This window comes from Eublepharis macularius, chromosome 5, assembly GCF_028583425.1.
Source record: "Eublepharis macularius isolate TG4126 chromosome 5, MPM_Emac_v1.0, whole genome shotgun sequence".
NCBI lineage: Eukaryota > Metazoa > Chordata > Lepidosauria > Squamata > Eublepharidae > Eublepharis > Eublepharis macularius.
In genome coordinates, this window is record NC_072794.1 from 101889385 (window position 1) to 101961473 (window position 72089).

At 42.8% G+C, this 72089-nt stretch overlaps 1 protein-coding gene across 1 annotated transcript; it reads left to right on the forward strand.

The window, feature by feature from the left end:
- Positions 1 to 5602: 5602 nt before the first annotated feature.
- LOC129330786 (potassium voltage-gated channel subfamily A member 3-like) lies at positions 5603 to 7396 on the forward strand. The gene has a single exon (XM_054980974.1). It carries the CDS (start codon positions 5603 to 5605, stop codon positions 7394 to 7396), a length of 1794 nt encoding a protein of 597 aa, XP_054836949.1.
- The last annotated feature ends 64693 nt before the right edge of the window (positions 7397 to 72089 follow it).

Consider the following 72089-nt stretch of genomic DNA (forward strand, 5'->3'; position numbering starts at 1 on the left):
CTGGAACAGTTAATGTATTTATTGCAAAGGGTTCGTCAGTCAACATGCTGACCTTTGGCTTGCTTTCAATTTATTGCTTTTTAATGTGTGGCCTTGTCTTGATAGTGATAGATGCCTTCATCCTCAAGAACTGTTCTGCAAAATGTCAAAGCAATCAGATTTTTGGCATCATTACCAGTGTTTGCATCTTTCTTTGTAGTGGTAAATCAGTTTTGAGCAGTTTCTCATCTTGTGCTTTTAAAACTACTTTTCTTGTTCTGAGGCTATTTTGATTATGGAAGGCTGAATCCCTTTCCTTGGATCCATTCCACTCATGGTGGTGCTTTCCCCCAATGCAAAAAGTATCCATTCCCTTGATGCAAGATGCATTTCAACCAGTGGAAAAGCCTGTTGCATCAGGTGACAGCCCTTGTGCTGGGGAAAGCTCCTTTGTTAGAGCAGATCAATGGGATCTAACTTATAATGTTTACAAGATTACTTTTAACAGTATAGTGATAAGCATATTAGACTAGGACTGGGGAGACCTCGATTCAAATTCCCCTCCCCTAGACATGACCTTGAGCCAATAATTTTCTCATCTCTGACTGTGAACCATATACACTGAACTAATTGAAGCACCAGTACTCTTCTTGAGTTTTTAACTGACTCTTAAGGTCTCCATAGGCAGTTTCTAATCACATCAGACCAGAGATTTCTTCATTCTTCAGAGCTAACTCCCTGTTTGATTGGCCAGGGAAATTCTCCTCTCACTAGAAGATCTAGTCTCTTTCTTTAGCTAGAATGGGAGTCCGCACCTACTTCCCAACCTTCCTTGCCAGCGTTCCCCCAATTTTCCTGTCTGTGTTAAACTGCTCTCAGGGCTGAATCTTAAAACTGTCAGTACTCCACCCCTCTCAGCTAGGACTGAAGTCAGTCTCCCCTCTCCCCAGCATCAGGGCCAGATCGAGGGGGGACGGGGGTAGTCTTCCCCTAGCGCTGCCAAAGAGGGGGTGCTGGGCGCAGCTGCCAGCTGCCGGGAGCGTGCCAGCGGTAGCACGGACAGCTGAGCGGCTGCCCGCACCATTTGCCTGCCCAGCAGGACAGGGAGCGCGCGGCAAGCTGGCTGCCCCCTCTGCAGGGCAAGCAAATGGCATGGAGGGCTGGGAGGCTGCCTGCGCCACTCGCCTGCCCTGCTGAGGGGGCGACCAGCTTGCCACGCACTCCCTATCCTGCAGGGCAGGCGAATGGTGCGGGTGGCCTCCCAGCCCTCTGTGCCATTTGCGTGCCCGGCTGAGGGGGTGGCTGGCTTGCCGGATGCTCCCTGTCCTTAGAAAGGTAGAAGTGGCTTAAAAATAATAAATTCTAGGGCAACATAGTGGAAAGCAAGATTTGCTGCAGTTAGTTATTGGCCCTCCTCCCTGGTTGTGTGTGTTTGTTTATATGTTGATATGTTTTTACTGAATTTATATATGTATTTTAAATTTAATTTTTATGTTTTAATTACCTGTTGTTTGCTGCCTTGGGGACCCTATTTTGGATGGAAAGGCATATAAATATTTTAAATAAATAAATTTATTTACAGAGCAATCCTAAGCAAAGTTACACCCTTCTAAGCCCACTAGCTTCAGTGGTGCTAGAAGGGTGTAGCATTGCTAGTTAAATAAAGACTCTCTCCACATGAGACAACTAACACATGAAGAACATGTGTTGGGAGATGCAATGTTAGCTGGGAAGGGTTGTTTTAAGAGACAGGGCGGGGCAAAGGCTTTGCTATATACTGGAGATGTGTGAAGGCGCATGAAATGTCAGAAGGGAAACTTCAGCCCATTATAACCTCTCCAGGTCCAAGCCCACCTCTGGAAGGTAGCTCCAACCCATTTCCATTCCTTGCTGCCTTCTGTTTGAGATTGCACACAGTTTTAGATTGGAGAGGTGTAACTGACAGAGCCTTTGGGGAGGCAAAGATGAAATTAACAAACCCTCTGAGCTCTGTCTTTTAAAACTATACTTCCCTGCTAACCTTGCATCTCCCTCCACTTGACGAACATGCACCAAGGTGTCTCGTGTAGAGAGACTCAAAGTTCCAATGTAGATTTCCTTAGCATGCTCATCAGTGATTGAAATGATGATTTTAGGATACTATGGAATAAAAAGTGCGGTCATTTTATTTTGTTCTGTTTTCATTCTCATTACTTTAACATCATCAAGGCTTGTAAAACAGTGATCACTTTTATGCTTACTATCATGATGTTCAATTCTAAGCAAGTTTACCTAAAAGAAAACCCTATTGATAACAATAGGACTTAACTTGGGTGAAGTAAGAGCGCACAGAACTGCAGCTGGCAGGGCAATTGTATAATTCAGTTAAGATGGCTACTCCTTTGCCAGCATAATTAGTTGAGAACCTCAGTTCTCCCAGCAGCAATGTTAAAAGCACAATACTAGTAGTGTAGTTAAAAGACAGGCAACATTAATGATGACAGCCATCCCTACAGCGGCCATAGCAACTCTATCGCCATCCACTAATCTCAAAGATACTCACCAATGAACATACCTTGATCAGGCTTCTCACTCTCCCAACAAATGTAGATCCATCTGATAGTGTCTCAGGTGGCTATACCTGGGGAATCACCTGTTGCTAGCAATAAGACAATAATCAGCCATCTGCTTTAGGATTGGAATTGCATTGGAATTCTGCCTCTGGTTACTGTTTGGTTTGCTGCCAAGTGTCTTGGCTCTGATCCATCAAGAAAGAATACATCGTGATGTTTGACAAAGAGTGGCAACTGGGGGCAGCAAAGTGCCTGGCATTCATCTGGAAAAATGGCTGCACTCCTCAAGGCCTTCATGGGTGAGTTTATATGGTATGGAGGGGGCTGGGGCCAACAGCCCCCATTTTTCTGCATGTGTATACGTGCATGAGAGAGAGGCAGGCACTGTTCTCATTTGTTGAGTAAGGCAGGGTTGCTAAGCCAGTACACAGTTTCACTGTATGGCAGGGCTGGGGAGGTACGCTGGGACCATGGTGTCTGACGAAGAGAGCTTTCACCCTCAAAAGCTTATTCCCTGGAAATCTTGTTGGCCCTTAAGGTGCTACTGGGCTCAGATCTTGCTCTTCTACTGCAAACCAATACAGCTGCTCTCCTGAAACTTTCTGTGACAATGGGTGTTTGAGTACCCTGCATGCAGATGTGAAAGTAACTTAAGATTGTATAGCAGGGCTTTTTTTTCCCAGCAGGAACACAGTGGAACGGAGTTCTGGCACCTCTTGAAAACAGTCACATGTCCGGTGGCCCTGCCCCCGATCTCCAGATGGAGATCAGTTCCCCTGGAGGAAACAGCCATTTTGGAAGGGGTATTTGGAAGGGGATGTGCAAGTTTAAAAGTTAAAATGCCCCTTTCTGCATGGCTTGGAAGCCATGCTGAAAGAAGTGTATTCAATCCTCATGGCTTGCTTCAGCTGATAGGAGGCTCCCTGCTGATCAGCTGAAGCAAGTGTGGGGGCTTAAAGTACCCCTTTCCCCATGGCTTGCAAGCTGTGCGGAAAGGGGAGCTTTAACTTTTAAACTTGCAGACTCCCTTCCAAATTCCCCTTCCAAAATGGCCATTTCTTCCAGAGGAACTGATCTCTGCAAGATGCATCAGGTGAAGCCGGCAGCGGGGTGTTTGAAACTGAAAGCGCCCCTTCTTCTGCCACTCATGAGTGGCAGGAGAAGGGAGGGGGCTTTCAAATGCCCCCCCCCCTGCACCAGCTTCACCCAATGCATAGGATGTGTTTCTTCCTCACTTCCCTCTTGAGAGTTCCATCACCTCTTTTCCCAGAAAAAAAAGCCTTGGATGTGTCTCTTGCCAGGCTCAAAGCAGAAAATTAGAAGTAGCCCTTCAGCCATTTTCTTAATGGTACTCCACTTTGTCCTATACTAGCTTACTTTCATTCCTGCCTCTATACCGCACATTGCTCAGAGGGAAAGCATAGGCAGTGCTCAGGAGTCCAGCTTTCAAGGTATGGGCTTTGCCTCTAATGATTCTATTCCTTGCTTATCCCCTGAAAATCTTAATGGTCTCCAAAGTGCCACTGGGCTCAAATCTTGCTTACCTATCATTTGATCTTGCAGACCATACAGGTGAGGTTCCTGAGAAGAATTTTTCTGAAGCAGAATACTTGTAATTATTGTTGTCAGTGTTATTGCGAATAAATATTATTCATTTGCCCTTCTGACTTTAATTTACCCAGATTGTTTATAATTTGTGCAAAATGCCCTTCCATTAAACTTACCCATCATCAAAGTTCCCATGCTCATAGTTCCCATGCTCATAGCTTTTTTATGGTTTCATGGCACACAAGCCTAGGTGGAGCACCTACCCATGAGCCCATTATGCAAAATCTGCCACCCCCTGCTTCATGTGTGTGCATATGGATATCATGCATCTCCTCCCTGCTTCCAGAGCAATGTCTCTTCCAGTTGTGTAACTCTTCCTTAAATTCAGTGTTATCATTGGTCATGAAGGAACAACAGATGATTTATTTCTAAAGTGAGAGATGCCAGAATTGGAAGGGGGAAAAAATCATAGATGCAGCTATCTATGATTTGGTTTAATTTAATTCATGGTTTAATGTGACAGCTCAGACTCAAATTCCAATCTTAGTGGCAGGTCCAGATATGCAATAATCAATAAAATATGCTGTTGAGCAGTTGCCAGAATAGCCGTGTTCCAACGTATCTGGGGAAGACAAGGGCTTCCAGTCTAGACTCTGCACAACCAACCTAAACAAAAGGTGCTTTCACTGAAGGCGGGGGATCAGGAGATCAAGAGGGTCAGGCCCAGAAACCGTTTCGACGTCGCAACTCTCAAAGGTTATCGGAATGCAGAGGACGCAGCTGCCCACCACAACTCAAGCGGCCAGCCCCAGGATCCCCAGGCGCCCCGTTGCAGAAGATGCACCTGCGCCAGGAGCCGCAGCTGTGAAGCGATGCCATCCTGAAGCGTACCTACAAGCAGCAGATGCTGGTCACCCCCCAGTCGTTCCAGCAGGCTTAACCGCCGGCAACTCCCCAGCTGGAAAGCGAACCCCCGCGGTTACTTTCCGTGTTTCCGAACGGAGCGTTGAGGCTCCTTCGGCACCGGGATAAACCGCGCGTCCATTGGGAAGTGTCGAGGCCAGAACGCGGGAAGGAGGCTGCCATCTGGGAGAGCCTCTGGCACGGCTCCTTCCCTTCAGCCGCCGTCTGCTGGCTCTCCCCTCGTTCCCGCTCAGTAGGGACGTGTTGCTCCCGCGAAGCGAGCAGCGGCAAGAGCACACGCTTGCGTCCGGGCGCGTTTCTGCCCAGCGGGCGAAGCTGGGCGCCCCCTCCCTCGTTCCAGAAGCGTCCGCGCCCCTCGCCCTCCTTCCTCTCGTTCTCGTGGGAGGGCGACGGCGTAGGCGGGGGCGGCGCGGAGTGAGCGACTGAGGGGGGCGAGAGGCGGCGTCCGGGCTGGGGGCGGATTTTTTGAGCCCGGGCGGGCGGTCGTCTCAAAGCTGCGGGAGCGGCGGGCGGAGCCGGTCAGGTCACTCTGGCTGTCCGCCCGGAGGCTCGTTGGTCGGCCGGGGAGAAAGGCTCCCTTCGGCTTCCCCGCCACCTTTATGGACGAGCACCTGAGCCTGCTGCGCTCACCGGCCGCCCCCTCCTCCTGCAGGCACCCGAGGGGCGGCAGCAGCGGCGGCGGCGGCGGCGTGGTGGGGAGCAGCCACCACAACCTGGGCTACAGCGAGCAACTCTTCCCCGAGGGCTCGCTGGCCGGCCCTCAGGAAGGGCAGGAGGACGAAGAGGAAGAGGACGGGGAGCTGGAGGGGGGCATGACTGTGGTGGGCGGAGAGGACCCTCTGCTCGAAGAGTCCCAGCACCCCCACGCCCTGCTGGGAGGAGAGCGCTATGACCACCCCATGGCCCACACTTTGCCTCCCCCTGCTCATCACCCAGTGGGCAGCAGTGGTGATGGAGAGCATGAGTGTTGTGAGCGGGTGGTGATCAACATTTCAGGCCTGCGCTTTGAGACCCAACTCAAGACACTTGCCCAGTTCCCTGAGACACTGCTGGGGGACCCCCGCAAGAGGATGCGGTACTTTGACCCTCTTCGAAACGAGTATTTCTTTGACCGCAACCGGCCCAGCTTTGATGCCATTCTCTACTACTACCAGTCTGGAGGTCGCATCCGGCGCCCTGTCAATGTCCCCATTGACATCTTCTCGGAAGAGATTCGTTTCTACCAACTGGGTGAGGAAGCTATGGAAAAATTTCGAGAAGATGAAGGTTTCATTCGTGAGGAGCAGAGACCTTTACCTGAAAAGGAGTTCCAGCGCCAGGTGTGGCTCCTCTTTGAGTACCCAGAGAGTTCTGGACCAGCCCGGGGCATTGCGATTGTCTCAGTTCTGGTTATCCTCATCTCCATTGTCATTTTCTGCCTTGAAACCTTGCCTGAGTTCAGAGATGACCGTGACTATGATGGTACTGCAGGGACATTTGGGACTGGTGGCAGCCCTTTTGTGGCAGATATCTCCACAAATTCTTCTTCTTCAACAGCCTCCATGGTGTCATCCTTCACTGACCCCTTTTTTGTGGTGGAGACTTTGTGCATTATCTGGTTCTCCTTTGAGTTGCTTGTCCGCTTCTTTGCCTGTCCCAGTAAGCCCACCTTTTCTAAAAACATTATGAACATCATTGACATTGTGGCCATTATTCCTTATTTCATTACCCTGGGCACTGAGCTGGCTGAGAGACAGGGGAATGGCCAACAGGCAATGTCCCTGGCAATTCTCAGAGTCATTCGACTTGTCAGAGTCTTCCGTATATTCAAGCTGTCTCGGCACTCCAAGGGATTGCAGATCTTGGGGCAAACTCTCAAGGCCAGCATGAGGGAGCTGGGCTTGCTTATTTTCTTCCTCTTCATTGGAGTTATCCTGTTTTCTAGTGCTGTCTACTTTGCAGAAGCTGATGATCCCACCTCAAGTTTCAGCAGTATTCCTGATGCCTTTTGGTGGGCTGTAGTGACTATGACTACAGTGGGTTATGGGGACATGCACCCAGTCACTATTGGAGGCAAAATAGTAGGGTCTCTCTGTGCCATAGCTGGGGTATTGACCATTGCTTTGCCTGTGCCGGTGATAGTATCCAACTTCAACTACTTTTATCACCGGGAAACCGAAGGTGAAGAACAAGCTCAATATATGCATGTAGGAAGCTGCCAGCACCTCTCTTCTACTGAGGAACTGAGGAAAGCTCGTAGCAATTCAACTCTCAGCAAGTCAGAGTACATGGTGATAGAAGAGGGAGGCATCAGTAACAGTGCATTCAAACAGGCTGCTTTTAAAACAGGCAATTGCACAGCCACAAACAATCCCAACTGTGTGAATATTAAAAAGATTTTTACAGATGTTTAAAAGATCACCTTCAAGGATATGTAACAATATTACAGAAGGTCTGCGTAGTCAGTATTGTGAGGAACATGCACCATTGTTGATCTTTGTGCTCTTATTTAATACATGTACTTTTCTGATCCTTCCTTCTGAAGAGCAAATGTGAAGATTTTTAGAAGGAAACAAACAAACAAACAGAGCTTAAGAAAGAGGATAGATAAGAGGATACAAAGAAGAACGTGCTGCTCCCTCCTGAAACAGGTTTTTGTTCTGCGCTATATTTGTTGCAGGGCTTTTGGGTTTTGTTGGAAAACTTGCTTCTTGTCTGATTTGCAGAGAGCAACTATGTTGCTGGTTTTAGTTTCCTTATATATGCACTTGAAAAATATGAGGCTAAAGAAAAGTGAATGTAACCATGTTGCAGACTGCAAAATTTATAGTCATTTAATTTCACAAAGTATCTCTGACACTGCATCGTAAAGTGATGCCTGGTACTGGAACATCTGATGCATGTCATATAAGGGTACAATCTTGATGTCTTTATGCCAGGTTAGAGCCTGTGTGAAATCTGAACCTGTCCTATACTTAGGTGTAATCCTTTTGATATGATGAGATAAAAGTCTTCATTATGATTCTGGATATCTTTGGTCCTCAAACACACAGAATTGTTTCCTTGAATCTGAAATTCTAGCTGCATGGTATAGTGGAATATATTTCTTATATCACAAGGTTGAATGATTGACTAATTGAATCATATCCTGAGTACATGGTGTTCTGCATATCAGGAATTGTTAGGCTTCCAGTGTATCAGTGACAGGCTTTTTGCAGTGACTGCAGCCTCAATCAAAACCTATCAAAACCTTAGAAACAAAGGGGATATTCCCATGCATTTTCAATGTATTTAAGATAAGCGGCTGCATCTATCACAAGAAGATTAAAGTGGCAAACACGCCTTGCAGCGGAAGTTACTAATTTGGACCTGAGTGATGCAGTTTCCATAGCAACTTTGGTTTCCTGGGAAACTCCCAAAGGTTGTCATGGCATCCATTCCCACTCTCCCCCCCAGCCCTTTGCTGTTTCTATAGTAACCATTCCAGATGGTTCCAACTTCTGTGGTTCCACAGAAAAGCCGCTGCTCTGATAAAGCACACACACGCAGACAGAATTAATCCCCAAGAGATTTAGGTGTGGAAACTAGGCATTATTCTTTATGCACCATTTTAAGATACACAAAATTCTCAGAGTTCTGGTGCCTACAGAATGAAGAAGAAAAGCGAGAACATGGAATAGTTTCAATTGTTCTTCACATTGTGATACATCAAAATACCTGCTCTGTAAATGAAACAAACTTCCACCTCTCCCTTGCAACCAATTTGATGCTTAATAGTTGAAAATGGAGAAATTTCTGTATGTGCCACCACAACTGTGCAGAAGACTGAGAAAGATGACCCCCATGTCTGCTTCTTTCAGAATAAACCATACACCAATTCTTAGAGCATGTCCTAGTTTTGCCCAAAATATCCCTCCTGTAACAAATGGCAGCTCCCCTTTCAAAAATGCATATGGCATCGAACAGCAAGACCAAAATTTCTTACAATATGATGCAAACTGGTGAAATAAATATGGATGGATCATAAACAGTAAGAGTGAGAGATACTTATCTTCTGGGAAACATATACCCATTTTCTCCAACCTACACACCTGGAGATGTGGAATATCAGACAAACACAGGTGAGCTATTTTGTGCTGCAATAACAGTTGACCTTAAATATGTATAGATACCTTAATAATTGTATTATTGGAACAAATCCTATTTTGAGACTTACAGTCTAATTCATTTTAATTTCATATTGTTTTATTTTAAATCACCTTTACCCACTGTCCACAAGACACTTGCTCTGGAATAATTCTGTTGACTTCAGTTTAGGATTACCTTTCCCAAAGCAGTTCCATTGATTTCTATAAAAGTGGCTTCTGAAATTTCAGGATTACTGTATTTTTGGGAGGTAAATAATAGGATGAATATCTTAATGATACTCAGTATGATTTGCAGATTCTCTAGTGCTTTTGCTAAAATGCATTTTTGTATGTAACTTGATTTCAGCTTTTAAAGCTTATGGAGATGCAAGTTAATGAATCATGTCAACTGTGAGGCCATAATTCAGCAAGGCATTTACATTCCTTCTCAAATATTGTTGAAGCAAAATGTGTGACACATCTGTCAGTTTGGCAGACAGACACCGATGGCTCAGTAGATTGAGGGGTTGTTTTTTGTACTTCTGGTTTAAACAAAATACAGTAGTGATTGAATGAGAAAAGATTTTATCTGCTACTTCTGTATATTTTTCTAACCAGATCCAGAGCTTTCAGATAGACATAAAATCATGTACTATGAGCAGTGATTAGGTACAATTAAACATACACGTCTATTTTAATTTTCGATCAATAGATTCAGCATATAAATTATCTGGCCAGTCCTTAACTATTTGTGGCACTCAAAGCAGCTGCAACTGAAACTTGTAATTTCAACCAGCAGGCTAATTAGTATCTTTGGAGTGCAGAACTGTGCTAGCAGCATGGGTCATAGTAACTCTGTCTATCTTGGAATTGCAACTTATTATAAGAGACTGAGGATAAGAAGGGGAGGAGGAAAACCATACAGGCATTTATTTTCTGTCTTTCTGTCTGTCTGTCTTCCAAAGCACAGAACTCTTTGGCTGGGATCCAAAACCATTTCGGCTGTGTGAGGTCTTTGCAAGCCTCATGAGACTTCTTGTCTCTGCAGACCTCCATACCACATCCCAAATGGCTTTTGAAATTCTTCTCTGTGTCAAAAGTGGTTTGTCACACTTCACGGGGAGGTAATATTTGAGGAACATAAGTACAAAGTCCTCTTGGCTATGGAGAACAAGTTGTATGGTTCTTTGGATCTAGGCCATTAAGATGAATAGGCACTCTGCCACGGGTGACAACATGCATTATTCTGGATTACGGATTTTTGCTTCAGTCACTGGTTAGAACAAACACAGAAAAAAATGAGGCTACATTGTTGCCATTGTTCCCATCTAGAATATTCTGAATTTACACATTCCAAAAGGATAGGTCCATTGCATAAAAGCCATATATAATGTAAGTCTTTCTCTATAATGAGTAAGAGATATTATGTGAGTTTCAAAAGAGTGACTTTCCAGCCATTATGTGTGATGTGTATTTAGGAAGGCTGCAGGTGGTCACAATGTATCATTTTCAGTGATACAGTGCTGACAAATTTTCTTCTACAGCAATCTAGAGTAATCCAATTCCTGAGGGCCAAACTGGACATTATGGTGTCTGTGGGTCAGACCTGTAGATTTTGATGCCATTTTGGAGCAGAACTTGGCCATTTAAAAATGCCATAAAGGTGATTAGACCCACAGTACAAACAAGTGATCCTGTTTCCCATCCCCCGTACCTTTTCAAATGCTGAGCCATATGGGGTCAGGTCTGTAGATGCTGTAACATCTGGTACAGACCTGAATTATTCTTTCTGGGTGAGATAGGATATATTCCTCTAGTGCAAGAGAAGGACAATGGTATGGCAGTGGGGAAATTACACCAAAGTAGCAACACTCTTGAAATCACCATCATTGTAAAAGCAGAGTGGAGGAAAAGTGGGTCTTAGTCAGGATCCTGTGTTCACCCAAGGATCAGTCTTATCCCTGATGATGGTGTAATATTTTGCCTTCAAAAAGATGGCATGTTAAGAACATTCCCACTAAACTAAATGGAGCACTCCAGACAAATGTTCCCACCTCCTCTCTCTGCATTCTGGCATCCGTAGTGGAAGGTAGTATTCTGACTACAGCCTATCATGGCACAATATGAGGGAGATATGAATCTTAAATCCATGGCTGGATTTTCTGGCTTTCTTTGTTATTGGAAATGGAGCCATAATGGGGCTACCAGTTTCTTTGGATCAGTGGCAGAGTGGGTGTCAATTCTCCCCCCATGCCTTTTTTCTGATAAAATCTCCCCGCCCCCCATACTCTGCTGGTTATGCTCATATCTTTTCCTTTTGTGGTACAAACAGCACTCTAGGAGGCTGTTTTGATCAGAACAACAGTGCAGAGGGAGAGGGTTACACAGCCATCTGTCACCTCTGTTCTAAAGAGCCCTTCCGTTTAACATAAGTTTACCTCTAAGACTCAGTCAGGAAATGCAACTTTCATATGTCAAGACATATGGTATGGAGCTCCTTCAATCTGCCCATGTTGAGAAAACTAGGAGCTGGCAAGTGGGAACTCTGCAATGTGAGATTTTGCATAAAAGGTGAGCAGTTTGTATAAACAACAGACAATTGCCAAGGAAAATAAAATAAAAGATTATTGACTGACGCTTCTCACTGCATTGACAGAGTTATCCTACCTCTGGAATCCAGACGCATACACCCGCCAGGAACTTCAATTCCAAACCTGCAACTGGGGCTGCAAGGACAAAACACTCAACGTATAGGTAAGCAATGTGGTAGTGGAGCACACCATAGAAGGAAAATTAGAACAATATAGAATGATACTTAAACTTGTTCCCTAACACTACCCAAGAAAATAGGATTGCTGGAGCATTAAACATGCCCACAGTGCATCTACTCCTTTCCTATGAAATATGAGGAAACCTTGTACTACCTTAGAACTGCTCTTGTATGCCACAACTGGTAGCAAGTTCCCCTAAACAAGCAACACCAGATATGTATGCACTGTGCAGAAAGAAAAGTTCCTGCTAGCTCAACCCTCCAAATCCAGATTAGTTCCTAAGATGCCCCAGTAAAGGCAATGTGGCGTACAGCCACCTTGATTGGTAAATACTAGCCAAGCCACTCTTCCTGTTGTTCCTGCTAACTGAACACTCATGATGCATTCTTTTTGCTGAATCGGAGTTGAAGCACATGGAACCGCACAAACAGAAACTACAGATAGCATTCCTGTACAGCTTCCTACATTTTATGAGTGAGTATAGTTGCAACAGTTAATAGCTTGTCTTCCTCAATAGGGGAAGCTCTAATTGTAGACAGAGGGACTTGCAGTGGGGAAACAGGAAGCTAGAATGGAAGGTACAGAATAAAAGAGCATCTAGTCAATTATCAATCTCTTATGGTCACCTAGTTACTATATCTATTAGTTGCAGGTGCTGCTCATTATTCATCACCACCCCATCTCTCTCTTTTCTCCTCACAGGCAACCAGGGAGTCATTCAGTGCTGACCGTTTCAAGGATGTTCTTCACCTTCAATGCCCTGGAGAGCCCAAGTGTGGCTTACAGCAACAGAGAAGACAGCTGGGCTTCTAGTGGGTTTGCTGTCTATGTGCTTCTAGGGCCCCTGTGTCTTTCCGGTGTTCATGGCAGAGAGTAATGTAACTGGTGCAGGTCTGTTCAGTCTGGAGATGCAGTGATTGCAAAAGTTATGTCTGTTATGTGACTTTGAAAGGCATGAGATCCCTGACTTACCAAAAAAGGTTCCTTTGTGATGCTATCAGAATGCCTTCTATCACTGATACTCTTGAATAAAAGTTATGACTTATTTCAGCTGTGCCCTTGTTCTCATAATGTTGGCACATGAACCACCATATCTTCATTTGTTACTCATGTCAGCCATCTCCGTAATAGTACGTACACAGTGGACAAGTGCAGTAGTGGACTCTCCACCACAGCACTTCACCAGCATGCCACTAAAGGCCCGTATCTTGTCCATGGCCTTGCCATTGGAGTACTAACAAGGGATAGAAGGGAGGCCTCAATGGCAACATTACCTCCTAATTCCCCCATGGTTACTTCTGTTGTGAAAGGCAATCAGATGGGCTGCATGAAATCGAAATGGGAGCCGGGGAAGAAAGTCCATTGATAACAAGGTGCACTGGAACAATAGACACTGGCATTTGTCCAAATGCATGTGGGCATACATAGGATGGGGGCGGGGACTGGTAAAATGAAAAGCATCCTGCATCATGAACTGTCCATATGTCTGAGTTGTGGCCAGAAACTGAATCTGGGACTTTTAAGTGTGCTAAACTTAATGTGCGGTGTGTAAAGGCTATGAATGTACTAGGTTAGGTAGCGTGGGATTGTTCAGCTGTCACCCCATGTTGATTGAGGTCTTCCATGCATACTGCGGGGCTGTCAGCAGTGAATGGCATTGTGATTGTTAGGGGTGGCAGAGTTTCCTGGAATGTAGTGGGCATGTTTATTGGTGTTGCTACAGTTGTGTTTTGTTCTGCAGCTTTTGTTGTGCTGTTGATTTTTCTGTGTGTTGAACATAGGATTCTGGCTGCATTATACTTACATTGGCCCTGGTATAGAGGCCATATGGTATAATGGGTATAGGACCACTCTGTAAAGCTTTCAGGAGAGCTGGTCAGGTGCATTTCCCTGAGAAGGGAGTTCCAAATAAAAGGTGCCACTGTAGAGGATGAGCATTATGGAAAAACAGTATTAAATTAACCGTCCATATTTCATAAAAACAGATTCCTCTTGAGATCATAATTAATAAATGAGAAGGAAAGAGGCACTGATACCCTGGACTCAGACTAATATGGGATTTAAAGGTCAAACCAACACCTTGAATGAGACTTGGGAACACACTGGCAACCAGTGGAGAAGTAATATATCTCCGGCTAGAGCCCATTTAGTGCCGAGTTGCTGCATTTTGGACCAGATGTCATTTCAAAACATTTTTCATAGGCACTGAGTGCGCTAACTTTGAAGGTCCTATGACATGCATTACAGTGTCCGGCTCTTTGTACCTCAGAAAAGAGGGCAGTTGTTGGATCACTTACCTAGCGATCTAGCAAAGTGGGGCCCAAGAGCCACCCCCAAGCTTTGAATCTGTTTCTTTAGGGGGTTTGTCACCACAGTCTACAACTGAGCTGAACATTTAATCCTAAATCAACTGAGCCACTCACCATCAACATCTCTTTGATATTTGTATTGAACATGAGAATGGTAGCTTGAATGTTATTATGCATATATGATGTTGCAGGCATACATGTTCCATCCCCACCCCCCCAAAAAGCAGGACTTGGGAAATACAAAACTGGAATGTTAAGTAGTTGCAGAAAAGAAAAGTCACGTTGTGACATTAGGATCTAGTTCTCCCTAGGGTGGTAAACCTGGGTCTGGGATGTTCCACTTGAGACTTCAGATAGAAGCTTACATGACTGACTGTTCCTGTAAATCCTCCACACACAGAACTGCAGTGTCAAGGAGAAGTTCTACCATAGTCTTCTCCCTGACCGGCTACTTCTTTATGTATGGATATTTGTTTTGTATAGAAGAGCATTCAATCATTTGTGCCACCACCTGCACTCTGAAGTGGTACAGCCCAGCTTCAAGTTCTTCCTTGTAGTAAAGCCTAACATTCAGCATAAATCTAGGTCATTCCTTGCAGTTCTGCAGTATGCATTCATGCAGTTTTAATTGAGCTGTTTAAAGGTTTCTACATCTGATGTAGACTGGTGGGAAAAATGCAGTAGAATTAATGTTCTATGAATGTGAGTCACTTATTCCCATGTTATAGGAAGACTGCATGTTGAGTTTTAGCTGCATACCTGGAATGACAGTTACTACTTTAAATGTTTATTTTATGTATTCACATCCTGTAGACTTGGAGTTGGTAATATTACATTAAAAATAAGTAGCACCTGATTTTTTACTTTATAGTGATTCAGATAAGAAGTCTGGCATTACTTAAAGATGCTTACACTTTGTATAATCTCTAGTGGGGTGAGATTCCATGGTTGGGGAAGGGGAAAGGAATAGCAGCCATTGGGAACATCTCTTTAGATCCCCTACCTCTTTATTTGGTGCAAACTGGAATTTCTAAGAGGCAGTTAATCTTAGAAAATGGGAAACAACTGTTGCTTGTTCACAGATATTTCATAGCAGCTAACACTGGAAAGTGCAGAGAAAACCCTCATGAGGATGTTTTGTTATCAATGCGAATGCCTTTGAATTTGCAGCATCAATGAATGCAGATTGGAGAACTCTTTCCTCAGGGATCAAGCCAAAGTGATCTCTCAGAATGTTTGGTCCTGGCTATTTATGCCTTTATTAAGACAAAAATTGAAAGACAGTAGAGATCCAGCGTAGATGCTGAGGCACTGATATAATATACCATCCACAATGATGTCTTCTGTCAGGAGCTGGACCACCATATTTTAAACCCGGTGTAGTTTTCATGATTTCATGTGGAGCAGCCTCACTCAGATCACATTACAGAATCTTGCCTCAAAGTTACAAAGGCATGGCTGATAACCAGGTGCCTTGTCCACATTTCATTGAAGATACAAGCTTCTGCAACTGGAGTGAGGTCATAGAAGCATTTCTTAGTATTTTCTCCTAGAAAACCAAAGCCCCTGCAAATGACACTGCAGAGGATTGCCATATCTTAACTGATATGCCATGCTATAATTTTTGTTGCCAGTATGCCCCAGTAGTGGTTTGGGGTGTGTGTGAGTGGGTAGAATTTTGATTTGGACCAATATTCCAATGTGCAACCTCTGTCTATTCTAGATATATTTGAATTTATCCGATAAAGAGAGGTATTCTTTAACTGAATGAAAATGACCTGGGAGGAACTATGCTTTTAGGATTTCCTTCTATCACTAGGTAATATTATCCAATTTGGCATTCATAGACTTTTTATCTAGTGCATCATCTAAATTAATCTCCATTAATATAATGACTACCATGTTTTTCCTCTGCTCTCAGCCTTTTAAGTGACCCGTGTTTCCTGTTTGGTGTTAGACAGTCATTAGATAAACTGCTGGTTTTTACATTTTCAAGTGGACATTTTCATTTTTTCTTCTTTCTCTCAAAAGAACAGAGGCGACATCTGAAACTGGTTCTACTCAGCATCATTTTACCTATTTATTTATGACAGGCATTCTGCACAGAATGCAGGCAGAAGGTCTTGAGATCATTACCTGTTTTTTTTTTTAAAAAAAACAGTCTGATAAAGAATTCTGGAGAACTTGAAAGTGCTTGCAAGGTTTTTTGTTACTTTGATAGATCTTAGTAAAAGGTACTACATATGTTATGTGGCACTGGAGACTCAGCAAATTTGCCTAGCTTCACTCTTGTGTAAGTGAGCAAAAGCTGACTTGAGTGGTGGGGAGCGAGGAGAGTACTTCATCTGAAGTAAGCGTGGAAGGAAGGTGATCTGAAGATGAGGAAATTCATGATGGTTTCCTTGTCATGGACAGATCACTATCTGCCCAGGTTTAGACTTACAGGGATACCACGATTCTACAGGGGTGGGGGAATCTATTAAAATGATCAGCTCCAAGAGCCATATGGATCCAAATGGATTTCTGAGGGCTGTAGGGGATTTTTCTGTTGATATGTTGATGTCACAGTAGACTTCTGGAATGATGGAATGACCCAGGCAGTTGACATAATTGCTCCCAAGCACCCTCTATTGTTAGAACCCAGGTAACCCCTTGATTTACTAAGAGGCTGTGGGCAATGACAAGACAAGGAAGATGAACAGAGTGACAGTGGAGGAAGACTTGGAATGCATCTGATAAGACATGGGCAAAAGCACATTTTAAAGCATACATTTAAAAGTGTACTTTTCTACCATCACTGCATCTGCAAAGTGTAGGCCAGTGGAGCTGTTCTGGGTGGTCAGAGGCCTGATGGGACAGATCCCTTTAGGAGGAGGTTGACTGCTTGGTGGCCTACTGTGACTGTTTTGTTCAGTAGTTTGCAGATAAAATCTCTCTCATCCACTCCAACTTGGGCTCTGCATTAGAAGTGAAAGGGTCAGATGGTGCTAGGGTGCACTGCCAACTTGTCTGGCTGTTTGGGATAATTGAGGATGTGGACAGGATGCTTGGAGGTTTGAAGCCTACCACCAACTTGTATGACCTTTGCCCTTCCTGGCTAATTAAATCTGCGGGGGGGGGGTTGGTTGGTTGACGGGGTCTGAATGGTGGTAAATACCTCCTTGAGGGAGAGGGTGGTTGTACCACTCTTGTAACAGGCTGTGGGGCATCTACTTCTAAGGACTTCTCAGTGGCTTTTGATACCACTGATCATGATAGCCTATTAGACTGCCTTTCCAGGCGGGGATTGAGAGGCACTGTTGTGCAGTGGTTCTGGTCCTACCACGAGGGCAGATTTCAGAAGGCAGTGCTAGGGGACTTCTGCTCAGCCCCTTGGCCTTTGGCCTGTGGGGTCCCACAGGGTTCCATCTTATTTCCTATTCTCTTTAACTTCTACATGAAACTGCTGGGTGAGGTCATCAGGAGATTTGGGCTAGGTTGTCACCAGTATGTGGATAATACTCCATTCTATCTCATACTTGTGGAAGATCCCAGGGAGGCTGTAGAAACCCTGAACTATTGCCTGGAGGCATTTTTGGATTGTATGTAGGCTAATAAGCTGAAGTTTAATTCTGATAAGACTGAAGTTAATGGGAACAGTGTGGTTGACACAGCCTGCACACATGCAGGAACAATGCTAATAAAGGTTTCTCCTTTGAGTTTTCTTGATCTCTGTTAAGTCTGCATCCTGATGATAGCTTTCCACATTCCCAGTTGGATGCCACTAAATCAGAGTTGCAGAAAATGGGACAAAGCATGTGAGCTCAAAGCATGTTTCCTACTAGAGAGGCTGCACAGAACAGTCAAAATTCATGTAGACCTCAGGGCAGGGTGAACTCTGAATGCAAATCAGTCCTCTTTCTAAGAGGGTTCCAGACAGAGACTGGCTGTAATAGAATCTGAACATTTATTGAATAATGTCAGGAATACTGAAAGTGAAATGAGGTTGGCAACTCTCTTGTTGCAGTGAGGCCCCTGTGCCTTTGCAAGAACAAGTTTTACTAATCCCTTTTTATTAGCCACATGCACACAGACCTTGGAGTTTTGGTTGACAGCAAGTCCCACAGAAACACACTGCCAGCTGTTCATGCATGGAGATCCTCTCCAGTCCTCACACATTTATCTTTCTAAACAATTAACTTATACATGCTTAACAAAATCAAATTTGTCTTCTAACAGACTGAGTTGTAAAAATCTTTTTCATTTGGCTGACTGGTTGGGTTCCATAGATAGGACTAGATTTCTAACCCACTGCTGCTTCCTTCCATGTTGTGGAGTTTAATTATAAAACAAGATTCACAATGGCCCATTTTATTTATTGATTTAAACATTTATACCTGGCTTTTCTCTCACACTGGGGACTCAGAGCAGCTTACATACAAAACCCACAATTTAAACAGAGATGTACAGATGTACACTTAAGAAGCTCTTCTAGTAGGTGATATGAAGTCATCCTGGGTGAATGCTGGTTGTGACAGCATGGTTTCCACTGGGTCAACAGGCTGTGAGCCATAGGCTAAGAGTATGGGGCTCTATGCTCATGTTCAACAGGGCAAAATCTCAGCAGTGCTTTGGCTTGTTCCCATTCTTTGGATATGCTGTGCATGTGCCTTCTCATTGTGCTATGCCTTCTTTGCAGTCTCCCCTGTGCTATTCTATGTGGCAGGTGTCCATGTCAGAACTGTACCAAGATGCCTAATGGGCCTATGTTGTGTTTTCATTCTGTGTGCCCAGTTGGGTGAGTGTTTCTGAGTGTGTGAAGTGTGCATTTTAGTTTGGCTTCTGATTGTCCTGTTGCTGGTCAGAGGGTGAGCTTTGCCTTCATCCTTCATTGATAGGATCCAAATCTTGCCTTTTTACAGTGAAGTATTAGAGAGCTGAAAGGTATACTTTCTGTTACAGTGCCGCCATTTCCTTCCTTGCTGTATTCCCTAACTCCTGCATCTCCCTTGTTTGCCAACAATATGGTGCTCCTGACCCCATGCACCACCCAGCCTAAACCCTTGTATGGGAAGGGCGTTGGGTGTTCAGTCAAGATTGCCTCTATCAAGAGTACAATAGAGATATGAGGATGATGTGGTTGGAGTGGTCATATTTCCTCTCCTGTTCATGTGCTTAGCAAAAGGGGACACAGATACTGGAGGGGACTGGAGCCCACATATGTGAGGCTTCCTGGTGTCCTTTTCTTATAGGACTCTTCCCACTTGTGCCACTATTCTCCTTGCAGACAGATGTGCCTGTGTATCCCTTGTTCTGTGCCTTAACAGTGTTTTGCATGTACACAGCAGCAGACTGACATCAAGGGACTGTACCTCCATTATTGTGCAACCATTGGCTGCTTCCATAGCTGCCTGTCATGGGGGCATCATCGGACACATCATGCTGGGGTGCCAGGGCAGCTGCTGTGCTCTCTGCACCTTGCCATGAGCTCTTTTGTGTTCTTTTCTCTCTGCTGCTGAATGAGCATGGGAGACTGACAATCAGAATTAGACACGTAATGAATTTGCAAGCCACCTTGGAGCATATTTTGAGGTTGGGGAAATATTTTAAATAAAAAAATGAAATACAAGGGAAGCTGCAGAAAAAGGAATTTGACATGTATTTCTGGTATGTAACATTATCACTTTTCTATATGATCTGGAAATTAAAATGTTACTTATTTACATTATTTATCATCCGCCTTTCTCCCTGAGACTCAAAGCAGATTACACAGTGTACGTTGATCCATCAATGGCAGGGATATTCAATAAACAATGCAATAGGGTATGAATTTCAGACATTTGAATACAGCAGAAATCTGATACAGAGGTGAAACAATGCTGAAACAAAAGCACAAGCAATCTACACAAGCACAAGCATGACATATTAAAAATCACAGGACCTACCCAGTAGGTACACAGTAGTACAGTCCACAGTTCATAACTCTTACCAGTTCATCTCTCTGAACCATTTCCTTACAGCACAGCCCTCCTACCTGTGTAAAAGAGGCCTCCTGAATAATTCGGTTTTGCATAGTTTGCAAAAGGCCAGGAGAGTGGGACCTCTCCTAATCTCATCAGGAAGGCCATTCCATAAGGTGGGGGCCACCACAGAGAATGCATGTGTACAGCAGTTGTTGATTTCGACCATTTGCAGGGTGGCACTTGCAGATGGTGCTGTTTAGATAAGCAAAGCTGCTGTAGTGGAGCTTGGGGAGAGAGGCAGTCCTGCAGATATGAGGGACCAAGTCCATGAAGGGCTTTGTATGTGATAGCCAATACCTTGAATTGAGCCCAGTAACTGATGGGCAGCCAATGGAATGACTACAGAATGAGAGTAATATGCACGCTTCACCCAGCTTCTGATAGTAACTGAGCTGTGGAATTCAGCACCATCTGGAGTATCTGAGTTGACTTTGAAGGGAGATCAGCTGGGCTCCACCCAGATCCTGATAGTATCTGAGCTGTGGAATTCAGCACCGTTTGGAGTATCTGAGAGCAGAACCACAAGTGACAAAAGGCACAGATTGGATACTTGTCAGCTTCCCTCAAGTTTTGATGGGAAACGTAGGCATCTTGGCGGAATGTTGGACAAGTGACAGTTGAAAAGTCCATTGGGCAGCAGTCAGAGAGCAAAGCTGCGAGACCAGGATGCCTACATTTCCCATCAAAACTTGAGGGAAGCTGACAAGTGTCCAATCTGTGCCTTTTGTCACTTGTGGTTCTGCTCTGTGTCAAATTTGTGGCCAGATCAGCTGGGTCATGGTAGGGGAGCATCTTCCAGGCTAGACTGTTGGAAGAAAGCATTTTTTGCAGCTGCATTAACCCATTAAAACAGATAATGTGGGTTGTATCCTGCTACTCTCCTCAGCTAAGAGCAGCGCGGTTTGTTTGGGCAAGGTGTTCTCTATCGCTGCATGGTTTCTCCACCAGTGAGATATGATTTATGCAATAGAATGTGCTGTCCTGAGCAGAGTGGATTAATAGGATATGATCCACTGTTTATCTCTCTCTATATATTTGCTACACTTATTACACTTTTATTTTGCCCATTTTCCATTTCTCCCTGTTTATGTACACCAAATCCCTTTGAGGTAGGTTAGGCTGAGGCACAGCAACTGGCTCAAGGTCATACAAAGCTTCATGGCTAAGTGGTGATTAGAACTTCTCAGTCCAAGGTTTGGATTCAGCTGTTTTCTGTCAGCAGAAGGGCACTTCTGCCAGCCAATCCTTCTGTTACAGACTTACACATAGGGTCTGTGTCAACATACCCTGAGGTGGGGCAGCCACTGTGGCTCAAGGCTTCTGGTGGTTCCTACTACCACCAGTTTTGTGTAGTGGTTAAGAGCGTGAGACTAATCTGGAGAACCGGGTTTGATTCCCCACTCCTCCACTTGAAGCCAGCTGGGTGACCTTGGGTCAGTTACAGCTTCTGGAAGCTCTCTCAGCCCCACCCACCTCACAGGGTGTTTTGTTGTGGGGATAATAATAACATACTTTGTAAACTGCTCTGAGTGGATGTTAAGTCATCCTGAAGGGTGGTATATAAATTGAATGTTGTTATTATAATATTATTATTACTACTGCTAACCCGTCCTCCCTCCATGTACCACGCCTGCTATCTACCCTACTCCCACCCATTTGTGAGCCATCCACCACTCAAGCCCTATGTGCTGCCCATCATCATTGAGGAAGAACATGCAGGTGGTGCATGGTGGTGGCACTCCTGGCAGCTATGGTGACAGCACTCACAGCTGTACACATTGCTCAGCACTGTCAGGCAAAGGACATGCAGGCAGTGAGTGTGGGTATTTGGAAGGCTCATGACCATGGAAAGGACACACAGACAGCTGTGGTGGCACATGAATGGGTGGGCAGAAATGGAGGCGTGAGTGAAGGACCTGGTGGTAGGCAAAGTGGGCCCTAAGAACTCTCTGTCTGGGTCCCTCAAAATCAGGAACTGGCCCTACTTCCACTTTGCCCCCGGAACTTTTCATGGAGTTTCCATGATATGTGGAGGAAGTGTTTTATGAGGGCGGGGGCAAAGTAAACTACAGCAGCAGAAAGGAGGTGAGGGAGTGCTGTTCTCTGTTCATTTTAGTTTGGATCCAAGCAAAAATCAATTTAAAATGTACTCTAAAATGTATTGCTGTAGTTGTCTTCATACACACACCCCTCTATGAAAGAAAAAGTAATTTGTAAAGTGACCCTCAGTAAACATAATGCAGATGATCAAGAATAGACAACTGAGTGAATTTTTTTCTATATGATAGCAGACACAGGATGCCTAGAGAATTTTTTTTTAAAATAAAGAATCATAGAATCAGAGAGTTGGAATGGGCCTTACAGACCATCTAGTCCAGTCCCGTGCCCAATGAAGAAACAGCCTAAAGCATTCCCAGCAAGTATTTGTCCAGCTGTTCCTTGAAGACTGCCAAGGAGGGGAAACCCACCACACCCCTAGGCAGCTGATTCCACAGCTGGGTTATTCTTAACATGAGGACATTTTTCCTAATGTCCAGCTGGTACTTTCCCTTCTGTAGTTTAAACCCATTGTTTTGAGTCCTGTTCTCTGATGCCAATAGGAACAGCTCCCTTTCCTTCTCTGGCAGCCTTTTAAATACTAAAGAGAGCAATCATGTCTCCTCTTAACCTCCTGTTTTCCAAACTGAACAACCCCAGATCCCTCAGTCTTTCCTCGCATGGCTTAGTTTTCATGCCCCTGATCATCTTGGTTGCTCTCCTCCTTTTTGTCCACATCCTTTTTGAAGTGAGGCCTCCAAAACTCCACATGTTACTCCAGGTGGGGCCTGACCAACTGAATTCTATCCCTGTCTTCAAGGGTGTTTGCTACTCCTCCCAGTTTGGTGTCATCTGCAAATTTAATGAGTAATCCTTTCACACCCTTGTCCAGATTGTTTATAAAAATATTGAAAAGCACTGGTCCCAGAACCAAGCCCTGTGGCAGTCCACTGGGCACTTTCCTTCAATCAGATGTGATACTATTGGCGACTACTCTTTGGGTATGGTTATCCAGCAACTTCCCTATCCATCTAACCATCCTAGAGACTAGTCCTCAGTCCACCAGTTTACTCATCCAAATACTATGAGGAACCTTGTCAAAAGATTTACTGAAATCCAGATAAACTACATCAGCAACATACCCATGATCCAGTAAGCCTGTCACTGGATCATAGAAAGAGATGAGGTTGGTCTGGCAAGACCTGTTGGGGACAAATCCATGCTGACTTCCCTGTATCAACATGTTGTCCATCTGATGGTTGCAGATTGATGCCTTTAATATCTGTTCCAGTATCTTCCATGGGACAGAGGTCAGGTTGACTGGCTTGTAGTTCCCAGGATCATCATTATTCCCTTCCTTGAAAAGTGGGATGACATTTGCCCTTCTCCAGTATTCCGGCACATCACCTGTCCTCCAAGAGGCCTGAAGACAAAGGGTTTGGAAGTTCTTTTGAAAGTTGTTTAAGCACTCTCAGGTGTACCCCATCTGGCTGGGGGATTTGTACATATCCAGTGCATCAAGGTGCTTCTCCACAACTTCTCTGCCCTTGTCAACCAGCAGCACCGAAGCCATGCTTTGCTCACTACAGTCTCTAAGTGGGCCTGTTCTCTTGTTCGGGGAGATAACTGAGGCAAAGTAGATATTGAGCCTTTCTGTCTTTTCTCAGTCCTCTGTCAACATTTTTCCATTTTCACCCAGCAGTGAGGATATCACCCCCTTCACTTTCCGTTTGCTCCTCACATATCTGAAGCATGTCTTTTTGTTGTGGTAAGTCAACATGGGCACAAATAGAAATACAAAGCAAATTTCATCATGAAATGGGCCGTTTCATGTGTCGCAAAACCGCGTTTTGTGGGGCCACGGTTATCACAAAATTCACGACTTTTTGACCTGTTTTGTTTGCTTCGTGAACGATTTGTAATTTCAGGCAGGCTGGCGTCGATACATTGATCCCCTAGGCAACAATGGGCCCAGACCTTTTGTTGCCATTGGAAACCCCTATCATAGCCTACTTACCCTTGATTGGCAGCTCTCCTAGCCATCTGGAGAGCTTCCATTCTGCCCTATACAGCCAGAAGCAGGGGGTTAATCCCCTAGGCAACCAAGGAGATAGGCCTTCTGTAGCCATGGGCACACTGGTCTCACCCCTTCAAACCCTGTCAGGCAGGTCTGTCAGCCAACCACAGAACTCCTATTCTGCTCTATGTCAGTGTTTTTTATAAAAGGCACCTCTCTCTGCCTTGTGCTTTTCAGTCCCAGTAGACAGAGGCAGAGGGAGGACCTGTTGCTGGGATTGGAGTGATAGAGAGTGTGGATTTGGAATTGTGCTTTTGGCTGCTGCTGCTGCTTTAAAAGAGACTGAAAGAAGCCTCTTATTTCCAGCTCTTCACCTTGCTGTGGGAAGGTCTTTGGGTAAGGGTGCCTTTTTTCCTTCATCCCACCCCACCCTCAGGCCTTAGCCTGGCTCTGGGGCCTAGGCCTCCCCCCTATTTTAATTTGCTTGTCTTTGTGTCTTCTCAATTATTTCTCTGATCTTTTGAGGGCTCACACTCTTGCTGTTTCCTTGTTTCCTTTGGTTTTGATTTAGGGCCTCTCCCCCCCAAGCCCAGTCTCAGGGCCACTGGCTCTGGGGCCCAGCTTTGTGTGGGTTCCTCCTGAGGGCCTCACTCTCTTCTGTTTGCTCTCTGTCTCTTTTTGTGCACCTGTCTGGTGCAGCTCACTCTTCTTGTTTTGTGCACCCACTGTGTGCATTTCATTTTTATGTTTAGCACATCTCCTGGCTGGGCAGGTACCTCTGTGGTGTGCTGAAGGGGTCCGTTGAAATGCCCCTGGTTTTGACGAATCACGAAACTAATGAATCATTTTGTGAAACGGATCAATTTCGTGAAAATTCATGATTTGCAATTTGTGAAACATGCTGAAACACGAATCTCTCATTTTGGTTTTTTTTCTGTTTCATGCCCATGTCTAGTGGTGAGCCCCCCTGGCCAATCTCAACTCATTCTGAGCTTTGGCCTGTCTGATGGTTATGCTGCAGTACCTAGCTACCCCTAGATACTCTTCTTTGGATATATTTCCTTCATTTCTTGAACATCTCCTTTTCCCTCCTCAGCTCATCACAGAGCTCTCTGTTCATCCATATTGGCTTCTTAGATCCTCTACTGCATTTCTGTCTTGCTGGGATACTGATAGCATGAACCTGCAAGAGGTCTTCTTTTAGGAGAGCCCACCCTTCACTTACTCCTTTCCCTTCCAGCATTCTTGTCCATGGAATAACTCTCATCATATCTTTAAGTTTATTAAAGTTTGCTCTACTAAAATCTATCATGTTGAGGTTCATGTTATGACTTGAGAAAATATTTTCTGCTCTCTGTTCCCTTTCTGCTCTGATCATGGCACTATTGATCAATTACTGTATGGAGTTACAGTATTAGTGATTTTATCTTAGCTGATAATCACACTAATGTCCACTGCTGTTTGATGAAGCAATCAGTTTCAGTAGAACACAGCAAAGATTGTGAGCTTATGCTCTCTCCCTTCCCATTTGAATTTTTTTTCTCTGTTAAATCCCACCATTTTACTTGATGCAAAATACTGCAAAAAAGTAAATTAACTTCACATGAGAGTTTGAGTTCTTTTTTCTAGAAAACAAATGTAAGTAATAGGAATCTCTGTTCCCTATTTGGTTTATATTCTATCTAGTTTTGTTTCTCAAAAAACTAATGAATGTTTTTGAGGAAATGCAAAAATATAAAGTTGAAATTAATAGTACATTGTGAAATTAATCAGATCTAAACACTGTATTACTTGGCTTAATGTACACATTTGAATTCATACCATGATTGTTAGTGGCAAATACTTATTTCACAGAACTGTGAGGACTGAAGGTGCATTCATCTCTACAAGAACAACATGGTTGACTGTTATGGAATTGTGGACAGATGGGTAATTTTATCTATATTAGCCCTTGGTTGTCATCCCAAAGCAAAAAATGAAAACATCTGGCTTTAGAATTGATCCTTCTAAAATGTTTATGACTCTGTATTAGCGGTATTTTATACAAGCTATTCAGCTCATAATTCTAATTTCCAACATAGCAGTCTCAATGGAACCATGCTACAGCCCTTACTTTGCAAACTGTAACCAAGTGTTCCAGCCTTCTAAAAACAAGATAAAACATAAAATGGAGAGCCTTTGGGGTATATTATAGCCTGTCTTATTTCATTCAGACAGTTCCTTGGCTCCTGTAGACTTCCATAGTTCCCTGGATGCTGGTGTACGATTTTGGATATCTTACATTTTCTATTTTTTCTTCTTCTACTACTTCATGACTTAGCTTCATTTGCTCTTTTTGAGAGTTCTTCCCCTCTTTCTATAGAATCTAGTTTCCACTTCCTATTCTCTGTATATCTGTCAGGCAGTTTTTAAAGCCCAAAATATCTGAATGGATTTGAAGGAGATAATATAACATTTTTTCTCTGTCTCAGACAGTTGTGCTCCCCTCGCCTCCTTCCCAAGGTTGTCAGTCTGGCACTTCTCAGCATCATTAGACATCTTGTAAAAATAGGCTGCATTAATAAATGAGAAGGCGCTAGAAGTGTAGTATGCTAGGGAAGTGAACAATACTTAATTCTTACATATATGTGGTCTTTTAATCAACCTTTCAACATTAGGTTTCCTATATGTTATGGACACGCAGGAATTAGAGGAAATGCAGTCTGGACTGCTGTGTGAAAAGTCTGGAAACTTGCATCTACTGAAATAACCATCTATTATTTGTGCTTATTGAAAATGCAATCTGTAAAGAAAAGCATCTCAAAACCAAAAAATAAAACTTCTGGCTTTTGAATTGACCCTTTTACTGGACTGCTGTTTTATCTGTCATCTAACATTTATTTTTCTGCTAAATTCCTGCAAGCACTGGGTTCACATCACTTTATTTTCCAAGCAAAAGGGAGCAGAGTTGAGCTGCATGGGAAGCCTTAGGAGCAAGATGCTGATTACTTCTGGTAGTTGAACTCTAGAGAAATTCTGTTGCTGTGAGTGACACAGTTACTATGGATTTATGCTTATGCAGTGGTTGTAATTTGCATGGGGTGGCGGGGGGGGGGGCGGGGGAGGAGAAAGAAAGTAACCGAGAAAGTGGTAACAAATGACAAACAAGCATTTCTAAAAACCCCTAAGTTTCTTGCCCTGGATAGTATGTACAGCTATTTGACCATTACTTCCTTTTGCTAGGGAATTAAATTGAAAGTAGAGACTTTTAGATCCTGAAGTGAGGATTTCATTCTAAGTCACTAGGTTAATTTCATCCTACGTGATTAGATTAAATTTAGTGATTTTCCAAAGCATGAGGTAACCCTCCCTCAATAGATGTGGAACCCAGGAGAGTACAGATGGCTAAGCTTTATGTGATACTGGAAATACATGAGAGGACTCCCTGAATGTAATTAAAGCCCTACACAGCCTGGGGCCCTTATAACTTGAAAGACCCACCTCTCTACCTCCTTTTTCAAGAAGTCAAGCCGAAACTAATGCAATCTTCTTAGCCATGTTCCCTCTGCACCTCCTCTGTGTAATGGTGATGTGGTGTTGGTTTATTTATTCTGCTCCATACTCAAATAAATTGGGATTGCAGAGTGCTGGTGTTGTCACCACCAATGGTGTCCTTTATTCCCACCTACCCCCTTTTCTGCATGCTAAATCAATGCATTGTTGGAATGCTGGAGGGGTCACTATTCCTGGAATTTCTCCTCTGTTCCCTTTTTGCTTATCTGATTGGCTGATTCGGGCTCTGCTCTCCCCCTTATACAGTATCCCAATCCCTACAAACATGGAAAAATGAAAGAATTAAAATAATGAAAGCAGTGGAGAATCCTGTACCTCCTGCATGCTTGCAATCCATCAGAACATCAATTTGGAAAAAAAATAAAGAAAAAAGAGGAGGGGGAGAGGGAAGAGGAGAAGGGGGAGTGGAAAGGAGGGAATAGGGAGTGGCTTGGTAAATGAGAGTGGTCAGTCACAAAGAAGTAACATGGCAGGGGGTGGGAGATGGGGTAGAAGAGGGTGGAACATAAAAACTCGGCATACAGATTATGCATGAGGGAAAGCTACGGCTGGAAAATGGCATTTTTAAAAAGTCAGGGAAAAAGTGCCCCCAGAAAACCCTGGGGAAAAGCTGCAAGAAAACCCACTATTAATGGCACAAAAAAGAGTGTAGCGGGTTGTAAATACATCGATGCAGTTTGGTGAGTGAACCAGCACAATTAAGTGGTATGGAAAGGGTTCTAGCTACTTCAACATCCTATCCAAAGTCTCCCCCACATTTCAGAAGACTGTTTTATTATTATTTTTTAAAATTTAACAAAATTTATACCCACCTTTCTGCCTTCATAAGGGCCACCAATGTGGCTAACAAATTAAAACATACATAATAATATCATATGTTAAAACCATTAAACATTAATTAAATCAAATAAAACGAGAGCTAAAAACCCCATAGAAAGACATAAAAACAACAATCAAAACATTTAAAACAATTAAACTTTGGGAATGAAGAAGGAATCACTGAGTGAATGCCAAATGAAACAAAATAGTCTTTGACCACTGGCTGAAGATGGCAACTGATGGGGTCAGGCAAATCTCCTTGGGAGAGAGTCCAGAGTTGTGGTGCCACAGCTGAGAAGGCCTTCTCCTGTGTTGCCAGCCACCTAATCTCAGAAGTTGGGGTCAACTGAAGCAGAGCCTCTGAAGATGACCACAGTGGTTGGGTAGGATCATAAGGGAGTAGGCAGTCCTTCAGGTATATTGGTTCCAAACCATATTGGGCTTTGAATGACCACACCAGCACCTTGAGTTATGCCCAGAAACAAATTAGAAGCCAGTGTAGAGGTGCCAAAACTGGACTGATATGTTCCCTGTGACCTGCTCCAGTCAGCATCCTGACTGCAGCATTCTGCACCAATTGAAGTTTCCAAACACTTTTCAAGGGCAGCCCCACATACAGATCTCCTGGGTCCAGAGTAGGCTTCTTTGGGTTCTACTAGGTTGTATATAGGTAGATGGGGCAGATTTTCAAATTCTGGATGTCAATTTAGAGGTGGTAGTAATTTCAATTTCAGGACTAGGAAGTGAGTATATATGGGGAAAGCTAGAAGAATAGTATCAAGATGGTGGAGGTATAGAAATAATCTGAATGCTGGACTGTTTGTATTAGAGCTGTACTGGGGGAGGGGCATTTTATTGAACAATCAACAGTTGCAAAAACTTCCTCCTTCAGTGATTTTACAGGGGAAGGGGACTTCAAAGTGTTCACCTGTTGATAACCAGGGAAATGCTTTCTGCCCTCATTCTGAATTGGCTTTCTGAAATCATGATGTAGCCAGATCTGATTGACGGTGTGACATTATCAGGTGGTCTGGGGGAATTGGAAAAAGGAATGGGCATGATGGCCTCTTTCACTTACCTTGAAGTCTCAGACTGATGAAGGGTGAAGAGGCAGATTGGAATGCAGTGTCCTCAGCCAGCAGTGTGGGTCCAGGTAGGTCACTGGTAGCTTGAGACTCTGCAGTCTTCTTACCCAGCTTGTTCTCTATAATTCCATGACCCCCAGTAAGTGAAAGAGGATTCCCTGCCCATTTTTGTCTATGGAGGCCTAATAATACTTCCTATGTTTATGGACAACCTGATGGCTGAGATTATTGGGTTGCAATTGTGTGGGATTGTTTGAATAAGAACAACGTTTGCAAGAGTATTAGCGGTCAGATCTGCCCCCACGATATTAAGATGGCTTATGATGGGCACGAACAGGAAAAAAAATGAACACAATGTTCATTGTTCGTTGCCATCCACGAACGGGAATTCACAAACATTGATGGACATGACATGTTCACAAACATGTTTGTAGTTGGAGGTTCGTGGGAGCCAGAACGGCCCCCTTGGGACTTAGCTGAACTTGAGCCAGGGCAAGGAGAGTCCATGGGTCTCCCCCTTTCATGTCATTTTCTCTTCACAGTGGCAAAAAACTGGACTGTCTGCTGGAAGCTAATTGAGGAGTTACAAACTGACCTTCCCAATGTCCAATACCCACCAAATTTGCAGGGGAAATAGTCCTCACTGTCCTCTGAAGACCCCCCCCCCAAGTTTCAGAGAGATTGGACCCTGGGAAAGCCATGATCCCTTTCCTGTCATTTTCCATTCACAGCGGAAAAAACTGGACTGTCTGCTGGAAGCTACTTTGAGGGGTTACAAGCCAGAAGGAATGCCAGGAGTTCAGACAGAGTTCAGACAGTCCATGTCTATGTTGCCAGGGGAATAGATTGAAAGGTGCCAGACTGTCTGGCTTTACGAACGGCTGACAAACACCACGAAGAGGGCTTAGAATGAACACATATTCACCGGGAACGGGGCCTCACAAACAGCTTGCTCGCGAACAGCGGATTGGGCTGTTTGTGGCTTTTTTTTTTGTTCGTACTGCTATTCGTGCCCATCTCTACTTATGAGTATGGCAATATCATAAGCCCCTCTCTGTGTGTGTTTTAAACACAAACACTGCCTAGCCAGGCAGAAAATGGATGCCAGATCCTGGCTGGGAGCTGGAAAATTACTAGCATGTGAGATGCCAGGCGAGACCAGCTTTCAGCCCCCACACCCTGGAGATGTGAAAGATCCTAAAACAATAAGGTCTTCCTGGAGTTCCTGAATTAATCTCCTTAACAGATCCTACCGATCTTCACTTATCCACTCTCTCATTTCAGGCTATACAGGGCTCTGATAGTCTCACCCACCCATCAATTGTGAATAGTCATCATCATTGATAACTTTAGTTTTGCCCAGGAAGGCTTTATCAAACTTTTCCAGTTTTATTGTCTCACCCTGGAGACAGCTTTCCAGTTCTTTGTCTCAACCCAGAGACGACCATTAAGTTATTGTTTTGGGGACAGAAGATGTAATCTTGCCTCAGGGTGCGTTCCACAGTATAATTGGACTGTCCCTCCACCATAGTTGTGTGCATGCCCTCAGATCCAGCATCCACCCTCAGACTTCTGTCTAAGCATTTTGTGCTAGTCGCTCAACACTCTCTCTGATGGACACCCTCTTCAGGACTGGTAACTATCACCCAATACCTCAATTCTATCCAATTTTCCTCATTGCTTTCTAGTTAACTCTGTGTGTGTGCTGTGTGCTTTGTGTGCAACTGATCTTTATTATTTTAAATAAAAACTCCTTTTGATTGAACATCTGCCTCATTATTGAAAGAGTTCTCTAGAAAGGACAATCCTTGTATACATAGGTGGAGATCTCGCTAACTTACTTTCCTCTCACAGCCTCTCCTTGCAAGCTAATTCCTCCAACTCACAAGGAGACCCCCATTTGGATAACAAGAGGGCCCTGGTTGCTAATGCTGTGAGCAAAGGCAGAGTAAGGTTGTGAATTATGGATCTACATGAGCCAAAATTAAACCAGAAATTTCAGGTCAGCTCCAGAATATCTGAAATGATCCTGAACCCTCCTGAAATTCTGGAAATAACAATAATTTATCTCCTTTAATTTTGGGAGTTGTTCAGAGAGGTGCAGGAATGCGGAGGGAGAGAAAGGGACAGCTGGGCTTTCAGCTGTCCCTAGGAAGATAGTTCTTTAAACTTTAAAGGGCCATTTCCTATGAGGAGGCCGGGCCTTCCAACTCAAGAGGTCAGGTCTGCCACCACTTAAAACAACAGTCCTCTGAAATATAAAGGGATGATTGGCTGCTGAACAGCTGGGGGTGGGAGGCTACTGAGGTAGACCTGGCCTCAGCAGCTAGGTCTACTGCTTGTGGGAAATAATAGCCTCATTATATTCTTTGAGATCCCAGACTTGCCGCCCATAGGATGATCCCATTATTTCCTATAGATGGTAGATGTGGCCTTTCTACCTCCTATGGGTAGTGGATATAGCCTTTGAGGCCAAGTCTACCTTCAGTGCTTCCCAGGTGTTTGACAGTACACTATCTCTTTACATTTTAAAGGGCTATTTTCTATGGGGGTAGATCTGGCTTCCAGAGTTCAGAGGTCAGGTCTTCTCATTAGTATATAGTATATAACGACCCTTTAAAGTTTATAGGGACCATGCACTGCCAAACAAGATGCTTGCTGAGGCATGCTTCTTCTGTCTCCCTCCTTACTTCTGCTGTTTTGGTTGTCAGGGAGGTGGGGAGGGATAGTACCTAATATAATGGTCCCAAGATTCCAAATTTTTAATGTACCTGTAACAGAATCCTGAACCAATAACAACACTCTCAAAAATTCAGGATAATGAAAAGCATACCTTCTCTGAAACCACGAAATGAAATGAAAACGAAAGTATTTGAAGCACACACCACTAGGGAAGAGGCCAAGTCATAGTAATGGAGGTTCTGAGCATACACTGCACCTGGAAGCTGATTTGTGACAAAAGTATGCATTTGTTCCTGTTTGCTTTGTGTGCTAGGAATGGATATGCTCTGTTTGAATCAAGCACCTGCTGAAGAAATAATACTAAAGAATACAGTGGCTCAAGTCATATATATCCATGGCATTGCTGCTTCCAAAAACGTCTTCATTGTAGAGAAGGCATTATACTGTTGCTAAGAAAATGAATTGTTTCTCAGGTTACTGTGCTCCAGTCACATGAAATGTATTCATACCTGCATCACCTGCCCCCAGAACAGTTTAGTGTTGACATGGAATGTTCCACGTTACAGGGGTAGAATTGTATTTTAAGCAACTGGTATATTCAAAGCAGTGGCATGAAAATGTTTGGCATTCCATAGGGACTTTGAGCGGCAACATGTAAGCTGGACTGATGAAGGGGAAAAATTGAGACTACAGAATTAAGAAATAGTATTTTGCAAAGTGAGCATAAATTTCCTCTGTAGGAGGGGCAACTGTTTGTTTGTGTGTTTGTTTACATTATTTATAGTCTGTCTTTCTCACTGAGACTCAAGGCGAACTACATAGGGTGAGATTAGTACAGTCAATATCAAGGACATTTCAATAACAAAAACCATAACATTAGCAGTAATCGAATAGAAGAAATGCTGAAACAGAGTATAAGCAATTCTGAGACTGACATTAAACAACATAGAACTACCCAGTAGGATCATACTTAAAGTAACAAATAGTACTTATCATATAGAACATTTTATTTAGATACTCAATTTTCATTTTTCATTTTAGGGCATGAAGATGCAGGTGTTCCAGAATGTAATCACTGCGCTATTCTACCTTTCAAAAATGTGTCATCTTTCACTGGTATATATAGTAAATGCTGTTATTTATTCTGCTCAACAGATAATGGAAGATGTCTTAGTAAGTCAGCTACAGGACTTGATCAACCTCTTAAATACTTGTAAAAGGATTCTGAAATCAGGAAATAACTGATTATACTGAAGCATCATGCATTGAACTGAAGGATAGTCTGCCCTCTTGTGTCTCAGTAGTTTAACTCGTAGCAGTATAAACAGTTCTTGCTCTTTGTATTTTCTGACAAGTGCATTATGTAGAAATGAAGTCTCTTACATTGTAAGATAAAACCAGATGCAATATCATTATAAAGATCAATGCGATGGGAAAGTGTAGATGTCATTTGGATGTTATTTCTGCCTTTATTAGATATCTCATACAAGTATCAGTAAGTAGACATGAGACCTAAACCAAGCTGCTAATAAACATTCCAAGTGTGTTGATTGTAAAATATTCATCTGTTTAGTTTTGTACACTTTTACTTTTGGATTGTAATATGAAATGAATAATCATTCTGTTTTCTTTTTTAGTGACTTTTTTCTGTCACATGTTATTTATAAAATGGTACCTTTGTTACCAAAAAGGTTTCTTACTTATTTGAGCCATATGAGAAGTGATACTGATTTCAGTGATTCTGAAAAGGACTTAGAACAGAAAGCTAAAAAGGTTGTTCCTTCCTTTGAAGTATCTATTTAAATGAGGAAACCAAAATATATTAGCAAAATCAAAAAGAGTCCAGTAGCACCTTTAAGACTAACCAATTTTATTTTATTGTAGCATAAGCTTTCGAGAATCAAGTTCTCTTCATCAGATGCCTGATGAAGAGAACTTGATTCTCGAAAGCTTATGCTACAATAAAATAAAATTGGTTAGTCTTAAAGGTGCTACTGGACTCTTTTTGATTTTGCTACTACAGACTAACACGGCTAACTCCTCTGAAAATATATTAGGTGTTTGTATTGAACAGCTAGACCTAACAAGAAGCCACTGTTTCTTTAAAATATACATTTCCTCTTATATAGTGTTTTGTAATTTCATTAATTACTATATTATTCCCATATGATACTATATTAAAAGAGAACATGGATAGACTGTCTATCGACTACAAACTTATCATCAAGTTGGGAAGGATCAAGTGCAACTGAATAAATTACAGCCTAGGTCTCTTTAAACCACTTTGAGGGTCTCACTAGTTGCAGCAGTGGTGGTGAACTCCACTGGCAATAACTATTGCAAACAAACCCATAAAGGTACAGAAAGCTGAGCTCTGTTCCAGTGCAAGCTGACATAGAGTAAGCAGAAGTTGTTTTGCTATGGCTAAGGGAAGAAAAACAATGATTTAGTAAGGTTTAGATGCAAGTATACAAAGAGAGAAACAGACTGTAACTGCAAATCATGTAGTATGTTTTACACCAAATGGTACATCCATAATCAGAAATAATACACTAGGAACTGGAGCAAGAGAAGTATGTATTTTATATCCAGGGCAGTGGCCTTGTTCTCATTCTGAAGAGGCTGATGTGGTGGGTTAAGCATTTTGTAGTGGTGAGGCTAGAGCATTTCCTCCATTCCAGCTATATCCTCTATCTGTGGGCCTTTCCAGATGATGTTTTGTTTGTGGAAGGAACAAACATCTCTTAGCAGTAACCCCATTATATCCTTATATAATGGGGCTGGGGAAACCTTTATGAGGGGTGAGGTAGCCATTGCTCTTTTTAACATTGGGAAAGATATATACTTTAGAGCTAGACAGAGAGGTAGCAGTCTAGGGGAGACATTCCCCTAGAAACAAAAGAAAATGAGTACCCAAAACTGAGAATTTCAGTGTTCAAATATAGTGCATTAGTGGCGGAAACACTTGTACTGCCAATCATGGTGATGCCACAGCATCATCCCAGTGACAATGACAAGAGCTCACAGCACCTTGGTCCACTACACTAACTTATTTATTCAGAAAAATTATATGACACCTCTCTAGAGATCTGCTCAAGGTGCTTACAGCTAAAATAATACAGAGACATAAGATTATCATAAAAGGCAACATTTTTAAAATTAGCATTTTGTGAATTGGCAAGAGTGTGATAAAAATGCCACAGTATAATTAGTAATAGGTTCAACATCTTCGTTTTTCCGGCCCAGTCACCTTTCTTGAACTATGATCCATTTAAGGACAGGAAGGAATGGGGGGTGGGGGGGTGGAATCTTGCTCAAGAGGAAAATTGAGCCCTGACTCAGCATGTAAGGAACATGTTTAGAAATTATTGTCAAAACGAGTCAAATGTCCCTGATCTATGGAAGCAATTTGTTCTTTAACATCAGTCTGAAAGATCTTCATTCTGTTCTGTTGTTGTCAAGATCATCATGACTTCTAAAACTGCTGCCAATTTGTTTTGCCATTACAAGCTAAAGCACAACAGCTTTAGAAAATGCCTAAATTACTAGGATATAATTCAGAATAATGTATATCTAAACTCTAATTTTAATGTGAATTATGTGAATAAGGGTCTATAGTGGGCTTCCACTCCTCCAGCATCTGCCTTACTACAGTTGTGTTAGTATAGGTTGGGAGGATTGCATTTCTTAACAGGTCAATATTGCAGTTTGGTTGTAGGGATCATGGGACTTCTCAAGAGTAGATGTTCTAGCTGACAAAGTTCATCTTGATCCCCACAATAAACTGTGCATCCCATGTGCAGAAACAGCAGCACTTGAAAAGGCCATTAGTGATGAAGATGGCTTCGGTGGTAGGTTCAACAATCTTTACCTTGGAATCTGATAAAGCAGGTTCTGAAGTTATATATTCACAAGTAAAATATTTAGCCTTGAACTTCCTTGCCAAAGTTCAAGTGCCGAGATTTGAAACTGATCCTCAAATTGGTATTTGTTTTCCCAAACCAGTACTTGAATTTCAGCATAATGAGTGGTTCTTACAACAGATGATATCTATGCAGTCAGTGCTGATGGATTCTGTGTCAGGCATTTAGCCATGTGCAAACAGTAAAAGAATCTAAACCATTAATAAACACTAATGCATCAAGTATTGTGAGCTATGCATGGTACTATTTGCTGTAGAATAAACATGAGAAATATTATGTTAGTATATCATCTAGAAAATTTCATTCATGTGTTTTAAAATTTTTTAGCAGCAGACTATGGGATTCTCACTTCACAATGGGAGTTTCTTCTCCCTTTGATTCATTATAGCAGAACATTTTGGAGAGTTTTCATTTTGTATACCTTTGTATGTTTTTTCGTTATTTGTTCTGCCCTTTTTATTATTGCCTTATACAAGTTTAAACTGTCATGAAAAAAGCAGCCCAAATGTGTTCTTCTCATGTCTGTTGTTCATGCAAGGTTCTCATGTCCAATCTGACCTTTCCTTTGTTAGCTAAGCATGCTCAAAGGTGCCCTTGATGTGCTGCTGGGAAGAAACGGGTCTGCACTAGCAACTAATGCAGGGGGATCTGATTCAGAGTCTCCGGAAGTTCTACGCTGCATTGTTTTAAATGGTTTATAGCACTTTTAAAGCATGCCATATCAGCTAGTGTGTGTGTTTTTGCAGAGGTTTAGTGTAGATTGTGTTTACCAGCTGCAGAAGTAGCTGCAAAAGGTATAGAGCAATCTCAAAAACAGTACAGGAACAGAGAATTTTTGTTTTACTGAAGCAGAGGATTTTCGTTTTTGATAGGGGCTCTTCTTGATCAGAAATCTATTTTTTTCCTGTTTGAACATTTAAGTTGTATGGAAATCAGACCCTCTCCATATCATATGTCAGGGAACCAAGGAATAATCAGCTTTTTCTGGCTTTGTAACTGGTGATGAAACCTGCTTAGAGCTAAGGCTTTATATATTGAACATTCATCTTCACATCACTTAATTTTAAAGAGCAACATAGCAAGGTACACACATGTGCTTTGAAGCCACATACCTGGCCTCAAATGTGAATGTAGTCTCTGACTGGAAATCATTTTTTTAAAATCAGAAGTAGGGGTGTGCAGTTCGGGTTTTGGAAAACCCGAAAAAACCCGAATCACCCTGATTCGGGTTGATTCGGAGAAACCCGAATCGATTCGGGAAAACCCGAATCGATTCGGGTTTTCCGAATCGCCATAACCCGAATCGATTCAGGTTGATTCGGGTTGATTCAGGTTAGCTTTTTCAATGGGAAAAAGCCTCCCGAGGATTCTCTGAAGCCTGGGGGAGGCATTTTCCCACTGAATCAACCCAAAATTGGTGGGGGCCTTCCTCTAACTCCCCTCTAACAACCCCCCAAGTTTCAGAACGATTGGACTTCGGGGGGGCCATGTTATGGCCCCCCAAACCAGGTCCCCCTATCCTCGCCTAAAAAAAGGGCATAGCTTTAGGTTGCTGCTGCTCATCTTCATTCATTTTTTCCTATGGGGAAAAAATGAAGAGGCAGGCTTCCTTTGCCAGGGGTGGCATTTCGCATGCAAAATGCCCACTAACCCTCAGGGGCCCTTCTCCCACCTTTCCTCCCACCCCCCACCAAGGCTCAGCCTGCTCCCACTTGGGGGGGGCATTTCATGGCCTCCCCAAGTAGGTGTTCTTTTCTCTACTACAGCTGGGGGAGGCTTGTCCTGCCAGGGGTGGCATTTTGCATGCAAAATGCCCCCCTACCCTCAGGGGCCCTTCTCCCACCTTTCCTCCCACCCCCCACCAAGGCTCAGCCTGCTCCCACTTGGGGGGGCCATTTCATGGCCTCCCCAAGTAGGTGCTCTCAGCCCCCAAAGTCCACCCCTTACAGCCCCACACAAACCCAATTCCCCCCAGCTGCCACACACAGACCCAAATCCCCACATTAGCCCCGCACAGACCCAAATCCACCCCCAGCAGCCCCACACCCATAACCCCAGGAACAGGCTGGCAAAGGCCAGCCCTCTCCCTTTGTTCCCTATGCTGGGAACTTCTAAACTCTCTTTCCCTGGGCAATTCTGCACAGCCCAGGGGTGCCACAATGGTGGGCACACTTCTGAGTGCCAGCTGGTCCCTGTGAAAGAGCATCTGAACCACAGACACCCTCCCTCAAATTCCCCCACCACCTACAGAGATGGTTGGCCAGCCAGCCCCATTGTTCCCTATGATGGGAACCAACTGCACAACAAAGAATAAAACACGAACAACACAAATTAAAGTTTAAAAAAAATTATTTTCTCCCTTTCAAAGTACAAGTAGGCAAAGCATAATGACACATTACACCAGCAGTCCCCCACACAGAAAAATAACACAACTCACTTAACATCAGAGAATCACAAAAGCACAATTCCTGTCAAAAACACTTTATTTCTTGAACAGCTTTAGGTTACACAGCAGGGGGGCACACCAAAGGGCATTCCAGCATTCCACCTCACAAAAATAACACAACTCACTTAACATCAGAGAATCACAAAAACACAATTCCTGTCAAAAACACTTTATTTCTTGAACAACTTTAGGTTACACAGCAGGGGGGCACACCAAAGGGCATTCCAGCATTCCACCTCACAAAAATAACACAACTCACTTAACATCAGAGAATCACAAAAACACAATTCCTGTCAAAAACACTTTATTTCTTGAACAGCTTTAGGTTACACAGCAGAGGGGCACACCAAAGGGCATTCCAGCATTCCACCTCACAAAAATAACACAACTCACTTCACATCAGAGAATCACCCAAACGCAATTGCTGTCAAAAACGGTGAAGTGGGTTGTATTATTTTGTGTAGTACACTGCTATCATGCCCTGTTGTGCCCCCCCTACTGTGTAACCTAAAGCTGTTCAAGAAATAAAGTGTTTTTGACAGGAATTGTGCTTTTGTGATTCTCCGATGTTAAGTGAGTCGTGTTATTTTTCTGTGTGGGGGACTGCTGGTGTAATGTGTCATAATGCTTTGCCTACTTGTACTTTGAAAGGGAGAAAATAATTTTTTAAAAACTTTATTTTGTGTTGTTTGTGTTTTATTCTTTGTTGTGCAGTTGGTTCCCATCATAGGGAACAATGGGGCTGGCTGGCCAGCCATCTATGTAGGTGGTGGGGGGAATTTGAGGGAGGGTGTCTGTGGTTCAGGTGCTCTTTCACAGGGACCAGCTGGCACTCAGTAGTGTGCCCACCATTGTGGCACCCCTGGGCTGTGCAGAATTGCCCAGGGAAAGAGAGTTTAGAAGTTCCCAGCATAGGAAACAAAGGGAGAGGGCTGGCCTTTGCCAGCCTGTTCCTGGGGTTATGGGTGTGGGGCTGCTGGGGGTGGATTTGGGTCTGTGAGGGGCTAATGTGGGGATTTGGGTCTGTGTGTGGCAGCTGGGGGGGAATTGGGTTTGTGTGGGGCTGTAAGGGGTGGACTTTGGGGGCTGAGAGCACCTACTTGGGGAGGCCATGAAATGGCCCCCCAAGTGGGAGCAGGCTGAGCCTTGGTGGGGGGTGGGAGGAAAGGTGGGAGAAGGGCCCCTGAAGGTAGGGGGGCATTTTGCATGCAAAATGCCACCCCTGGCAAGACAAGCCTCCCCCAGCTGTAGTAGAGAAAAGAGCACCTACTTGGGGAGGCCATGAAATGCCCCCCCCCAAGTGGGAGCAGGCTGAGCCTTGGTGGGGGGTGGGAGGAAAGGTGGGAGAAGGGCCCCTGAGGGTAGGGGGGCATTTTGCATGCAAAATGCCACCCCTGGCAAAGGAAGCCTTCCTCTTCATTTTTTTCCCCATAGGAAAAAATAAATGAAGATGAGCAGCAGCAACCTAAAGCTATGGCTTTTTTAAGGAGAGGATGGGGGACCTGGTTTGGGGGGCCATAACATGGCCCCCCGAAGTCCAATCGTTCTGAAACTTGGGGGGTTATTAGAGGGGAGTTAGAGGAAGGCCCCCACCAATTTTGGGTTGATTCGGTGGGAAAATGCCTCCCCCAGGCTTCAGAGAAGCCTCGGGAGGCTTTTTCCCTTTGAAAAAGCTAACCCGAATCAACCCGAATCAATCCGAATCAATCCGAATCAGTAAACCCGAATCAGCTGGGCGATTCGGGTTTCTGCTAAACCCGAATTGGCCTCTCGATTCGGGTTTAGCAGATTCGGAAAACACGAATCAGGGTGCCTTTGCACACCCCTAATCAGAAGTCTAATGATATACTATATATATACCCTGGAAAGCAGTGAGATAAACACTCTATAAATAACAGTACATTACATACAGTGATACAAGCAGAATATACATATAACATAATATATGATATATTTTCTAACATCATTGAACTCTTATATTAGAAGGCAATAAAACTTTATTGCCTCAGCACTCTCAAGTATGACTTGAGACAATAATTACACAGATACAATTGTGTGGGGTTAAATAATTCATTTAATTAAATGGCTGATCTACTTTATCAATTATTTGACTGTAAGCTGACTATTTTGAGGGTGGGCTGCACTAAATAACCTCCTTGGGTGCCCACCAGGCAAATCTATCCTGGATCCAAACTCAGCAGGTGGTTTTGCCCACCTTTTTTATTCTAGCCTGCACAACACTCCTGATCCGAGAAGTGCCCAGCTTCATCCATCTCTCCTGGTGGGCCATAAGGCACCTACCAGTTTTGAGAGATGCTACTCAGTGCCAAGGATGTTTCTTCACAGTGTCACCCAGTTGCACAGCATGCAGTAGCCTATTCCAGACATCCTCCCCCATCACCATGATCCTTCAGGGTGTTTGCCGATTAACCCTACCTGTCCTGAGCAACCTGCCCTATTCCTGCCACACAAGGGGATTAGCCTAGTTTAACACCCCTTGCCCCATCTGCTGACAATTATGTCATACAGGTCATGACGAAGATCAGCCAAATAGAGGTCACACCTTTCCTCAGAAAGATGCCCTCTATCACTACTATACAGGTGTGGCTTATCATGCCTGATCAAAGGGTGGGAAATGATGGGCCCTTCAATCGCAGCAGCAAAACACCTCTAAAGGGAGGGAGCTGCAAGGTAAGTAGCCTCCTGTTGCCCTCTGCTGATTAGCAGACCCTCTAGGTACCCTCACCAATCAAGCCTCATGCCACATTTGCATTAAGGTGGGCTGAGGTAAACTGGCCCGTGGTCATAAAGCCATGAACCTCACTAATCCCCACAGTTTCCTATAATTAATTTCAAACAACTTTGTATCATTCAAATATAATTCAGATTCTTCTCTGTAGCAGTCTCATCTGGTTTAATCCTATTCCAGTATATAATAAAATCATTTTTTTACAGAGCCACATGTATTGTCCTATCTATAAACCATTTTAGTAAAAACCCATGGACATAAGTCAGTTTAGTTTCATCAAAATAAATTTGTTGTTTCTCGACTTCCTGTTTGGGATCCATGGAGGTCTAACGCAGCTCCACTTGCGGAGCTGACCGGACTGCCGTTTTAACCGGCCGGCGGGGTGAAAATAGCCCACGGCCGACTGCTCTCAGGCGGGGAGCAGGCAAAGAACGCTCAAGACCCTAGGGTGAGCTAGATCTCGGACGAGGGGGGGCTTTACACAACGAGTCTCCCCCCGATCCTTGAGGTCCCACCTTGCGACGGGTCGGCTATAATCTCTGCGGCAGTTTTGGGGCCAATTCGGCTGGCATAAGACCTACATACCCAAGCATCGATTGGGGGAAGAAGCTGAGAGGAGAACTTAAAATCGAAACAGCGATTACAACCCGAGAAAAGTGAAGAGAAGGTAAAGATCATTATCTTCTGAGACGGGACAGATTGATAAAAACAGAGAGGAAAAAAAGTAGATTTTTAAACTGCAACAGACTAGTGAAAAGGAGGGGAAGACTCGGCAGGAATCGAATTTAAAAAGAGACTAAGTTTAAAGAAGTTATTAAAGAAATGGGACTATTGTTTTGAATACCTGTGGCTTTGGAGCTGTGAGAAAAAGACACCATCGCGAGATCTGCTGTGGGAAGACGGGAGACAGGAAGTGCGTAATAACAATAGAGTGGCTGGAGAGAAGCGGCCCTTGCTGGAGGGCAGGAAGTAGGGAATCGCCATTTTTGAAAGGGGAAGGGTCGCGGCTTCAGCGGAAGAGGAAGTAGGCCATCTTGGATTACAAAATCATAGAGAAACCATAGAGAAAAGACGCCCGACATTTTGGACTCTTTAAAACTTAATTTCTATAAGAAGACCGGGACATTTAAAATAGAAAAACGTTAAATTTTACGCCACGGAGTTAAGGAAGAGAGCGGATTCGTGGGAGCGAGCTAAAGCAAGCCCCACGATGTCAAAAAAAGAGTGGCAATCGGCAATAGAAAACCTGGATAAAAACCTGGACAAAAAACTTTTAGATATGATTAAAGAACTTAAGGACACGAAATTGGAGCTGATAAAAGAGGTTAAAGAGGTTACACAGACAGTAAAATCGGAGCTGTCAGAAGTGAAAAAAGGTATGGAAACAATACGAAATGAATTACAAGGAACGCAGCAGAGAGTTAAAACAGTAGAAGACGCGATGGAGAATTTAGCAGACACGCAACAAACAGAGATGAGATTGGTGAAGGGGAGAATGTCAGTTGCAGAAACTAAACATATGGAGAAGCAGCTACGTTTTCGTGGCTTGCCAGAAGTGGAAGGAAAGTCAGCGCAAGAACAGATGACTGAGGTGTTGGCTGAGTACCTGGGGAAGGAGGAGGAGGAAGTTGTGGCTATCCTAGATGTGGCATACCGTGTGAATTCGAGAATAGCAACCCAGAGGAAACTACCAAGAGATGTGATTGTGCAGTTTACAACACGAAATATGAAAGAGAGGATTGTGACAAAACAGTTTCAAGATCCATTGGAGATTGATGGCAAGACGATTATTATAATGAAGGAACTGCCCAGATCAGTGTTACTGGACCGGAAAAAATATAAAGTGCTAATTCAGATTTTGAAGGACATGAAAATCAGGTACAGATGGGAGTTACCGGAAGGAGTGTCCTTTGAGTTTGGAGGGGCCAAAAAACGCATCAGATCTGAGCGAGAGATGGAGCGATTTATTAAGGACAATGAAAAAGACTTACCAACAAGATCATGAGTATGGAGTGTAAAGTATTATCTTGGAATGTAAATGGACTAAACTCACCGAATAAGAGGAAAAATACTTTTCACTGGCTACTAAAACAAAAATGTGATATTGTTTGTTTGCAAGAGACCCATATCAGAAAGCAGGATGTAAAATATTTAAAATCTGGAAAATTGGGCAAAGAATATGTAGCGGCCTCCAACAAGAAAAAAAGAGGAGTGGTGTTGTACATAAAAGAGGAGCTACAGCCAAAATTTGTTATGAGAGATGTGGAAGCTAGATTTGTAGCAGTGGAATGTATTTGGAATTTAAAGAGAGTGTTGGTAGTCGGACTTTATGCACCTAACGGTGCAAAAGAAAGCTTCTTTGAGGATTTAAGGAAGCATTTAGACGATCTTGCATACGACCAGATAATTCTTGCTGGAGACTTCAATGGAGTGACAGACTTGGAACTAGACAAAAAGACTACAACGGCACAAAAGAAAAGAGGACTATTACCAAAGCTTTTTTTTGAGTTGATTCAACAAGAGACTTTTGAAGATGTATGGAGGAGAGAATATCCTAAAAGCAGACAGTTTACCTTTTATTCTGCAAGGCATTCTACATTATCAAGAATTGATATGATCTGGGCCTCAAAAGACTTAGCATTATGGACTAAGGAGGTAGAAATAATGCCTATGGTAGGCTCAGATCACAACCCAATTATGTGGAAATTTGGAAAAAAGAGAAAAAGGAAAGCATGGAGAATAAATGAGGACTTGTTACAGGAAAGAGAGAATATGGAAATACTGAGAAGAGAGACAAAGTTTTTTATACAATACAACGTGAATAAAGAAGTACCAACCAATAAAGTTTGGGATGCTTACAAGGCGGTTGTAAGGGGCATACTAATGGACTTAAATGGTAGAGCAAGAAAGAAGAAAGAGGAGAAAAGACAAGAGATTGAGGAGAAAATAAAAGCCAAAGAAATACAGCTAAAAAAGAGACCAGGGAAAAAGAAGGTATATCAGGAAATTAAAATACTTCAAGAACAGCTAACAGCAATGAGCAATAAAGAATTGGAGTGGAATCTCAAAAGACTGAATCAAAAAGCGTTTGAGGGTGCTAATAAACCTGGGAAGTACCTGGCATGGCAATTGAAGAAGAAAAGGGAAAAGAAGATAATAAATAAAATTTGCGAAGATAACAAAACGTATTTGGAGCAGGCTACCATTAGTAGAGCCTTTTATAAATTTTACGCTAAGCTGTATAATAAAAAAGAAGTAAACAAAGAATCAATAGCGTCATATTTGGAGAAAACCAAACTTCCAGAAATCTCGGAAGCTTGGAGAAATAAGTTGAATAGTGAAGTAACTGACGAGGAAATAAGTAAGGCAATACAATCTGCAAATCTAGGAAAGGCGCCAGGGCCAGATGGACTTACGGCTAAATTCTATAAGACAATGGCTAATGAACTGGCACCATTCCTAAAAGAGGTGATGAATGGGGTTTTAAGGGATCAAAGGATTCCAGAAACTTGGAGTGAAGCGAATATATCATTGATCCCAAAAGAGGGCCAAGACCTGACTAATGTGAAAAATTATAGACCTATATCGCTACTCAACAATGACTACAAAATTTTTGCGAAGATATTGGCGGAGAGATTGAAGGGGTGGCTCTCGGAAGTCATAGAGGAGGAACAAGCAGGCTTTTTGCCAGACAGACAAATAAGAGACAACTTAAGGATAGTGATCAATGCTATTGAATATTATGACAAGCGTTGTGACAAAGAGGTTGGTTTCTTCTTTGTTGACGCTGAAAAAGCGTTTGACAATTTAAACTGGGACTTTATGTTTGCCACTATGGAAAAGCTACAATTGGGAGAAAGATTCATCAGAGCAATTAAGGAAATTTATAGAGACCAGACTGCAGCAATTGTGGTGAATGATGAATTGACCAAGAAATTGACGATAAGTAAAGGAACAAGACAAGGTTGCCCGTTATCTCCATTGTTGTTCATTTTAGTATTGGAGATTCTGATGATACAAATACGTCAAGATGATGAAATTCGTGGAATAAAAATAAAGGACTATTCATACAAGGTCAGAGCATTTGCGGATGACATAATGTTAATTGTAGAGGACCCATTGGAGAACATGCCAAGAGTGATAGATAAGATCAAGGAGTTTGGAGACTTGGCAGGTTTCTTCATTAACAAAAAGAAGTCAAAGATATTATGCAAAAATATGACTAAGCAGAAACAACAATTGTTAATGGAAACAACGGATTGTGAAGTAACAAGTAAAGTGAAATATTTGGGAGTCGAATTAACTGCAAAGAACATAGATCTATTCAAAAACAATTATGAAAAACTATGGACTCAGATAGAGAGAGACTTGATTAAATGGAATAGATTGAATTTGTCATGGTTGGGCAGGATTGCAGCAGTTAAGATGAATGTGTTACCAAGAGTAATGTTTTTGCTACAGACAATACCAATCATCAGAGACTCCAAACAATTTGAAAAATGGCAGAGGAAAATATCAGATTTTGTTTGGGCAGGCAAGAAGCCTCGAGTGAAAGTGAAAGTTTTACAAGATGCAAAGGAAAGAGGCGGAATGCAACTGCCCAATCTGAGACTTTATCATGATGCAATCTGCCTAGTTTGGTTGAAAGAATGGATGACATTAAAGAACAAGAAACTATTAGCCCTGGAGGGATATAAAAAAATATTTGGATGGCACGCATATTTATGGCATGACAAAGTAAAGGTCAACTCGATGTTCCTGCATCACTTTGTTCGGAGAAGTCTATACATAATCTGGAAGAAGTACAGAATTTATCTACAAGAAGGAACCCCTTTGTGGGTGGTTCCATATGAGGTGATAGACCCGAGAGCTGTTGATAATGAACAACAATGTTTAACGTATAAAGAAATAACTAAAACTGAAGCATCCAAACTTAGAATAAAGACACAAGAGGAACTATCACCTAACTACGATTGGTTCCAGTATAGACAGATCAGAGACTTATATAATTCGGACTCTGTAAAGGGAGGTATACGAATAGAGAATTCGGAACTAGAGCAGACCCTTCTTAAAGAAGATAAGAAAAGAATATCCAAGGTATACCAAGTACTGTTGAAGTGGTATACCGAGGATGAGATAGTTAAAACACAAATGGTGAAATGGGCTATAAACTTTAATAAAGAAATAACAATGGAGGCATGGGAATACTTGTGGAAAACTACAATGAAGACAACGACATGTATTAATATCAAAGAGAACATTTATAAAATGATCTATCGTTGGTACATGACACCAAAGAAGATTGCGCTAGGGAATTCGAATACTTCTAATAAATGCTGGAAATGTAAGAAGCATGAGGGCTCCCTCTATCATATGTGGTGGTCGTGTGAGGTAGCCAGGCAGTACTGGGGGGAAATAATAAGAGAAATGAGTGAAATTTTACAATTTCAAATTAATAAGAACCCAGAACTCCTGCTACTGAACTTGGGAATGGAGGGAATTCCAGCCCAACACAGGACGTTGATATTTTATATGACAGCAGCAGCTAGACTTTTGTATGCGCAAAAATGGAAAGTACAAGAAGTGCCAACTATTGAAGATTGGACTTATAAATTGCTGTATATGGCTGAAATGGACAAGATGACAAGAAAATTGAGAGATCTGGACTCAGGGCAGTTCAACACAGACTGGGAGAAGCTGAAACAATACCTGGAGAAGAAATGGGAGGTGGGAGGAAAACTGTGGCAGTTTGAGAACTACTGAAGTATTGAAGTAGAGGGGGGAGACTTTACCGGGGGGAGAAGAGATAAATGTGAATTAATAAGCAGTCAGATTAATAGATTGACATATATATAGATATATATAGGTTAACAAACAGAACATAGAGAAAATAATTAATTATAAGGACTAAATATAAGGAGCGATTAACTAACAATATTTTCTTTTTTTTTCTGACAAGTTTTGTACCAAACTGAATGTCTGAAGATATAGATGGGTCAAATTGATTGACTACGTGAGGAGAGATATATAGAACTATTATAAAAAGATAGAATGAGTAATATATATAGAGAATAAGTCAAATTGTTTGATATAAACGAATGTATGATCTATATGGTTTATGATATATAGAAATACCTGAAATTGAAAAATTGGGATAAATTGTTTATCTAAGATGGAAACAAAGGCTTACAGTTTGGGCATATAATGTTAAAAATAGTTAAGGATGTACTGCTTAGAATAATGGAGAATATATATTTGTTTTAGATAGAGGAAGCTAATAAAAGTAAGGGAAAGGGGACAAAGGGTTGGAAAGCTGTTGGAAGTCAACAAAAAGGGGGGGAAAGGGAGGGGGTTAGAGATGAAAAAATTGGGGAAAATTGAATGTAAATGTGGAAATAATGGATTCTAACCCAATAAAAATTTTTCAAAAAAAAAAAAAAAAATAAATTTGTTGTTTCTCAATTTCTTTGTCCATGTGTCCAGAAATTACTAAAACTGGAACACTTTGGTAATATTTACTTGACAAAGACATTTCATGTGCTAAATAAATAATGTTCTGTCCATCACCAGATGGCCTCTTGCAATTTATTACTTATTATAGTCCTTGCAATTTCTTACTGAAATTGTTCTATAAGAAAATTTGGGTTAATCTATAAGATAATAAACACTAAAGTGTTAATTGTAATACATCAGCAGAGACCTTTAAAATATATATAGCTTTACAAACTTTTCTAGGCCTGCATAGATGACTAGGCAAGCATCCTTTAGGAAAGAACTTCATAGCTCTGGGGCTACAAGCACTTGTATCTGATGAAGGAAGCTTGACTCTTGAAAGCTTGAAACTCTTTGATGGTCTTTAAGGTGCTACTGGACTCTAACCTTGCTCATCAACTGCAGACCAACACGTCCCACTCCTGAAATTAAGTAATATAAAGTCAGTGATAACTTAAGCCTGTCCTGAAAAGATTGCATTTGAAAATAAATAAAATAAATAAACTGCGTTTGGAAATAAATAAAATAAACTGCATTTGAAAATCAATTCAGTTAACATGAATGATGGATATTTTAAGGGTTATTGGTTGATGGGTTTAGGACCATGGAAGGCAATTTAAAAATCCTAGCACTTCAATTTAATTCCAGTTAATCAGCAGTAAATCAGCTTAAGTCCAAATGTTCTGTCTTAACTGGCCTGTGAATAGTAGCCTAAAGGGACAATCCACTAAGTTCTCTTGTGCAACCACATTGAAAAGCAATGGGAGCAGCCCACATTTATTTCAGTGAGGCTCATGTAGGAGGACTTCCTGTTGGACTATGCCACAAGCAAGGATGTGAATTTTCCCCATTCCATTATTTTAGTATTTCAGTAGTTTGCTTTGTGCTTCTCTCCTCCTGAATTCTATTAAGATCAGTAGTCGTATTAGTCTATATCAGTAGAAAAGAGGAAGAGCCCAGTAGCCCCTATAAGAGTAGGGTATGGTAGGGTATGAGCTTTCGTGAGTTACAGTTCAAGTAACTAGCACAAATTTTGTTAGCTACTGGACTCCTGCTCTTTTCTACTGTTCCTGAATTCTAATTTAACTTGTTTTCTTACATTAATTCTGGAACAGGAACCTGTGTAGTTTTGGGGGAAATGAGCCCAAATCACAACCCAATTTTGGTATGATTGCGTGTAAGATCAAGATTCTTTTTACTCAATGATTTACTGATAGCCACATATACTACACACATATACACATATAAGGCACAACACATTAAGGATCTGAATGGAATCATAAACTTGATTGCATCAATATTGCTTTTTTTTAAACTCAGTATGCACACGCTCATTGGTAAAGCAGAGGTGAGGAAAAGAAGGAACCAAATCATTGAAATTTAAAGAATGGAGGATCTCTAGTGCAAAGTACCCTGGTGGAAATATGAGCCAAGTAATTTTGAACTCCAAAATCTTTGGAGAAATTTGAATAAGAAGAATTTTGGGAGTATGTATATATAAGCTATTAGATATTAGATACAACGTCACAGATCTGAAGTTTCAACCATTTTATTTTACTATTGTTTGTGTGTTGCAATAGCAGGGGCCTGTCATTATTTAAGTGTTATAAACTGCCTGTGCAATTTTATTACTTGTCTACATATTTTATAAAATAAAATGTTAATGGATTCATCCTAATGATTCTTCAAGTTTCTTACTTTTTTCCAAATTTCCCCTGATAATTCTGCTTTTGCCTCCCCTCACCAAATGCCATCCAGAGTTTACAGAACATTCGTATTCAGAAAGGCAAGGCTAACTAGGACTACATAACTGAAACCAGGGTAGCATTGCCAACTCCGGTTTGAGAAATTCCTGGAGATACCAGAGTGGATCCTGGGGAGAATGGAGTTTAGGGAAGAGAGGGACCTAATCAGGGTATAATGCCATACAGTCCATCCTCCAAAGCTTCCATTTTCTTCAGGGGAAGTGGTCTCTGTCATTCTGGGAGTTCTCCAGGCTGCACCTGGATGTTGGCAAGCATAACCCAGGGGCTTGCTTAGGGCTTGAGAATGGCAGATGGAAATTGGTCTAAAAATCAGAGGGTGTACTTGTTAAATTGAGAATGTCACATTTTAGAGACTGAGAACATCTGTGGGTGTGAATTGTATCGTGGGTCGGAGATAGAGTTGCCAACCTCCAGGTGGGCCTGGAGATCTGGGGAAAATACAGGGGTCAAGTTACAAACTAAAATAAAAATATTCCAAATAAGTATTTGTTGTGAGTGTACACAAGGTTATAGTTAAAAACAAATTAAAAACAGGGCCTAAATTACAGACTACGTACATATGTTAAAAGTAACTAAAACATTCTCCATACACAGATGATGCTACAGTGACCAACACAAAGGCAGACCATACGTGTTTCAGCCCTCAGGCCTTCCTCAGTGGTCAATTGCACAATATTTATGGTAAATAAACACACCCATACATTTAGAAACTAATAAAAAATGCTCCTGATGCTCTTGTCTCTTGTATTGTGTGGTATAATTCAAATTGTTGCAGGAGGCTGTGGACTGCACTCACACAATGATCTTCCCTTGATATAGTATTCTGGGGCTTGGTTCTTTCAATCCAAGTCATTTTGTCAATTCCTTAGCTCCATCAACTATACATAGATAGGCTAACGCTGATTCTGATACAAAGACTTCCTGATCCTGCAGCTCTGCTTTTCTGAGCTTTAAAAGTGTGAAGCCTGTGAGAATTTCCAGCAATTGTCTCTCTTGCTCCAGTAGTTAAATGTCCCTTCTTTCCCTCCTACCTAGCACATAGGACTATAGTTCTGCTTAACAGAAGGCTGGAACATGGGACGTGGGGGTGGAGGAGGCATGTTGTAGCAATTTCTCTGAGTGCCCAGGAGCTGTTAAGCCTCAACATGAGGACCTGACAATCCTATCGGAGGCTGGGCCTTTAAACTATGGGGTTAGGTGGGCAGAAAACACCTTTTATTTGCATAATATAATTGTTTTTCTAATGATGAGAATCTTATTTCCCTTTTATCACTTCCTCATAAAGAAGTACCAACTATTTATGTGGTTGTTGTGGATTTTCCGGGCTGTATAGCCGTGGTCTTGGCATTGTAGTTCCTGATGTTTTGCCAGCAGCTGTGGCTGGCATCTTCAGAGGTGTAGCACCAAAAGACAGAGATCTCTCAGTGTCACAGTGTGGAGAAGATGTTGGCAGGTAATTTATATCTACTCAGGAAGGTGGATTTGGGCTGAGTCATCCTGTAAGAGTTTCCCAGAGTGTGGAATGCTAACGGAGGGAGGCTTCACTGTATCCTGAGGAGGTTCTTTTGCATATGGATTGGTGCTTGATATGCTAATCTTCTCTGCAGGGCTATTGTAGGATGTAGAGTATTTTGTTAGTCTGGTGTTTTTCAGGACTGGAAACCATGCTCTGTTCATTCTTAAGGTTTCTTCTTTCCTGTTGAAGTTTGCTTATGCTTGTGAATTTCAATGGCTTCCCTGTGCAATCTGATGAAGTAGTTGGAAGTGTTGTTCTGTATTCTAGTGTCCTGGAATAGGATACTGTGTCCTGTTTGAGTTAGGCTATGTTCAGCCACTGCTGATTTTTCCGGATGGCCAAGTCTGCAGTGTCTTTCATGTATGGATACTACGCTGTGTGGTCCCGATATAAACTTGTCCACAGCTGCAGGGTATGCGGTATACTCCTGCCGAGGTGAGGGGGTCTCTACTGTCTTTTGCTGATCGTAGTTGTACTTTTCTGGTGGGTCTGAATACTGTTTGTAAGTTGTGCTTTTTCATAAGCTTTCCCATCTGATCAGTGATTCCTTTGATATATGGCAAAAACACTTTTCCTGTGGGAGACTGTTTTTCCTTAGTTGTTTGATTTATCCTTGGTTTAATCGCTCTTCTGATTTCATTTCTAGAGTAGCCATTTGCTTGAAGTGCGTGGTTTAGATGATTAGTTTCCTCGTTGAGAAAGTGCGGTTCACATATCCGTCTTACACGGTCTACTAATGTTTTTATTATGCCTCTTTTCTGTCGAGGGTGGCGATTGGAGTTTTTGTGTATGTACCGATCTGTGTGAGTTGGTTTCCTGTAGACTTTGTGACCTAACTCCTCTTTCAACAGGAAAGAAGAGACTTTAAGAATGAATAGAGCATGGTTTCCAGTCCTGAAAAACACCAGGCTAACAAAATACTCTACATCCTACAATAGCCCTGCAGAGAAGATTAGCATATCAAGCACCAATCCATATGCAAAAGAACCTCCTCAGGATACAGTGAAGCCTCCCTCCATTAGCATTCCACACCCTGGGAAAATCTTACAGGACGACTCAGCCCAAACCCACCTTCCTGAGTAGATATAAATTACCTGCCAACATCTTCTCCACACTGTGACACTGAGAGATCTCTGTCCTTTGGTGCTACACCTCTGAAGATGCCAGCCACAGCTGCTGGTGAAACATCAGGAACTACAATGCCAAGACCACGGCTATACAGCCCGGAAAATCCACAACAACCATTGTTCTCCGGCCGTGAAAGCCTTCGACAATATATTTATGTAGTTATTGTCTAAGGGAAAAGTGAGCAACTTGGATTCAAAAATTGCATGTTTTGTGGCTGCAGCAAGGAATCACCAGTTAAGTTCTCATTGTCTTTTCCCCTACAGGGAACCTGGCACAAGGGAAAGGGTTAATTCCTCTTCTTCAGCACCAGCCCCCTACCCTAAATGGGAGCTTGTAACTGCTTTTAGCCATTTAAAAATGCAGGAGATCCTAATCATATCTAGGTCTCATCTAATTTTGTCCTCAGATGGTAGGTCAAGGTTGCTGAGCCCCCTCCTGTCCTCAAACTCCACCCTCTACAGGCAGTGACCTCAAATCTCCAGAAATTTCCCAAGCTGGAGTTGTCAACTCTCATGGGGGGGGGTACACATGACTGAATGTTCTTCTGTCCAAAAATATCTTGTGCAACATAAAATTAGATGTCATGGGGAGTAGTCTAAACTAAAGTACTGCTAGTTTTTTATACGGAAGGAGTACTTTTGTCTGAGGGAACATTTTGTCATGAATGGAAACCTCGTTCCGAAGTTTGAAGTGGTACGGCTTGTAAATATGTTTATACCTCATCTGCTATTGATGAGACCTAAAATATGTCAGCAGTATATTACTTTCCAGGTATTTTGCATAGTTTTTCCTGAATGGATGTTTTTGTAGTTTGAGGCCTTCTTAACATCACAAATGAACTGTATCCAAGTCATAAAAAATTCTGTCTGGGAACTTACTCTGTTCTGATGTCTCTTGCTGTTGACCCCTAGAGAACTATACTTTCAAAGAAGTGTAATACCTGATTTACGCTGACACAAATAAGATCAGAATAAGAATCATCTGGCTCTTAATTTGATGTAATTGACTGTCTCATTCTAAAATACCTATTCAAGTGTGGGTGCCAGAACATTTGTTTATATTGCTTCCCTGCTGCTTAATGTGCTTACAGAGTCGGACTCTGGAGACTCAAATGAACTTACTAAAAGCTTTCGACAAATGAGAAATTAGCCTAAGCCCACTCATATAGCAATTTCCAATTACTATAATATTGGATTGCAGCTAGGAACCTGATCTAGCATCTCAGATGCTCATGCTGGTGATAGGTACACAGAGAAATGATTTTACTTCAGTGAACCTGGATGCATTAATAAAGAAACACAGACTGGATATCTGGTCTTGAATATCATGTTGCTGACAAGGGAATTTTCCAAAATGATTTGGGGATAATAATGTGAGCCTATTCTATTTGTCTGTTGTAAGGATTAAAACAAGATAATTGATTGCATCCAAAATTTGGGTTCCGTTAGTGGAAGGCGTCAACGACCACAATTTTTCTCCTCTCCAGCTGTAACCCACTGAGTTCCCTGAAATGCTTTCCTGTCCCACAAGAGCAGGTCATGATATTTGTTTGTTTGTTTGTTTGTTTATTTTGTTCAGCTTATACCCTGCCCTTCTCACAAGCGGGCTCAGGGCTGCTTCCAACAGGATATACACTTAAAAATACAATTAAAACATTATAACCACATTGGTCCAAATAATATGAAAAGGTCTAGGCACTACTAAGCAAACTGTAGGAGGTTCCGCAGGGCCTGCATCTCCATTGGGAGAGCGTTCCACCAGGCCAGGGCCAGGGCAGAAAAGGCCCCAGCCCTAGTTGAAGCCAGCCAAATGTCCCTCGGGCTGGAGATCACCAGAAGCTGCATCTCTGTAGAGCGCAAGGCCCTGCAGGGGACATAATGTGAAAGATGGTTCTATAGGTATGCAGGTCCCAGTCCGTAAAGGGCTTTAAATACTAGAACCAGTACCTTGAACTGGATCCAGAACTCAGCTGGGATCGAGTGCAGCTGGCATAACACAGAGTGGATGTGCACCCTAAATGCCATCCCTATAAGGACACGTGCTGCTGCATTCTGGACCAGTTGTAACTTCAGGGTCAAGCCCACAGGCAGCTCAGTGAAGAGAGAGTTGCTGTAGTCCAGTCCAGAGTGACCATTGCATGGATTACTGAAGCTAGGTCCTGGGACGAGAGGTAGGGTGCCAATTGCCTGACCTGACGAAGATGGAAAAAATGCTGGGGGATGCGGTTAGAAGTATGCAGAAAATTTTTGTTGTGATTATAGAACTCCCTTCCACTAACCAAAAATTTAGTCAGAATCCAGCTCAAATACTTTGAATAATCAAAAGTACCCTATAAATACTAAGTATTATTATTAAATATAACCAGTGTTTGTCTATTAATTATAAAGGACTACATGAGTTCTAAGATGTAATCTTAAACTATGTAAGATTTTCTGTTGTTCTTATACCCATAACACTAGTATTTATTTTCAGCAATGTTGTATGTGATATCAGTTACTGCATGGATGTTTATGCTTAATTTGTTACTGAAATCAATGGGATCTTAAAATGCTTCATTTAGGCTAGATTGTGTTCAGGGTGTTTAACTGATAAATATCAACTGTTTTCTATCATGCTATGAATTAAGTCAAAATATATCTTCTTAATTTACCATTTTATAGAAGTAAATCATGGGCACAATCTTCCTCCAAGCAAGTGCAGTGCCAAGCAAAAACTGTGGGCTGGATATGGGTAGAGGGCACAGACCTCCCATCTGCCACAGCGCTGTGCTTATACTGCAGGGTGGGTGTGCGTCTTACGTCTTTCTGCTGTCACCTCCATGCATGAACACAAGAGCTGTGTGGGAAAAGATCATGTAATATATCCTCAAAATACAAAATAATACATAATCATAACAAGAAAACTGTAATAATTCTATGAAAAAAGCCAAGTTACAAGTAACAGTCAGCTTATTTTTTTAAAAGAAGAGACCAGACTCAATAACATCCTGTATAATTAGAAGAAGCAAAATCTTATTTCTGCCTTTAAAATGACCATATTACTATTATAAGAACACGTCCAACATATCTAATCTCTATGGCTACTTGCAGGGATAAACGCTACCTACCAAGATAAATTGCTAGATGAAAGACAGTATTCTCAAATGGAGTGAATAAGTATGGTGTCTATAATACATTTCAGTTTATGTTGGCTGAGGACCTGCTTTATATAGATTGGTGCTAAGACCACCAAATTTAAGACTGATGGAACAACTGTATTTCTCTTTCAGTCAATGTGTCATCAGTGTGTGAAGTGCAATAATTTTGCACATCTAAAAAGAGCATTATAATGACTAATACTTATATTTGTAATCAACACTTGTTGACGGGTGAGAATTAGCTACCTCTCCAGTCTACTTGTTGAAGACTTCTATATAACAAGAAGAAGAAGAAGTAGTTAAACTCCCTAGGATAAGGTTTCATAGGACACGAATAGTTTGTGAATGCTTGAAAGTTACTGCAACTGTCATTACAGGTGTGGGCTCTCGTTTCACCTCACAATAACCTTGACAAATCCAGGATAAAAATAATCCTGTACTTTACCTGACACTTTATTTGGAGAAAAAAATGGAGCTAAGTAAGTCTAAATGCAAGCAAATCAAAGGCACTTCACTCTGATCAGAGTCTACGAGTAATGGAAATAGAATACTTTTGCCATAAAAAGAGATTATCTCTCTTACTGTCACAGTTACAATGAGTGGTGATCAACAAAGGATGTCATAGACCCTAGTCTGGGTGTCACAAAAGTAGATTGTTTTAGTGTGCCAGGAACTTTGTATGCTGCATCTTGCTCATCCTCTTAACAAATCTATAAACTAGGAGTATTATTTAGTATGACAGAGAAATTAGAATTAAGTTGGAACTTGACATTATGGGAGATGTGTGGCTGTCAAAGAAAATAACAGTCCCATGTCTCCTTCTCTTATCTCCTTGATAACATCTAGGATCATATGAGAGAAATATGTTACTATGCTGTGAGCTCTCCTATAGCCATTTCATTGGCTGCCACATGTGCAGAAGCAGTGATGCCATGTCACACTTTATGTACTACTAGATGCTGTAGATCCCATAACTTCTAGTTGTGGCTTGCTAGAGCCTATTAAAAGCCTAGTCACATGTCATGGGAAACATGCAAATCCACATAACTCCCTCCCCATATGTCTTTGCAACGTTTTATAAAAGAAAAGAGTTCCAGGCAGGGCATTATCATGTTCAGCATTTCCTAGCCCTGGTCCAGTTCATTCCAAGGAGCAATGACTGCTTCAGATGACAGGGAAATGCTAAATGTGATAACAGCATGTAAACCTTTTCTTTTCCAAATGCTTCCAAGAAGACATACAAGGGGCGGGGGGGATGTGTCTGCAGCAGCCACACATCCCCTGTAATGTACAATTATCTAGGCTTTGAACCAGGTCTTCTAAAGGCCAAATGACACAGCCATTTTTTTGTTCTGTCATTGTTTCAAAATGTTCCCAATTCCTCCTCCTTTTCATAACCTACTTTTTGGTTTTTTTAGGGGATATGATTGAGCAGTGATCTGGTGACATGTTCAAAACAATCATGTCTGTTTTGATTGTTGTGAGTACATGCTGAAAATTCAGATTCACCACACCAAAAATGAGCAAAAACCAACTCTGAATCATTGTGGTATGACATGGATCACATCTTTGAAACATCCTGGAATCTGGAGCACATCATACCTGGCCTGAGAATATAGACCAAACTGAAAACTGTCAATTATCGTTTACATTAGAAGGCATTTTTAATTTTTCCCTCAGACATTTAATTAATATCATAGGTAAAACATTTTACTGTGTTTTCATGTTATTATAAAGTTGAGTGTAAGATATTTTAAAATTTCCACTAGTTCTGAAATGTACATTGTGTAACACTGCAAAATGTCATTAGCAGACAGTCTGATTAGAATACTAATGGCATATTTTAGAGAAAACTGTCTTCTCTTAAACAATTGCCTTTTGAAGGCATGCTCGCTAAGTAGTACTCTTGGTTGACTGATTGTTCATGGGAAAACACAACCAGAACCTTCTCGAAACAGCAGAATTATGAATCAAAATGTAAGACCGAAGCATTTCCTGGTGTGTATTCTTGCATCAACCTCCATTATTGACACTGTAGATTAAAATTGTCTTTGATACCAATGAGACATGAAGACAAGCTGTGACATGAATAATGTATTCCAACTGTACATACTATATTCCTGTAAATTCCATCATGATATCGTCCTTGTGTTAAGTGAATCTTGGGCTTGCGTGATTTTTTTTTAAATCTAACATTGAATTTATTTTTTTAATGTTTTGCATTAGAATTTTAAATTGTCAAAGAATTTCATACACAAAGCTCAATAAAAAGTATTAACATGCATCTTTTTCATTCATGTTTTACATTTTTATCATCAACTTAAGGCTAGAAAGAAAAATCAGGATCCCACCAGCTGGATGAAACATCAGGATTTGTTCGACCAGCCCCACCAGGTAAAACCGGGATTGAACTACTTACAGGAGAAATACTCTTTTTTAATGTAGCAGACTCTCAGGATTACAGAGAAACAAGAAAACATTCCAACAAAGGATTGTATAGTCATGCTGTGGCCTCCTTTTTATTGATCAGGGAAGCTGCTTGTAGCAGACCACCTGATGTGTATGGACATGTCCATAAACAAACTGGTCTAGATTTGAATGAAGGTGTATCTATGGAATTGGCTGCCCTTATTCTCTACCATAGGACTTTATGCAGCTGAAATCTCCCCCCCACACACATACTTTTCAAGCTGGTAGGTACTTTTAAAAGACATTGGGATGTACTAAGAGTCCCTTTCTGTCAACACACAACTGGAGCAGTCATCTATGGAAGTTCTTTGCATTTTGCAGAAGGACAGGTTTACGTTTTCATCAGATATCAGTAGGCTGTCCCATTCTCCTACAGTTTTAGAGTTATATCTGGATTTGGTCTCTTGGGTGTTACAAATATACCTTCAAGCAAACTTTAAAAAATACAATTATACATTTTAAATAATATATTTTCATATGCCATTTGAATAGCCAATTTAAAAAATATTTATGTCATTTATAGTCCACCTTTCTCAGTGAGACTCAAGGTGGATTACACAGTGTGAGATTAGTTCAGTCAATATCAGGAACATTCCCATAAACAATGCATCCATGAGGGGAAATATATAGGATCCCTTTTTCCTGTGGGGAAAAATCCCAGCTTTAACGAGGTAATTTTGACTAGACTGTGGGCAGGAAGAGAAAGAGTAAAGCAGTTTATCTTCCTGTTACTCTTTGCTTCCAATTGCTTTTAATTGCCATTAATGTCAGTGGAAGATTTAGGCCTGTTCTCCAAATTGTGCCCCAAACTCTACCTACTCCTATCATTGTGGGGCTATGTGTACCCCCAGCACATTAGGTCAGAAAATGTGCAGATATCCATATCCCCCTCCTCCAGTACAGGTAAACGTAGCTTTATTAGTATTATTTTGTGCAGCTGTAGTAGTAATATTGTTTTGTATATTTCAACTTCTATGAGAGCAATCCTAGTTAATAAAGTAGTTTAAATGTGCATTCACCCTTGCATTGCTTGCTGATAGGGTGGCATGTGATTCTTAGTAGAGAATCAGAGAATGGCAGTATTTAAAAAAAATAATCTATATTAAAGAGCTTCACATTGTAATGTACTGGGAAAACCTGTGGCAGAAAAAGGCACAGAATATTTTCCTGCTAAAACAAATATTTAAAGAGTAACAGTCCTTTCTGTAGCAGCTTTTGTTTTGAAAGGATTTCAAATTGTTTTTCACCTCTTATTAAGAAATACATACATGGAACAAGTGAATATTCTGATTTCAATTTTATAGTCAGTGAAATTTAAATGGACTGACAACAGCTCACATGGTCAATAATAAGAGAAAGAAATGCCAATACTCCTAAATACCAGCAATGGTACACGTTAGAGTCCTCTATACAGGCAAACAATTAAACAAACCAATGTATTGCTCAACAAATCCATCAAATTTAACTGAATATTCATCATAAGTTAACTGTTCTGGAAGAAAAGTAGATTTTGGTATGATTCCTGTGACAACTTATTACCATAACCTGGTGAAACTGCTGGCTCTAAATGAAGCTGGTTAACAGTGGGAAAAACCTGTATTTTGGTAGTTTAGTTTTATCATCATTTCTGAGCTGGGTTAGGGGGAAGCTACATGGCTATAAATAGACAGACCACAAAGAAATGTATGAAAACATCTGGGGAAAAGGGGGGGGGGGAGAAAAGTTACCATGACAACTAGAACATCTCCCACAGAGAGTGTGAGGGGGGGAGGGGTGTGGATGAAACTGTAAACAAAACAAGAAAATGTCAAGGATAGTGAAGCTGAACATGTAGACACAGTGTTTCTCAGAGGCTTCTGTACAGAACATCTCATCAACTCCTCAACAATGGAATCTAAGCAATTTATGACAGATAATAACAAAATAGTAAACTTACAGAATATCTCAATGCCCCAAGAACTCTGATAAACTGGGCCATGACATCCAGGAATCAGGAGCAGCATTAAGCAAGCTGAACCTTGCCTGGTGGTGGTGGAGACTGCCCTCAAGTCACAGCTGATTTATGGAGACCCTTGGTGGGGTTTTCATGGCAAGAGGTTAACAGAGGTGGTCTGCCATTGCCTGCCTCTGCAACCCTGGTCTTTGTTAGAGGGTTCCCATCAAGTTTAGGGCAAACCTTGCCTGAGGTGCTTGCAAAGGTGTAAGAAAATGGTGATAGTGCAGAGATCTCACATCATATATTAGATGCCATGTCATAATTGTCAAAAAGAACCTCACTCCATTATCCCAGAATCATTAAATTTGAAGAAAAACTATTCATATACCATTATGGCAATCTGCCAGAAGTTGGATATCAAAGAAAAATTATTCATGATTCCTCCTAATCAGCCTCAAAATTATTATTTGGATGTTATTTTTGAACAAGTGAAAGTTGGGTGTTGGTGGACAAACAGAGGTAGGAAATTTCAGACAGTGTGGCAATATCAAGAAGCCACTCTCAGGCTCCTTCCAACAGAGGTTTTTTCTGGCTTGGCTTCCAAATGAGAGTGCTTGGGGGTGGAAGGGAGAGGAGCATCCACACATTGTGCTTGAACCATCCTTTTCCAGGTCTTTCCCATTCTCAGTACACTCTTTTCCAAACCCACTTTAATCTTTTTGCAAAAACTCAGTCCAAACCTATTAGCACATTGTGTGGAAAAAATGTTGAGCCAGCAAGTTGTCACAGCAGCCATGATGGCTATGCTCAGATGAATCAACATGGAGTCACTACACAGCACATGTAGAAAGGAAAAGTCAGAAAAGAGAGAAAGTTCACAGAAAACTCCCATACGTTTCTCTGCATTTGCAATGACAGCAACATGGAGAACACGTGTCATGTGGAAGCAATTTCAGATAACTGTAGTGGGATGCAGGAGGCAAGATATGTTCTAAGGAAGCAGTGGGCAAGTGGAATGCTAGGCTTGATACCTGCATCTCCCCCAGTCATATTTTCAGATCACCAATCTAACTACAATGCAAAGAATTATTACATTTGTACCAGGTCATAGGCACCCTCCTTTATGACACAACTTTTCTATATCTGTTCTACAGCATTTGAGCTCAAACTATTTCTTCATACTGGGTACAAATTGACCCAAAATTTCAAGAAAGCAAGTATGTATGAAAGATCAGCAGCTCCTTCAGACCTATGGCTTGTCTGACCCAGCTTTAGGCTATCCAGTAAGCTCAATCTGCTTTGCCCTATGACTTCAGTTGCTTTTGTCTACTAGTCCTCAAAGCACGTATAATAAATTTCATCTGTTTTACAACATTCTTCCTTTTCTATCTCCAGCTCTGTTCTTGCTGCCTAATTCTGTAGCTGTCATAGAAATCATCTGCCTCGAGTCTCAGAAAGAACAGTGGACTATAAACAAACAAACAAATCTTTGCAGATCTTTCTGTTGATCTGAATGCTGAAATTTTAATCCTATAAAAAGTTTCTGAGTTTGATGTTCATCCTGTAGAAACTGCACATGTGCAATTTTAGTCTGGCCAGTACATTGCATGTTCCATTTTGTTTAGCAGAGATCTATAAGAATGCTGTATTTTCAAAGATCAGGATCTGCAAATATTTGCTAATTCAGCGCCAAGCTAAAAGATGCTAAAATAGTATTGGCCTATGGCAGTCCAGCTGTGACTGTTACCACATTCTGGAATGAAATTACTCCCCTGTTGCACTTGGGGTGTATGTGTGTGTGCATAGCAAAATGGAACTACAACACTTTCATTTTTGGTCATTGTCACCTGCAATTTGTAAAAATGTCACCAAAGTACAGCCACATACTCTTACAGGCTTCTTTTTCTCCTGTAAACAAAAAAAACAGTATAAAACAGCCTCAGAAAACTCAACTGATTTTTGTGACTGTGGTAGGTTTTTAAACAGACAATATGATTGTGGTGTGGTTGGAGTTGTTATTGACAATGTAAGGCACTGGGGACATTGGGGTGAAAAATATTCCATGAGTGTTTCCAGAAAATGCTGATCCAGGGAAGCAAGTACTCTAGAAAATACAGCCCCTGCATCATTCCACAAAAAGATGACCTGATGACATTCCACAGAATTGGTGTGTTATCAATTTTTAAAAATCCACTTTTTAGCAAGAAATACATCCCATACACAATTTGTATAGTTCTGTTTCACACTGTTGTCATATTAATATGCCTAATGCCATTTGTTACACACTTCTGGAACATTTACTGATTTGGTATGATATGGGCTCAATCTTTCATGAGGTTATTCTAATAAATGCAGTATTTTCATTTAAGCAAGCATTTAATTTGACACTTACTCTTGGGCTTAGATTCATGGACTGTCACATGGCAGATGCAGAGTTAAACATTTCCTGCTAAAAATAGATGGGTTTTGCTATTCTTATCATTTGTTTGTGACTGAGGGAAGGAAATTAGAAGAGACTGTAACATGAAGCCCATCTGCTGTATGCTCAAATAAACAGGGATCCTATGCCATATATACATAAACACAAACACTGAACAGCTAGCTACATTCTGTGAAAAACAGAAGCATTTACAAGGCTGGATTTTCACATTGTTCTGATCGTCAAATGCCTGGAGCTTAATGAAAGGTTCATGCTGCCATGACTGCTGATCTGCTGTACCCATACAGTGGGGGCTCAAGGGGTTTGTTGACTAAGATAATGACAATAGCTTCTACCCTCCTTCCTCAGTACTGCTGCCACTGTCCCACCGAGCTGCCAGAGAAGATAACCCTCCTGTTTCTTTGCTGCTCCTGCTCCCTTTCAATGTAGCATTTATGAGTCCAAGAAGCCCTATTTTCCAAGATAACGGGCAACCAGAAACGATGGGTGAATTCTTGTTAAGAGAAGAAATCTTGTGAGAGTTTGTTCCTTTTAAAAAGGCCTAGAAGAATGTGGAGGCAAGGAGAATTATCCTCTGGCTCTCAGGAAGCAGTGGCAGAAGAGCAAGCATGTGTGGGGGGAGATTGCCACTTGCAAAATCTTCTTTCTTAGGTGACTGACAGGTCACCTTATCGAACCACCCCGGTTCCTGTGTTAGGTTCCTAGTCCAGTATAGTCAACACTGCATCAATGAGAATGAGTCATTAGAAGATTGTTTTCCAGTAGAAGGGGAATCTTTTGGTTGAATAATTTACCCAACAGTAGATGCCAATGTGTACTTGTGCTAAATACACATTCCAATCAAGGGAGAGGGTAGGTGTGTGTTTGTGTTGAAAATGAGTCAGGCATTCAAAAGAGATGAAGTGTAGAGAGATCCTCTGTATCCTTGCAGTTTTTAAAGTATTAATTTCAGCTCCAAAGGGGTACAATTTAGAATGGGAGAAGGAAAGGGAGAATTTAATTCTCCTACTCATGTAGTTTTGTCAACTGAAACAGCAACTTCCAAGGAGATTGTATTTGGACCACCCTTACATTTTAGGGCCCATTACAGTGTGTGTGTGTGTTTCAGTTCTTATGTTTTTGTTATTAATTCCAAAAGGGACTGTTTCATTATTAGGTTGTTCTGGATGGTTTTGTTTTTGTCCAGGGTCTGAGGCTCAGGCCCCGGACTCACCAGGAGAAGAGGACAGAGGATGGCCAGGAGACAGCAGTGTGGATGTCCAAGCCAGCACCCTGGCCACAGGCTCAGAGAGCTCAGGGGAGGCTGCTCAGACCCAGCCCACAGGGAGTGAAAGGAAAACAGAGCCAGCCTGGGCAGCTGGCCAGGCATGCACGGCCAGAACCCAGGAAGCCAGTCCGGCTCCTCGAGAGCAGAGAAAGAGATGGCCAAGCCACATTACTTGGAAAGGTCCTGTTAGCCCCATCCTGCAAGAAAGGATGAAAGAGCAGGAAGAAACTGGAATGAGACACCTGGGAGCTTCCTCAGCTGGATAGCATCTAGTCCCACCCTGCCAGGAAAGATAGGAGAGCAGGGAGGGACTGGAATGAGAGGAGGAGCACCTGACAGCATACCCAGTTGGAGAGCATCACGAACAACCCTCCTAGGACTGGGAAGCTGCCTAGGGTTAGGAGGAAGCCTGGGAGGAAGGGAGGGGGAAGCTGGAGGAAGCCCTATAAAGGCAGGATCAGAAGAGAAGTTGTGGTGGGTTGTGTAGGAATGGTGGTAGAGTGGAGGAGAGTGGTGAAAGAATGGAGAGTTTAGGAGAATATGGGAGGGGGGAGAGAGGAGGATGAGGACGAGGACGAGGACGAGGACGAGGACGAGGAGGCAAGAAGCGGAGGCAATAGGGACCTTGACAGGTTGAACAGGCCCGTGAGTGGTAGAGAGGGAGCAAGGGTGATGTACACCTCCCCTCCTTCCATAGAGCAGGACCCTGTGCTGTCCCTGTCCGTGTCTGGGAGCTGTGGTTCAGGCACACGCGCGCCCTGTGCAGCTGCGCCCCTGCCAAAGCCTGATAGTTTTGTTATTGTTTCTTTTGTTATTGTTGTTTCATTTTCATAATTCTATTTTGTTACTATTTTTCATTGGTTTCAGTGGAAGACACACACTCCCTGTAATTTGATGGTTTTACATCCAAGACAAAGCTTAGGGCGATTGACAAATTTCAGACAGAATAAAGAAGTCAGCATTTTTAAACTTTAAAGGATTTTTAACATTAAAGGATTGATAGGAAAGTTTCCAAAGAGTAACACAGTAACCACTTAACATAATTTATTTTATTTATTTATATTTATTTATTTTGAATTTCTATTCCGCCCTCCCCACGAAGGGCTCAGGGAGGATTACAACACGTTAAAACACATTAAATGGTTTATCCAATATAAAACCATAAATAAATTTTAAAAGATTCACTTATAAAATATACACTCAGTACAATAATATATAATAGCTAGATGGGGGCAATCAGTACAACAGCACATGCATCTCAACAAACTAAAGTGATGGACAGTCATAATAGGGAGGGTTCAGATCTTATATTCTTCTCCATTTTTCAGCTGGTGGAGGCCAAGCCCGACATCAGCCATATGCCTGGCGGAACATCTCAGTCTTACAGGCCTGGTGAAATGATAACAAATCCTGCTGGGCCCTGGTCTCAGTGGACAGAGAGTTCCACCAGGCTGGAGCCAGGACTGAAAATGCCCTGGCTCTAGTTGAGACCAGACAGGCCTCCTTGGGGCCAGGGACCACAAAGAGATGTTTCTTTCTTGAACGGAGCATCCTCTGGGGCACATATGGAGAGAGGCAGTCTTGCAGATACACTGGTCCCAGTCCACATAGGGCTTTATAGGTTATTACCAAAAACTTGAACCTGATCTGGTACTCCACTGGTAACCAATGCAGCTGGTACAGTATAGGTGTGGTAAGCCTCCATTCGGTGCTCTCATGATAACATGCGCTGCTGCATTTTGAACCAGCCGCAGTCTCCTGATCAGACTCAAGGGAAGCCCTGCACAGAGCGAGTTACAGTAGTCCAGTCTACAGATGACCATTGCCTGTATCACTGTAGTTAAGTCATTGGTTGAAAGGTAAGGGACAAGCTGCCTGGTCCATCGTAGGTGGAAGAAGGAGGACCTGGCAACCACTGAGACTTGTGCCTCCATTTTAAAGGAGGCATCCAGAATCACCCCCAGGCTCCTAACCGATGACACCAGCGCAAATGGTGCCCCATCAAAGATCGGGCATCAGAGTCCGGTACCTAAACCCCCACAACTCAAATACAGGACCTCTATCTTTGCAGGATTTAATTTCAGTCGACTCTGGGCCAAGCTACAAGTGACGAATGACAATTGAACGGCAAGTGGATTGAGTGGAGCGCAAGTGAACAGGGAGAAATACACTTGCCATTCAAGTGTCATTTGTCACTTGTAGCTTCGCCCTCTGTTTCAGCCAACCAGTCATGGCTTCAAAAGTATGCTCCAGGACATCTGGGGTCGAGCCAGGCCGGCCGTCCATCACCAGATATAACTGGGTGTCATCTGCATATTGATGACACCCAAGTCCAAAACTCCTCACCAGCTGGGCAAAGAGGCACATATAGATGTTAAATAACAATGGGGAGAGTATCACCCCCTGTGGTACACCACATACGATACTTGTAAAAGGAAAACCAACAGTGCCAGAGACTGCAATAACAAAAGAAACCAAACCAAAATTATTAAAAATAATGAGTTTTTGATATGTATATTTGTTTTGTTTGTTAGGGTTTTTTTTTTGCTCTACATAGATGGGTGTAGAATTGCCAGATCTCCCAGTCGGGAGTGGGGAATGACCACAGGGGGTATGGGATGGGACTTACCAGCTGCAGGGCTTGCCAGCAACATAATGAAGTCACCATGATGCACTGACATAACTTCTGGAAATGATGTCTGCTCTGGTATTTGGGCAAAAATTCAATGGTTTTTGTCATGTTGCCAGTGACATCATTACTGGCCAGGTGGCCCTGCAGCTAGTAAGTCCCCATTAAGTCCCCATGTTTCCTGTAATTTCTTCCCCTGCTGGCCAGTTGAGCAGCAGTGGGGGATGTGGGCTGGGGGCAGGGGATTTCCTGCACCCAGTGGGAAGCTGACAACCATAGATGAGGGATTTGTTTTGTCTTCATATTAATTACAATAATCATGAAATACCTTATTTTTGTAATTATTGTAATTAATAATGAAAGAAACACATTCTAGATCACAGGAATGTGATGCCCTATAGTTCACCTTCCAAAACAGCCATTTACTTTAGGGGAATTGATGCCTATATTCTGAATAGTGGTCATAATTCCAGGACAACTCCAGATTTGACCTTGAGGTTAGTAACCCCTACCTATAAGGGTCCAGTCTGAATTGGGAACTTCTGTAGCTGGTATTAGTATTTTTAAAACACTGAAAGAATCCAGGCATGGATCTCCCAATTTCTTATCTGTTTTGCCCTGCTGTATGTGTATATGTGGAGAGGGAGAATTACAAGTTTGCTAAAGGCAAAGCAGTTTGAGGTTCAGGGCATCTTTCTGATGTGGGGTTACATATCTGCTGCTTTATAAGAGTGCCTTTTTGCCTCCATTTATGCCCTGCTCATATAAATAAATACAATATTACAAAAGTACCACAAATCTCCAGAGTTCTCTCATCCAAAGGAGATCCAGTCCAGATAGTCCTGCCTCTGGAACTTCTCACCACTTGTGCATAATCACATCAGTTCTTGTTGTGCAAAAGTGGTTCACTAATGATGCTCTTAAGATGCTGAAGCTCCTTGTTTCTCTGTATGAAGGTGCAAATTCTGTCTGCACTGTAAGATAGACACAAAATTTTGAGACAAGAATACACAGCCCATAATCTACCAGTTCCATACAGTAAACAAGCCCACCACCCATCCAGAAACTGAAAATATAATTGCAGGCTTAGTCAGAGAGTCACTTTTGGAAGGTTCAGAGTAATTTGGATTTCACTTATATCTTCAAATTATATCTTGTTAAATCAGATAATTTTATTTCTGTGTAGAGACATGGTAATGAGTCTTATAATTGCACAAACAAAATCTTGGAACTGGCCCTTACCAAATAGAACAAAATCATTTTTGAAGAAAAATCTGTCTCTTTTACCTCTGGGCAGGGCTTTTTTTCAGCTGGAATGCGGTGGAACGGAGTTCCGGCACCTCTTGAAAATGGTCACATGGCCAACGGCCCCACCCCCTGATCTCCAGACAGAGGGGAGTTTAGATTTCCCTCCGTGCCGCTCAGTGGCGTGGAGGGCAATCTAAACTCCCCTCTGTCTGGAGATCAGGGGGCGTGGCCGCTGGCCATGTGACCATTTTCACGGAGGCAATTTAAGCTTTAAAAAACTTCCCCCTTGTTCCAGCTGACTCAAAGTGACGTCATTGTGTGGTCCTGAGTTCCACAACCTCTTTTCCCAGAAAAAAAGCCCTGCCTCTGGGCTGGATGATAGCTAGCAGCCTGTAATAAGCCTCATTGTTGTCTAGCAATAAGCATTACATTCCCAGACACATATCTTAACTCCTGCTTTGTAAACAGGTATCTACAATCTCAAGGTAAGATTACCTTCTGGTCAAAATAAAACAGGATTTTAAAAACATCCTTAGCATCAGAAATTTGCCATTTTAAATAACAACAACAACAACAACAACAACAACTGCACTTATATACCGCTCTTCTAGACAGATGAGTGTCTCACCCAGAGTGGTGAACAAGTTAGTGTTTTTATTATCCGCACAATGCAGCTGGGGAGCTGGGGCTGAGAGGAGTGGCTTACCCAAGGCCACCTACTGAGCTCATGGCAGGAGTGGGATTCGAACCACTAGAGTGCAGATTCGCAGCCAAATCACTGTGCTACAGATTCGCAGCCAAATCACTGTGCTACAGCAGCTAGGTATACAGCAGATATGTATATTTTAAAATAACAATATAAAATGAACAATAACATTTTTTCTTCAGAATGCGGAGTTATCAAAGTTTTTTTTTTGACAAAGACTCTGTACATTTAATAGTTGGATAACAAGCAAAAATTCAAGAGGTCCAGCAGTTTTCCTCCCCATGTTGACTTTCTTCCTGTTAGGAATCTGTTTTAAAAGTTTTAAGTTAAACAGTAGGTTGAACAAATTCTTTCAGTTCTAGCTGGGAAGTAACTTGGATTTACTGAATTATTTTTCAGATGTTTACTGGCAATCCAATTTATTTACCTGGAATTTATATAGTTCCTGCCACAGCACTGGTGCTAAAGAGACATTAATTAATAGAAGTAGGGAAATTTGAGGCATGGACCCATTTAACAAAAACAAAACAAACATGCCTGTGTGGTAAACCCAAAACATTACAAAAATTGTGGTGCAATTGTTTTGCTATTTAAAAATAGGATTGTTTCAAAACTACATGGTATGTGGGCAATCTATAATCAGATCTCTCAATGTTTTCATCACTGGTAAAAATAGCTGTGTGTGTTTGCATGAGAGTGAGAGTGAGAGAGAGAGAGACACAGACAGACAGACAGACAGAGATTTGGATTGGGATCACATCATTGTGGAAAAAAAGATTAAGCCCTTTCTCCTTGTATCTCATATAATCACCTCCTTCTCAATCCCAATTGGTATTAGCAATGGTATGGGGGAAATGAGTATAATGTGGGTACCTGATTCCCACCCCCCCTGTGGCTAATACTGACTTTGGTGTGTGTGTGACCTATTGGGGCAATGGCAAAAGGGGAAGAAAGTGCTCCAGCTCCAAGCCAGCTGCCCCCCTCCTCTATTTTGTTTATTTATTGACTTCATTCCCATCCCACCTTTCTCCTCAGAAGGAACTGAAAGCACTTTACATCATTCTCTTCTCCATTTTATCCTCAGAACAACCCAGGTATGTTGAAAGATCTAATCAGAGTTGGTTTTGTTATTTAAAGGCTCAGGATACCTGGATCTCCTAAGGACTGCCCTTCCCAAGACTGTATAATGTTGGTAAGGCTCGTGCCCTCCCTTTACCCCACCCCCTTAGTAGAGATGCGCACGAACCACCAAAAAAACAAACTTTGAGATTCGTGGTTCGTCCTGTTTGATGAACCGCGAAACACGAATTCTCACAAACTTCCCATTTTCATGAACTGGTTTGTTCGGTTCATGGTTCGTTAGATCCCAGCCCCTAGAATGGCCCCGTTCATACTTAGAAATGCCTTACTCGCACGGAATCTTCAGAAGACTCTCCTCCAGCCATCCTCCAAGTTTTGTGAAGGTCGCAATACACATCTTCAAGTTATAGACCCCCAAATTTGGCACCCCCACCGATGGTTCCTTTGACTGCATTGCAGCACCCAACACTTACCGGACTGACAGACCCCCAGGCATATGTTCTGTTGGTGGCCGCCCCCTCCTTGCAGGCTGGGGAAGTGGTCAATGGGCAGGATTGTCCCCTTGTTCCCCTGGAGTTCCATGGCCCCGGAGGTGGCCCACACACCCCTTGCGCTCAAGGGGTAGCCACCACACCAGACGTGTGTTTGGTTGGCAGCTGCCCCTCCTTGCAGGCTGGGGAGGTGGTCTAAGGACAGGACTGCCCCCTCGTTCCCTGGGGTTCCACAGCCCCAGAGGTGGCCCGCACCTTGCTTGCACTCCCCTTGCATCCCCCTTCACCCAAGGGGCAGCCACCACACCAGACATGTGTGTTTGGTTGGTGGCTGCCCCTTCCTCATGGGCCAGGGAGGCAGTCTATGACAGGACTGCCCCCTTGATCCCTGCACCACCCCCTTGCACCCAAGGGGCAGCCACCATGCATTACCCATGGGTTCTGTTGGTAGCTGCCCCCTCCTCATGGGCTGGGGAGGCAGTCTATGGACAGGACTGCCCCCTTGTTCCCCTGAGGTTCCATGGCCCTGGGGGTGGCCTGCACCACCCCCTTGCACCCAAGGAGTGGCCACCACACCAGTGTGTGTTTGGTTGGCAGCTGCCCCCTCTTTGTGGGCCAGGGAGGCAGACTACGGACAAGACTGCCTCCTCATTCCCTTTACCCCCTTGCACCCAAGGGGCGGCCGCCACACCTGACCCATGGGTTGTCAGTGGCTGCCCCTCCTCATGGGCTGGGGAGGTGGTCTATGGACAGGACCTCCCCCTCATTCCTCTGGGGTTCCACAGCCCCAGGGGTGGCCTGCACTACCACCCCTTGTGCCCAAGGGGTGACCACCACACCAGACTTGTGTGTTTGATTGGCAACTGCCCCCTCCTCACAGGCTGGGGAGGTGGTCTATGGACCCCAGGGTTCCATGGCCCCAGGGGTGGCCTGCTCCATCCCCTTGCACCCAAGGGGTGGCCACCATACCAGATGTGTGTTTTGACAGTGGTCACCCCTCCTCATAGGCTGGGGAGGTGGTCTACAGATGGACGCAGGCCCCATGACTGTCCAATGTGTTTTGTCTGTGGCCCCCTCCCCCCAGTGGTTGCAGAGGGTAAGACGAAGTTCCCTGTATGGGGACAGCAGCAGAATGCAGCAGATTGATGCCTGTCCCTCACATTGAGGATTACAGGCCACCAGAAACACCCTCCTCCCTGATATGGTGGAGCCAGGAGATCCCTTCCACACCTCTCCAGGAGGGACAGCATGCACAAAACAAGTCCCCCGGATGGGGACAACAGCAATTGAATCAGCAGAGTGCTCCAAGACGCAGGTGCCCGTCCTTCGCATTGAGGAGTGGAGGCTGCCACCAACCAAACACACCTGTCAGCCATGGCGGCAGCAGAGGATGCCCTACCCCCGGTCAAGGAGGGGGAGACCTGTTCCCCCCGGAATGGGAAAGCAGAGCAACACAGTGATATGTGCCTACTCTTTGCGTCGAGGAGCAGAGGCTGCCGCTGACCAAACACACCTGTCGGTTGTGGAGGCAGCGGACGATACCCTCCTCCAGGTCGGGGAAGGGGAGACCAAGTCCACCCATAATGGAAAAGCAGAGCAATGCAGCAACATGTGCCTGCCCTTGTGTTGAGGAGCAGAGGCTGCCACCGATCAAACACATCCATTTGCCATGGATGCCCTCCCCCGGGTCGGGGAGGGGGAGACCAAGTCCACTCATAACAGGAAAGCAGAGCAATGTAGCAACATGTGCCCGCCCTCGCATTGAGGAGTGGAGGCAGCCTGAAACACCCTCCAGATGGACATGGCGGAGCTGCGGGACAGAGTGCACAAAATGAGCCACCCAAATGAGACAGCGGGGCAGTCCGGTGAACTGAGGCCCACCCTTTACATCGAGGAGTGGAGGCTGCTGACAAAACACACCAGATGGATATGGCATCAGGGACTGATGCCCTCCCCCAGGCCAGGGAGGGGGAGACTAAGTCACCCCTAAAGAGACAGCATTCAGAACTGATGCCCGCCCTTTGTGTCAAGGAGCGGTGGCTGCCACCAACCAAACACACATGGTGGTGGTGGAGGATGCCCTCCCTCCAGTCGGGGAGGGAGAGACCCATCCCCCCTGGAATGGGAAAGCAGAGCAATGCAGCGATATGTGCCCACTCTTCGCGTCGAGGAGCAGAGGTGACCAGAAACACCCTCCAGCTGGATATGGTGGAGCCAGGAGATCCCCCCACACCTTCCCAGGTGGGACAGGATGCACAAAATAAGTCCCCCCAAAGGAGACAGC

Coding starts and splice junctions, on each gene's coding strand:
- LOC129330786 (XM_054980974.1), top strand. CDS start 5,603: ATGGACGAGCACCTGAGCCTGCTGCGCTCACCGGCCGCCCCCTCCTCC.